Consider the following 60,948-nt stretch of genomic DNA (forward strand, 5'->3'; position numbering starts at 1 on the left):
TTTTGTGCTATTTCTAGTACTCGCCGCAACAATGTCGATCCGCTCTAACCATTATAAAAAACAAGTGTACCTTGTACAAAGCGAGCATTCATACCATTTCCTTAAATGAACATTTAATTTCCTCTGTCCTACTAACTTGATTGAACAGCTATTTGAAGTTATGTTTCCTATAAAAAATATAAACTAAGATTTCCTATCATTTATATACGTGAACCTATCTGCTGAATTAGTGACAAAGCCGTGCCGCCATACAATTTAGCGCTCTGGTATCATTTCACGCGAAAACGAATTAGGGGTATATGGGTTTTTAATAACAAAGTGCCTCGCCCCAGCTCTGGATCCTAACTTAGTGCTTATCATAAGGTCAAAATCACACTTCACATCACACTAATATTATAAAGGCGAAAGTTTGTATGTGTGTGTGTGTGTGTGTGTGTGTGTGTATGTTTGTTACTCCATCACGCAAAAACTACTGGACGGATTTGGCTGAAATTTAGAATGGAGATAGATAATATCCTGGATTAGCACATAGGCTACTTTTTATCCCGGAAAATCAAAGAGTTCCCACGGGATTTCGAAGAACCTAAATCCACGCGGGCGAAGTCGCGGGCATCGGCTAGTAAATAATAAACGATATGAGAAATAGTAATATTTTGGTAGAATAGTAAACAGATATTTACGAGTAATTTACATACCTTATTACAATAATTTTATCAATAAAATAAACGTGACCGAAGAATTTTTTTTAATTAGAAACTAGATGATACCTTATACCTTATACGTCCGTTTGAATATATTATGTTTTTTAATCCCCCGGAAACGCTTTGATTTTCCGGGATAAAAAGTAGCCTATGTGCTAAGTCAGGGTATAAGCTATCTCCATTCTTCGGTCAATGCGTGAAAAAGTTATAATCATACTCACACTCACACACACATACACGTACACACGCACGCACACGCATGTGTGTGCGTGTGCGTGTGCGTGTGTGCGCGTGTGTGTGTGCATTCACACTTTCGCCTTTATAATAAACGTAGTATTAAAACTTTTTGTAGGGATTTAACTATACCTACTACAAATAACCAGATACTTAGTAGCTATACAGCAATATAAGCTAGTGATAGAAGAATGTGCAGTGCTCAGACAAGCCGTCAAACGCTTACGAGCTCGAATAAACCAATATTGTTATCTCTTCTGTAAAAAAAAACGTAGCGTTCTCTACCCATCTATGGTGCCGTATTTTTCAGCACTCACATTATTATTGAAGTGAGTCGAAGAAGATAACCGAAAACTTCCGATGTAGTGGATATGAAAGTCATGAAAGGTTGATAAGATCACGGAGTCGCCTCGCCATAGCCATATTGCATGGTATGTTTTATTGACTTTTACTAGCTGGATGTGTCCCGGGAAATTTTGAAATTAGTTTTCCATCACATCCAATAGCACTCCCATAGTATAAAGCGAAACACAGTAGTCCAACGCCTTGGATCTCATGGTAAAAGACGACCACAACGACGAATGACGTTCGACTTGTGGACGATCCCATACTGACTCATTGGAAAGGCTCGAGCACAACAGAGATGTAAGCTCTCTGTGCTTGTTTTATCGCTTTTATAATGGGGAGTGCTCTGAAGAGCTGTTTGACCTCATTTCACGATTTTTTAGGGTTCCGTACCTCAAAACGAAAAACGGAATCCATATAGGATCACTTTGTTGTCTGTCTGTCTGTCTGACCGTCCGTCCGTCGTGTCTGTCGAGAAAATCTATAGGGTACTTCCCGTTGACCTAGAATCATGAAATTTGTCAGGTAGGTAGGTCTTATAGCATAGGTAAAGGAATAAATACGAAAACCGTGAATTTGTGGTCACATCATTAAAAAAAATTAATATGTGTGTCAATTTTCAAAGTAAGATAACTGTACTAAGTGGGGTATCATATGAAAGGGCTTTACCTGTACATTCTAAAACAGATTTTTATTTATTCTTATGCATGATAGTTTTTGATATATCGTCGTATAGATGTTGGAAAAAATACCCGAGTACGGAACCCTCGGTGCGCGAGTCTGACTCGCACTTGGCCGGTTTTTTCGACAACCGCACCGCACGCCACCGCAAGCAATTTCATCGTCAGCACCCGGATGCCTGGTGCACTTCGACCGCCCGTTGTGCCACATCCTTTTTTCCACGCACATGCAAACTGTGGAATCAACTCCCATCGGTTGTGTTCCCACTATTACAACATGGTTATTTAAGAAGCGGACCAACAAATTCCTGGAAACCCGGTAACCATGGCGATTCCTCTAGTGCTGCAAATGTTCATGGGCGGCCCGCGGCAGTAATCACTTAACATCAAATGACCCGCCTGCTCGTTTGCTCGCAATTTTATTATTTTAAAACACCCCCAATCCTCATAATAGGAGGCAGACGTTTTTTAACCCCCAGGCTTACACAAAATGGAATATCATTTATTTATTTTTTAAAGAGTATTAGCCAATTTTCTTACGATGACTAGTTAATATGTCCTTTTCCCCTCCAACTAAGCGTAAAGTTTATGCTAGGAGAAGGTGCGACCATAGTGTGACGGGAGTGGTTTAAACAGGCGACCTTTCGGATGTCAATCGGCTCCATTAACCGTTGAGCCATTGAGGCTCAAACACACAATTTTTACACACCTATTTCAAATTAAAGTATTCACTCGTTTAAAGGTAAGATTTGACAGTGAAATATTTTCTATCCGTCTCCCTAATTTCCATGCCAAGTTTTCCTCGAGCTGAGACAAATCGTTTGCGCGTGATGAGGCGAAACTGAAGCGAAGTGACGCTTGACTGATTATTCCAAATTAGGTATTTGTTGTTGGCAGAGCGACGGCAAAATTACCTCTACGATTAATCTCATACCGTGGTCCATGACCAACGAAGGACCCGAGATCATTATGCAACGTTTCATTCGGACCGATTCTATTTGGAACATCCATACGGTCTGTACTTCCTGCAACTTGTAACTTAAATGCCTTCAAGATAAAACTGAATAGAAAAGCGCGCAAGAACCGAGACGAAGGACAACGGGGCCGAAGTCAAGGAATAAATCTAGCAGAATGTAAGTTAAAATCCATCATCATCATCATGATCAACCCATTTCCGCCCCACTATTGAGTACGGGTCTCCTCTCAGAATGAGAAGGGTTTAGGCCATAGTCTGCCACGCTGGCCCAATGCGGATTGGCAGACTTCACACACCTTTGAGAACATGGAGAACTCTCAGGCATACAGGTTAAATTTGTTATTGACATGCAACTTTTTATCCCGGAAAATCAGACAGTTCTCACGGAATCTTTAAAAACCTAAATCCACGCGGACGAAGTCGCGGGTGTCCTCTAGTTTTAGATAAGTAAAGGTAAGATTTGACAGTGAAATATATATCCTCTCCGTAATTTTTTATCCGTCTCCTTAATTTTTTATCCGTCTCCTTAATTATGAAATATGAAGTCCTGTTGTCTGAGTTGCAACATCATTAATGATAATAACTTTTTCAGATAATTAAATGCACGGCTTGCACGGATGTTGTTCGGAGGACGAAATACATATAAAACAAAAGCCACAGTGCTCCGACAATCAAAAAAGTTCGTTTATTGTTCGAGGGAACAGAACAGAAAATTACGAACGTAATATCGCTCGAATTACGAAAGTAATATTGGTGAAATATCGCTTCCGTCAGAAATATTCAATTTCCATGCAGACAATGAACGGTACTTAGTATGGAATATAGGTTTCAGTTCGAATATTAAATGTGAAGTCTGAACTGTTGAGCTGATAAATCTTTAAGCCCTGATTTAAGCTGGGCTCCGTTTACACTTTACCTGATCGATTTGAATTGAAAAGCAAATATAAATTCTATACAATTTTCAGATTAACCTGCTTGCTTCTTATTTTGGCACTAAATATTAGCAGGATAAACGTCAATGTAAACGATCAAAGTGACAACACTTTTTCGTGGCTTTTACAACGCTTTGTCTGCAAAAACTTTCATAAAGCTCAGAAAACTGATTGTGCTTAGGCTGCTATTGATACCGCAGTCAAGTGCATGGTTAGAAAATGACTACAAAAATATGAATAATAACTTTAATTAAATACTTTTCATATATTACTTAACATTTATATGAAAACTATTTTAAAGCCTTTCTTTTGGGTATATATTTTGAAGTATAAATAAACAACACATATTTTCTATTTCTATTTTCTTTATTTTATAATCTTTACTGTATTTATTTTAAACTTTTACAAGCTTTTTAAACTTTCATAAACTAGTGTAAATAACTTTATCTTCTCAAATATTTTCAATTAAATGTTTATTTATTTATTCTATGGAAACACACAGTACAATATTAATTAAATGACAGGCAAAACATATATAAAACACCAATGAAACAGCAAACATATAAAGAGAAAACTTAAAACTACTAACATAATTATTTTTTTAAGTATTGTAGATATATTAACAATGATAAATTAACTATCAAGCTATACAGAAAGTTATGTTTCTTGTTTTAAACGACAACCTTAGACACATTACTTTTTTTTTTTGTAATAAAGTGACAAAAACAAAAAAAATGTATATTTTGATCGTAATAAAAACGTAGTTCCATCTGATAGTTTAGTTCAGCGGTAACTCGCTAACGAAAGTTAACCCGGTCGGTTGCTTAATCCCCTTTGAATTATTAAGCTGATATGCAACGGATATTGATTAATAACGAGAGTTGCTTACTTAGTGTTTTAAATAATATCCCGCATGCAGAATATACCTATAAATAATCAACCAGTATTACTAAGCTCGGCACTCCTCTTAGAATGAGTAAGTAGTGTTTAACAGGGCTCTCTCCGTCACTCGTTTCATACAAACGTAGTTCCAAATTCATTTGAATACTAAGCAACCAAAGTCCATGAAATTTTGCAGATATATTCTAGAAACTAATATCTGTGTCTGTGGTGTTTTAGATTTTTCTAAAAATACGTATTTTAAAATTACAAGGGCTCAAAGATTTGTATGTGAATTTTTAAGACCGCGTAACTTTGAAAGCGAATATTTGAACAGAAATCTGGAAAACCACAGACATAGATATTAGTTTCTAGAATATGTCTGCAAAATTTCATGGACTTTGGTTGCTTAATATTCAAATGAAATTGGAACTACGATTGTATGAAACGAGTGACGGAGAGAGCCCTCTTAAGATATAAACGCACGCGTTGGCTGGATTGGCATATTTCACATAGATACCACCTAGAATTCTTAGGCACACAGGTTTTCTCAAGACTGTTCAGCGTTAAAACAAGTGGCATTTAATTGCTTCAATCACATATAGCCCTAGCTAGAATCCCGGGAAAGCCTGGGATTGAATCCTGGGCCGAAGTCACAAAATATAAGCTATCACCTTGTATAATCAGCTGTGTATCCTAAAATAAATATCTACAAATACAAGTGTAAATTAAAAATTTATAACACCCCCGTCAAGTGAAGGTTACAGTAACTAGAAAAGAGCTGATAACTTTCAGCTTTTTAGCTGATTAAAGCTAAGAACACTCTCGATCAAACCACCTTTCAAACAAAAAAAACTAAATTAAAATCAGTTCATTAGTTTAGGAGCTACGATGCCACAGATAGATACACAGATAGGCACGTCAAACTTATAACACCCCTCTTTTTGGGTCGGGGGTTAATAAAATGAAATCTTAAAATAGTGCTATCCTTATTTTAACTACTTATACAATAAAAAATACAAAAAATACAAAAACATTTATTTCAGTAGAACAATTTTACATAGAATATATAAATTGGGACCAGCCCAGTAAGTAATTAGTATTACTATATTACTACTAATTCCTGTGGAGGCGGAACTATAAATACTGTGAAAGAGATAGCACTAGTCTTGAATATTATATCACTTTAATTTAATTTAGAGAGTCGTGTACAGCCAAATTACCATTTTGCAAGGAATAAAATAAGCTTCAAAACTCTCATATATTATAGGAAACGAGTAAAAAATCCTTTATTTCCTCTAGAAATCTTCAAACCCGGAAGCTCACTGAATAGATCCTCTTTTCGTAATTACTAAGGCCTCTAATGAAAGGGGTTTCCCTTTTCAGGCACTCAGGTAGTTGTTGAAAAAGGGCCCGTTCGCCGAGACTAACCTAAAATTTCTTACGAGAGGCCCTTTAGCGTTCTAAGGATTTTATATGGGTCTAATAAAAACGAAGAATAATGCGTGTGTAGGGGCTTTTTTAAATAATAAATGGGCTGAAAAGGGATCTTCTTTTCAGTAATATAAGATTGCTAAAGTTTTTACTCAAGTTAGACTTAGAATGTTAGATAAGTTATGATCCAGTCTTATGTTGTAATCGATTTCTACGCGGCATCGATCTTACTAGAACGATCTCTTGGTAGCACAACTTTACCGACAGGGTGGTACCTAACTGTTTGAAATCCCGCACCCGAAGGTTGCCAACGAGACCCTATCACTATATGCGCGCTGTCCGTCCGTCTGTCTGTCAGCGGGCTGTATCTCATGAAGTGTAGGTAGAGAGTTAAAACTAGCACAGGGTGTGTTTCTATTGTCTACTTTGTAAATTAAAAGATACATAATAAATACAATATAACAAATATTTCTAGTAACAAGTGTAAATTAAAAATTTATAACACCCCCGACAAGTGAAGGTTACAGTAACTAGAAAAGAGCTGATAACTTTCAAACGGCTGAACCGATTTTCTTGCTAAGCTAACACTCCCGATCAAGCCACCTTTCAACCAAAAAAAAACTAAACTAAAATCGGTTCATTAGTTTAGGAGCTACGATGCCACAGACAGATACACAGATACACACGTCACACTTATAATACCCCTCTTTTTGGGTCGGGGGTTAAAAAGTACTAAAAGAAGTTGCTGGGATGATCTACTTGGTACAAGATAGCTTGCAACCTAGAATCAGATTTAGATTAAGTAAGTACTTTAATTCAGGAAAACGAAAGAGTTCCCACGGGGTTGTTAAAAGTTTAATCGCGGACATAATGTTAGTAGTAGGAAATAATGATTTTTAATCATTATTATCAGAAGCAGTTTTCTAAAAACATTTCAATTAAATTGGTTTTGAAAATTTTTCAAAGTATTCCTCGCGATGGAATTGGAAAACGTTCGCAATCGGTAATTATTACTGTTGGTCCAAATGAAAGAACCTTTTCATTCCCTCACGTACTGTTGCTAAGAGAGTTGCTGTAATAACTGAATGACCGGTATTTTTAAGTTTTCCTTTTTGCGATGTCAAAGAAAAATCAAATGGAGCGAAAACAAGTGAATTACTGAGTTCAAAACACATATACAGAAGCCTAAATTTGATATTTTGAATTTGGAATTCATAACTAAACACCAGGTATTTGAGATCAAAGTGGTCAGTTCGATAAAATGCTAATTACATTATATTAATATGTAGACCTAATATTTTAAAATAAATACTAGGGGATATTCGCCCGCGTAGATTCAGATTTTTTTAATCCCGTAAGAACTCTTTGAATTTCCGGGATAAAAAGTAGCCTATCTCCTTCCCCGGGATGTATCCCAAGTCTGTACCATATTTCATTAAAATTGGTTCAGCGGTTGGGCCGTGAAAACGTTGCAGACAGATACACTTTCGCATTTATAATATTAGTATGTAAGTATATACGGAATGCCATGATATTCCCCGAGCTAGTAATGAAATCGCTACTTTAATTTTAGCACGTATTTTTCTTTAGTTAATTTACCTAAGTATTTTAGAAAACTTTTATTTAATAAAAGTTTATAATATAATATAGGCTGTTCAGTGTTCATATTTCTAGACGCGATAATTTCTCTGGCAATCGACGGAAAATCGGGAATCTAACAAGGAAAGTTCCATATCGTCCTTCTAAATTGGAATTTCTTAGAAATTCCTTTATAGAATTAGCTGTTCCGCTAAGGATTTTTTGTTAGAGGGTTGAAACTACAAAGTGAAATTCCTTACAAGAAGCCCTTTACCGCTTTAAGGATTTTCTAAGGATCTAATAAAAGCCACGAATGACCGTTTTCCCGTTGGAATATTTTATTGGCAATGATATATTCGGGTGAAATGTACTTTATGTTTTTCTTGCTTTATTATTATTATATTATTTCTTTGCTTTATTATTCGAAGATTTCTATAAAGAGGTCGGAGGACCTTAACTCATTCTTGACCGCCGTGCCAATTTGGGAACACTTACTTATTGAAGTTAAATAAAAAAAGCATTGACATCAGTTAATATAGTATTACATTTATAAGTAGTTGAAAGTACACAGATTAAATGTAACATAAAAAAATTTAGTTATCATCAGTATTCTTTTGGTAACGATCCATCAAATTTCGTTATCGAGAGACATGTGGAGGTTTGTATAGTTTTTTAGTTATTATATAATGTAGATAAAATACATCATCAATAATAATTATATTTTGTCAAATTCAATAAATTACTAAATATTTACAAGCATTTTTAGTTACTTATACTAAGTATATAAAATTTTATAGGACTCGAAATATTACTGTACCAATTTGGGTACAGTGGCCACAAGTATGGTACTAAAACACTAAATATATATCTATTTTTTCATACTATCAAGATGAACTGAAAAGGCATTATAGTGCCAAATACAACTTTTGAAGATAAGAGGAGGCTATAATTACGATCTTACAAGATAGTGATAACAGTTTGAAGTATGGTTTAGCTATAATTCCATGAAAGGTCAGTGGCGTTACTGATGAAGAAGAGGGTTTTGATGACGACGAGACTTCATCAAGCTTGCCAAATGACGTTCTAGGAAATACTAGCATGCACCCGCGGCTTAGCTCCCGTGGGAATTTGGCAACATATAGCTTTATTTTTCAACAACGTTATAAAGGGCACATCTATGCAAAATTTCAGCTTCCAAGCTTTGGGCCAAGTTCAAGGGTTTGGGCTGGGCGCTGATGTGTCAGTCGCTGAGTGAGTCAGCAATTTTCTTTTTTATTTAGATTTGTTCACAATCTTGGTAGGTACCTACTCTTTCAGATTCAGAAATCAGCAGTGATGATGATTCGTTGGCTGTCAAAAGAGTTCCAATTAGAACCAATACGCCACGAATTGAAAAGCTTAGTATTGAACCAAATCAATCTGTTTCGAATGTTCCGGATTAGCGAAAGTCTACCGCAAGTTATTTGAAAACTGACAGGCAATCTTACGAATGAATTCTGAACGGAAATCGTATGAAAGATTCCATATTTGTTTCAAAATAACAACAAGGACATGGGTGGAGTGGACGAAATGGTCCAATCAATATTGCTGTATAGAATTGACATTCATGCCAAAAATGGCAGTGGATCTCATTCACTTACATGATTTACATGGCAGTATGAAATGCCTGGGGATTGCCTGCAAAGAAAACCCTATAGATCGAATTTATTATCTCGACGAAGTATAGCCAGAATTTATCTCAAGGAATCGATCCAAAACCACTCTGCTCACCCATGTCACAACTAGACGGTACTGATCACGTTCCTGAAAAGCTTCCTGAGCGTATCTGTTGTGTCTTTTGCCGAAATAGACTCGGTTGGGATTGCAAAAATGCAAGAAAACAGTTTGAAATGATAAACCTTGTGTTTCAAATTTTGACTCATAAGTGGCCATTGTGCCAATTTGGGTACACCCCTGTAAAATCCTGAAAAATATTTTTTCAGACTTTTTTTCTTATTTTTTTGTATCTTTGTGTTGGCAATAATTGATAAATATAAAAAAATCTAAGGTTATCCTTCTAGTTTTTCTTTGGCCTCAAATGGGTTAAATAGATATCATAATTCCAATCAGTGACAAGACAATATTGTATAACCGAAACCCAGAAAATCGAAGAGTTCCCACGGGATTCTCAAAAACCCTAAATCCACGAAGCAGGTATCATTTATTTTAAATAAAAAGATAGGGCTTGCCTCCTGAGGACAGATATAATATTGGGATACTTTTTATTCAAAACAATCAAAGAGTTCCAACGGGATTTACAAAAAATTTTATCCACGTAGATGAAATCGCAGGCATCCTCTATTTGATACTAAAATAACTTGCCTCCTGGAAACGAATATAAGATACTTTTTACTCCCAAAAATCAAAGACTTTCCACAAGATTTTCAAAAACTAAATCCACGTGGACGTCCTGACTAACTCACTGACTGATTCATCAACGTCCAGCTCTATCTTTGGACCTAGAAAGTTAAAATGTTACCCAGAGTTTCCCTTTATAATGTATACAAGGAATAAGACCGAATTTTCCCAAATTCCCATGAGAGCGAAGCCGCGGGCGGTCGCTGTTATTAATATAAAAGGAAAAAATCCTTAAAAGTTTTGCTTTTTATAGCCATCTATCATGAGTGCCTCAGGGATCATAGTGATCCTACAACTTAAACCGAGTTTTTATGACCACTTATCAGCGTATAGCATCAAAGTTTGCGCCGGTAAGCCCCGAGGGTGCGTTTTGTAGGAAAATTGATAGTTATCTATCTCAAAGTTACCAACTTTTCTTTTGTAAATTAAGTTAAACAACTTATAGTTAACTTATGAATTCCTGGTACGTACATAAAGTCAGCAATAAATATGTAAGTACTAAGTATACTAAACATAAAACGGCCTGCTAAGAAAGAGGTAAGTATAATGAGCTAGAATTTTAAACCATGCATCCAGACTTTCATACTAATATTATAAATGCGAAAGTGAGTCTATCGTCTGTCTGTCTGTTTGCTAGCTTTTTACGGCCCATCAGCTTAAACGATTTGACGGTACAAAGATAATGAAGTAGGTACGTAAGGTGATAAATTACACAAAAGTTTTTAACCCCCGACCCAAAAAGAGGGGTGGTTATAAATTTGACTTGTGTATCTGTCTGTGGGTGGCATTGTAGCTCCTAAACTAATGAACCGATTTTAATTAAGTTTTTTTGTTTCAAAGGTGGCTTGATCGAGAGTGTTCTTAGCTATAATCCAAGAAAATCGGTTTAGCCGTTTGAAAGTTATCAGCTCTTTTCTAGTTACTGTAACCTTCACTTGTCGGGGGTGTTATAAATTTTTAATTTACACTTGTCATTAGAATAGATAAAGTAACTCTCAAAATTAGGTCCTCCATTTATAATGGTAGTCGAATAATTTATAAATTAAGTACCTAATTACGTTTATTGGCAAATTCCTAATTTTCCAATAAACCTAATTTAATTAAATTAGCAATCCCCCGAAGAAATAGGGAATATTTTATCGTAATGGAATAAAATTCCTGGAATAAAGCCTTCGCAGCTATTGAATAAGTGTCAGAGGAAAGGCTTTATGGAGCAACAGGCGACATTATGTTAGCTTCCTTCCTTTGGCTCAAGGTAAAAGGAAAGCGCGGGATATTATTTTATTTCTTGATGAACGACTTTCAAAAATCGGTCAAGTGTGAGTTGGAAAGGATGAGCTCCTTACAAATATATAAAAAATAACCAATTATGCGGTTCTCAGATTTTTCCCTTTACTTGTGCTATAAGATATTGGCACCTGCCAAACTTCATGTTTCTAGATCATCGGGACTTATTTACCTACTCTATAGGGTTTGGTTCCCTTGTCGGGTCTTGACAGACAGACGAACAGGCATACAACGAAGTGATCCCACAAAGGTTCCTTTTTTCTCCGGAGACACGAGTCCCTAAAAACGATGAGAACCTCAGCTAAATTGATACGAATTTATTTACATTAAAAATTTAAATAAAAAAACATTATTAAAACAACTCAAAAGTTTTGTGTAAAATTATATTATATTTATTTGAACACGTTGAATTCTCGTACATATTTCACAATCGTTTGTTACATTAATTAAACTAGGAATCAAAATCAATAGCCCTGATATTTCACAGGTTTGCTTTCTCGAGGAAGCGATTTGCTTCCTCGTTTCTAATTCTACCTTCAAGTCAAGAAGTGATTAGGCAACTTCTAGGCAATCGCGCTTCATCTTAGGCCCGCACTCCACCAGAGCGGAGACGAGACGAGAGGTCAGATGTAATTTAAACAACCAATAGAATGTCGTTATACCCGTATATCGTCTCCGCTCTGCTTCAGTGGATACCACTGAGCGGATATTTGTATGGCACGATCGATGCAGACATCTCCGCACATCTCCGCTCTGGTGGAGTCCGGGCCTTAGGCTGCGTCATAACTTGCTAGCAAGTCTGCAGCCAAGCGCTAGTCTGTAAATTTAAAAAAAACTAAAATCGCCAATTTCTAATCACTTACACCGAGTGCAGAAGAACATCTAACGACGATGCTACGTTACCGTTAGGCGAGGACTCATTAAACTCGGCTTTGACTAAACACAGCTTAAGTATTGTTTATTTTTTCATAAAGGTGTTTTGTTTACTGACTGACTTTTATAATTTAACTAGCTTATGCCTGTGACTTCGTCCGACTACACAGAACCCTTATTTGGAACCCTTATTTTAACCCTCTAAGGGTTGAATTTTCGAAAATCCTTTCTTAGCGAATGTCTACGTCATAATAGCTATCTACATGTCCAGTCCGATCCGTCCAGCAGTTTAATTCTGTGTGTTGATAAATCAGTTAGTCATCCATTTTTTTATATTTGTTACCCTTTTCTTTTATAATATATTTAGGTAGACTATTTTTTCCCCTCAATTTCGTTGCGATTTAGGTTTCTAAAAATTCCGTCTTAATCTTTTCCTAGTGGAGATCTAGTCTACATTATTGAACGATCCTACATTGCATGCAAAATATCAAAATTCTGGATTTTATCCTGATTGTATTTTTTATAAAAGTGAAGTCGAATTCGTACATACGCGTAGCGACACAGACTACATAGACATTGGCGATTTTGATACCTGCGAGTGTGCTTCAAAAAATGGTGGCCCGCTATCAGGGTTGCCTGAACAAAACATGAAACTAAATCCGACGCATACCTATTAAGTGGAGTGGAGCGACTTTTTAATAAAACTCAAATCCAACTTCATTTACGCTAAAATTGGTGTGATGAAAATAACACAGAAGAGACAAAAATGGTGCCCACCTCCTTCACTCGTAATAATATATCAAAGTATCTAAATAATACTTTATTCAAATTGTCATAAAAAAGGCACTGTGTGTATGCGATTAGACTCCACTCCATTCCACTTCACTTCACAGGATATTCAGGTGTGCGTTGCGCTTAGCATTTCAAATCAACGTTCCCAATTCAATTTCAGTTTACAAAATTCAACTTTGGAAAAAAATCATGAACCTGATTGATCCGGACTATCCAAATAACTGCATTCGGGCTCCCAAATACTAACTCTATATTAATATTTATCCGCAAAATTGCTATTTCGTTTTGATCGCCGTTCCGTGCGAAAATGTACTAAATCGATTTCATACTTTTTAGAAATCCGTAGCTCAGAATCAATCTCTCTGCGTCTATTCGTTTAGCTTCAAAAAAATAAAGAAGTGAAATGTGATGATTTTCTCTATTTAGAGTAGGTCTCTGTATTTTTAGGTATTTTTTCATTATAATATTGCTAAAAAAGGACGGAAAATGGTTTTTAAATTAAGGACTCTAAAACTAGTGCTACTCTAAATTGAATGCTATGAAAGCTGTTTTAAATTAAATTTATATATCCTTTTCTTACTACATTGATAAGAAAAAGAGCGAATACTGTAAAAGTTGGTAGCGATCAGAATCAGTATTTCATATATAGTCATTTAAATCGTATTTTTTTTTTAAATAAGGAGGTTCATACTATCAACATGATAAAAGCAGTGAATAAGATTTTTCCTTCAAATCAACATTTTAAATGCAGGAAAACCTTGATTTTTCAAACTAATTTAATATTGCAAACTCTTAGTAGAAACATTTAGTTATTTATTTATGTTTTCTTTAGCGTTTTCATACTCTATCTATCGGCAAGTGCAACGAAATCGACCTAAATTAGAGCAGTAGGCAGTAGGCCCGCTGGACCGATGACCTGAAGAAGGTGGCGGGGAGCGGGTGGATGAGGAAGGCGGAGGACCGTGTTTGGTGGCGCGCTCTTGGAAAGGCCTATGTCCAGCAGTGGACGCATACAGGCTGATGGATGAGGCATAGTGAGCGATAGATATTTCTAATATTTATGAAATCTACGGAACTCTCTAGTGGCGATTCCTATACGCACTTGACCTTATTTTTTATTACTCATACATTTGAGCCGAACAGCCCGTTGCCATCGTATTTCTCTTTTGCTATCGAGTGGTCCTTCCGAATCTGATGGATTTATTTGATCCGTAATCTACTCGATTTCGATTTGAATACGTCGAGCACCTATTCGTTTTGTTTCGCTTTGATATGGTAATATAATATTTAATAAGGATTACTTATTATTTTGTAATTCAATGATTTTATTTTATTTCACACCTATACCTAATATTATTTACTTATGCTGATTCACCCCAGCTGTGCACCTATTCTATGGATGATTATGCTTATGCTATTTCATCCGTGTGGATTTAGGAAGATCTATTGGTAGATTTTTGACATACCTACCTAGATATTGTGACGTGTTCTGAATGACAATGAAAATTTAGTTTATTAATATAACACATTGATATTTTCCCATCCCTGGATAGCCACATCAAGTCAACATTCATCTCTTTATGTGGTAACTGGTATCCTAATTCCTAATAATTATTATTATAACCATTGATGTTGGGAGCGGCACCCCTATTATAAGTAGGTATAGGTAAAAATTAGAAGGATTGTATTTTGGATTAATACTCTATGCCACATGAATGAACCAATTTAGCTGAAAGTAATGCATATTATAGCTTTTAGGTACGCTGAATTAATACATAAGCTTCTTTTATCTTGGAATTTCTAAGAGTTCCAACAGAATTTTTGAAAACCAAAATCCACGAGAATGAAGTCACAGGCACTAGCTAGTATATTACAGAAAATAACTGACTGACATGTTATAAAGCACAGGTAAAACAGCTAGGTCTAGAAACTTGAAATTTTGTAGGTATAAATTTACTTTATTACGTAGACCCCACTAAGAAAGGGGTTTCAGAGATTCTCTCGAGCAAAGCCGGGACGGGTCAGTTAGTATTACAAAATTCTATGCAGTGTTCATCTTCTTCTTAACCCGCGATATATTCTCCGCCTCTTCGATAGTATCCGGTAGTGGCAAGTTAATGGTCTCCGGTAGAGTAAACACGAGCAAAGTGGCCAGTAGGGCCATACTGCCGAAGAAAATCGCTGGGAGGTTTTTGTAGTAGAGAGCCTGGAAAAAATTCAAAGAATAAGAACATTTATTGTTCATTTATATCTTTATTTCAGGCAATAGAATCCATAACAATACAAAACATATTATCATTATCAACCAATGTTATCAACAGATAAACGTCCAGTGCTGGACATAGGTCTACACGGAACCAGAAGCTTAATTTGCTATAATCCGCCAAACCAATGAAATCTGTATGATGCAACATGCAGCATGCGACATGCACCGCCCGCCCTCCCACTGATAAACATGCAGGAAAAGCCAGCCACCAAGCAAGCCACACGCACCACCACCACGCAGCACCACACAAATCCCAATACCACTCTAGTGGAGTGTGTTGCTGCGGTGCATGTCGCATACTGCATGTTGCATCATACAGATTTCTTTGGTTTGGCGGATTATAACAAATTAAGCTTTTGGTTCCTTGTATATCATGGACTTCCGCAAAATAACGCCTGCTTCTATACTACAGGACATAGGTCTCTTGTAGGAACTTCCACGCGCCACGATCTTGCGCCGCCTGTGTGCCTAGTGGGGACAGCAGAAGTGGCACTATTGCAGCACTGATGGCTTTCAAGGTACTTAGATGCTTTCAGGAGTGAAAAAAGATAACAGACGATTCTAAGAAGATGGCAAGAAGTAGGTGGATGATGAAGCCAGAGGACCATGAGTAAAAGCGCGCTCTCCAAAAGCATGACTATACATAGATGCATAGCTGATTAATGGATTTAAAAAAATTACCAATAGTGGTGTCATAGGTGCCATAACGGATCCGAATCGCCCCATCATAGAGCATACAGAGACCAATGATTGTCTTGCGTTAGTGGGGAACAACTCCGATAAGTATATATACACTGAACTGTATGCTACTGTGATGCTGAACTTGCCAGACAGATAGACTATGAGTAGCCAGGTCTTATGACCTGAAAAAAAAAAGAAATTCAAATAGTATCGTTTTTATTAATTAAAAATTTGGTGTTGCGGTGCGATAGTGTCCTATAATAATTAATGGAAGGTCCTAGTTCCTAGCAGAGGTCGTTTTGGAATTGGAATTTATAATTTCTAAATTGTCTCTGGTTTGGTCTCGTGGAAGTGACTATACCATCTTACCAGCAAAGCCGACATCTATCATTTAGAATATTAGTAAGATATATTTAAAACCAATAAAGCTTTGATAAAAATTACCATGCTCTTACCATTACTCTTCAGCTAAATTCGCAGTTAAGAGCCAACTTGCGGACGAACATAAAGTCTTAAGTATTGTAAAAAAAATCGTCCAAGGTCTACTGCTTCCCGATATTTCGTATATTTTGGCCATTAAGTTATCAAGAGATAAGCATAAAAATGTTAAATGTAATATGTTGACGTACCTTCAGGCAAGAACGACAACGTAATACATAATCCCGCACTTAGGAAGTACGTAACAGCCAAAACCTTCTTCCGTCCAAACTTATCCAGCACCAAGAAGCAAACGAAGTTAGCCGGTATCTCCACAAACGATACCAGTATAAAGTTCACATATCTATTGCCAGCCAGAGAAACCGAGTTGATGGACAATCCGTAATACACAAACGTACATGTTATCCACATATAAGAACATACAATTAACCTCTTTCTTATTTCTGGTGACCTTATAACTTTTTTAAATATAGACGGTTCCTTTTTAGTATCATCACGTTCTATTTTGCTTTTGCTTTTTATATCTTTAGGGCATTCGACATTTTTGAGTGAGTTGAGAGTGTGATCCGATAAAACAACTTTGTTCATTAGAGCAGCTTTTTTAAGAATGCCCACAGCTTCCTTGTGTTTGCCTTGACTGAGTAACCATCTAGGACTCTCGTTCAGGAAGTAAAGGTAGGATAAGACGGGAAACGCGGGTATGTACATGAATCTAAGCATGGTCCTCCAATCTTGCAGCCACCAGTGCAGGACGGCGAGGTTCATAAGACCTATGACATAGACGAAATTAATGAGGGTGTTGCCTAACACTCGGCCATTTGGTGGTACAAGCTCCATCGCTGAAAAGTATTTAAAATATTAGGTAAACTTTAGAAATAAACAAATTTTCATAATTTGTGTTTTTGTATTTTGAATTTTTGTATTAATGTGTTTTGTGTTTGTTTAAATAAGCAGTTAGGTTTAAGTAAATATTTAATATAGTTTATCAGAAGTAGTTATAATTAGTGTATGGAGTAAGTAGCATAAAGATAAGAGCGCCACCTCGCCAACGAACTGGCCCATCAGTTTGGCGAGATATAAAATGTTAAAAATAGGTAAAAGTTGTGTGAATAAATAAATTTGGAATTTTATGACGTGAAGTAAACAAAGGGGTATGGGTTTAATAAACCCCCCCCCCCCCCCCTTCCAAGTTAGCCTACTTCCATCTTAGATTGCATTATCATTTACCACCAGGTGAGATTGCAGTCAAGGGCTAACTTATATCAGAATCAAAAAACCGAACCCAGGAAACTGATCATAAAACCTACTACTTCTTACCTAAAACAAAAGCGACAGTATATGCCCCACCTCCAAGTGCTGCCTCCGAAAACTCCCAAATTGCCATCATGATATAACTTGTGGAGAAGGATCTGGCAACACCACACAGCCCGTTCATCAGAGATGCTATGGGCAATGCAATTTTTCTGCCAAACTTGTCAGAAATTAGGCCCGTAACAGGTAGTGAGATAAATAAACCGGAATTGTGTATGGTGCCTAAAAGAGTTCTCTTCCAATTTTGACATCCCAAATCAAACTGCAAAAAATTATTTGGATTTAAAACTAGTAAGTTAGGGTGAGCGCGGGGTCCCGTTGACCTAGAATCATGAAAGGTAGGTAGGTAGGTCATATTATAGCACAAGTAAAGGTAAAAATCTGAAAACCGTGAATGTGGCTACATCACAAAAAAAAATTAAAATGTGTTCATGAAAAAATATTTTCAATTTTCAATGTAAGATGACTATACCAAGTGGGGTATCATGTGAAAGAGATTTTGCGTGTAAAACAGATTTTCACTTATTATTATGCATAATACGTGCACGAGTCTGACTCGAACTTGGCCGGTTTTTTAATCTTTACAATAAATCGCAAGGGTAAAGGGTATATTATGAATAGATAGGTATTATGGATAAAATAACTACCATAAAGTAATTTTGATATTGATTGCATTAAAGTTATTTACTTACTTACATCTTTAACAATGGAATCCTCGTCACTGTAAACTATACCATCACAGTCTTGTACGTCAGTTGCATCAAATGCGTCTATACCGCATGTTGCATTATCAGTAAAGTCAGTAAATTGATACCGCTTGCACTTAGAGTAATCGCCGTTAGCCTCTTTAGGTATCGCAAAATCAATCCACTGAGTTTCATTGATGCCTTCACATTCTGGTATCTTGCACCTGAAATGAAAGATTTTTATTCAAATAAACTTTTACCCTCACGCTGCAGGTTTCTTCACAATATTTTTCTTTACCATTATAGTGATCTATACTAATAATAAATAAAATTGGAGTGTCTGTCTGTAATTTCGAAATAACTACCTCATATTAAGCTCATATGGTTATTTGAACGATACCATAACTGAATCACACGTTTTTAAAATTTTTGTCTGTCTGTCTGTCTGTCTGTCTGTCTGTCTGTCTGTCTGTCTGTCTGTTTGAAAAGGCTAATCTTTGGAACGGCTGAACCGATTTTGACGGGACTTTCACAGGCAAGTAGAGGATTGACCAGGGCGTAAAATAGGCTACTTTTTTAACCGACTTTTAAAAAGGGAGTTGTGTTTTTCTACCTATGTACACCGAAATCTCCGAGATTTCTGAACCGATTTGCGTCATTTCTTTTTTAATCGATAGAGGAACTTTGCGACATTGTTTCATAAAAAATTTGGAGTCCAACTCCTCAATCCTGATGCTGCAGGGGATCTGACCAATCCACGCGGGCGAAGCTGCGGGCATCAGCTAGTCATATAATAAAAGCCTCCACTGTAAATCCGTCTGTTAATCTGTCTATCAACGGACTGCATCTCATGAACCATAACAAGCAAAGAATTCAAAGTTTCAGAGTGTGCATTTCTATTGCCGCTTTAATCACACTAATATTATAAAGGCGAAAGTTTGTGTTTATGTGTGTGTGTGTGTATATATATTTGTTACTCCTTCATGCAAAAACTACTGGACGGATCTGACTGTTTGGAATGGAGATAAATAATATCCTAGATTAGCACATAAGCTACTTTTTATCCCGGAAAATCAAAGAGTTCCCACGGGATTTCGAAAAACTAAAAATCCACGCGGGCGAAGCCGCGGGCATCCCCTAGTGACAAAAAATAAAAATTTCAAAATCGATGACATACAAATTTAAATAGATTAAAAATTGTTATTTCATGTACGATAATACGGAACCCTTCGTGTACGAGTCTTACTCGCACTTGACCGGTTTTTATTATCTCACTCGTTTGGAAAAGATTCCTTTGCCCTTTGTAATCTGCGTGGAAACTTTACTCGCTAATTTTGGTTGCCGCTCGTACAAAGTAAGAGTTGAAAATCGAACGTGTCGAACTCTGACTATTATAGGTTATCGCCGCCTCTTAAGTGGGCTCTACACTCGCGGCGCGAACGGCCGCGGAAGCCCGCAACAACTACGAATCACGAGTGTAGATGTTGTTCACGCCTTCGCGTTTTGGTCCGCGACAAAGGGTTTCGTCCATAGTCACGAACAAGTCTGTGAAAAATTGCGAGTGTGGAAGGACACAGATCACGCGTGGATCGCGGCATACATTTACGGCGTGAAATAACGGCGCGACTTCACGTGCGAGTGTAGAGCCGGCTTTATAATAATACTTAAAACTCACCTGTAAGTTATATCTAATGCTTCAAAATTAAATCCAGACGCTTGCATAGCGGCTAAATAGCATGGAAATAACAGTAAGGCATAGTTCACAATGTTGTATTTTCCAAATGGACCGAGCTCTTTGATCACTTCATCCATACCGATTGATGTTTCATCCGCCATTTTGTTTTATTTCTTTTTTTTTTTGAAAAAAAACCTCATTAAACTAGCAAACGTAAGTAGATAACCTATTATTGTAAAGATAAGATGAAACTAAGAAGTTGGTAGTAACTTGATTTTTTTCATTTCACCGACTTATCTATTTGTTATCATATTATTATGTACAAATATCTTATCTTTACCGCAGAAGATGGCAATGCTTCTGATGTGATATCGTAACATTCATACGCTTGAAAAATAGCATGCTATAATAGTATTTTTCCGAGATAAAAGTAGCCTATCTTACTCTCCAGTTAAACTATACCTACCCACGCAATAAATCACGTCAATCCGTAGCTCTGTTGCGATTTGATTGAACAACAGACCAACAAACTAACACACTTTCGCATTTATAATATTATAGGACGGAATCACAGAATTAAAAATAATATAGATACAGATACACAGATATACAGATACACAGATACACACGTCAAACTTATAACACCCCTCTTTTTTGGTTAGGGGTTAAAAATTAATTGCCATTAAAATTGCCATTGCAAAATTAATTGCCGTTAATTGCCATTTTGACTAAACTGAAAAACCACTCGATTTTTATGTGTACTTTTCAGAAAGAAAGAAAATTTTATTTGAGACAACTTCTCTACAAAATCAAACATGCAGTTTTTTATTTATTAGTATTTTATTTTCATACAATTTTCTCAAACAAGATAAAAAGAAATATTGACTAATTGGGACTTTTATCGGTCCAGCCCCATTCAGCCCTTGGCTGTCTTTCAAAATGGCCGATAAAACGGCGGGAATTCACGAGTGTGCTAACGAACCTCTTTGTTAAAACCTTACTTTAGGCTTTGCTGACCGTTCGCACCAGTTCCGAAGGCTATTAAAAAGTAACCGTTCCACTATCAATAGTTCAATGGGTTTGCCAATGCAGGCCGTTTTCTTTCATCAGAAAATATGCACACCTACCTTTAAAAGTTACATTATTACACGATTGATCTATACGCTCGATCAATACACTTAGCAAAATCTTTTTTTCTCGTCATTCTTAATCACACTAATATTATAAAGGCAAAGGTTTGTATATGTGTGTGTGTGTGTGTGTGTGTGTGTGTGTATGTTTGTTACTCCTTCACGTAAAAACTACCAGACGGATTTAGCTGAAATTTGGAATGGAGTTAGATAGTATCCTGGATTACTTACCTGCAGTACCATAGGCTACTTTTTATGCCGGAAAATCAAAGAGTTCCCACGGGATTTCGAAAAACCTAAATCCACGCGAGCGAAGTCGCGGGCATCGGCTAGTGTTTAATGAAAAAAAGTTGAGTATTTTATAATGTAAATTAACGTTTACATACCACAATTAATTTGATGATTTTGAATTATCGATATTTCGACACAATTGCATGAGTCATGGTCACAACGAAACTAGTGCTGCGAGAGATGAAAATGTGCAATGTGTGTGGCACTACTAAAAAAAAAGATTCCGACGAATTGAGAACCTCCTTCTTTTTTTGAAGTCGGTTAAAAGCCATTAAACAAAATAAGAAGAAGAAGAAAGATGAAAATGAAAAAGAAAAATTAAAATGTATTTATTGATTTCATGTAGGACACCACGTGTCACTTATAAATGTAAAGTTATATGCTACTACTGGATCGGAAAGCAGTTTCTACTGAGAAAAGCCCGAATCAGAGCTTCAAATAACGTTCGAACTGTCATAGGTAGTATGGAACAAGAAGGATAGTGGACAAGAGTAAATTAAAAATTTATAACACCCCCGACAAGTGAAGGTTACAGTAACTAGAAAAGAGCTGATAACTTTCAAACGGCTAATCCGATTTTCTTGGATTAAAGCTAAAAACACTCTCGATCAAGCCACCTTTCAAACAAAACAAAATTATTAAAATCGGTTCATTAGTTTAGGAGCTACGATGCCACAGACAGATACACAGATACACACGTCAAACTTATAACACCCCTCTTTTTGGGTCGGGGGTTAAAAACAACGTGGAACGGGTCTCTTTCTTCCAAAACAGTCAACATAAATTTCAAAGAGTCGTCCAATAGTTGTCGGAGCGGAAAATTCGAGTTTGCTGATGTAGTTAAAAGCTCTACGGATTTGCTCGAAGTTCGACGCCCAGTGGAATGGGTCAGGTTAATGTTGTGGAACAAAAATAAGTTAGAATCACCTTCACGCAACGTTATCTAAAACTATAAAACTTGCATAATTACGCGTTCAATAGAATAGAATAGATTTTTATTCAAATAAACTTTTACAATTGCTTTTGAATCGTCAAATAATTTACCACTGGTTCGAAATGCCGTTCCTTCCGAGAAGAATTGTATCGCCCTAGTTCTATTGTTAAGCTGTGGATAGTGTAGTTGATTACATATTTACTAATATTGAACGATAGATTTAAGTTATAGCTTTAATATATAATATGTAATTGTTTATTGTCCCAAATAAATAAAAATAAAAAAATAAAATAAACCAAACTATATTTTTTAAAGGTACACCTATACCTATTTTGCTATTAAAAAGAATTACAGTCTTCTATTACAAACTCTACCTGCTGAACCTAAGTCTCAGCCAGTTTATCCGTTTAAATAGATGTATCTATATATAGATGTAGGTATAAAATACTTCAACTAGTAGTTACGTAGTTAATCTAGAACCCGCATCACCATTCGTATGTTTGTATTTGACAACATCAACATAAACCCTGGTAAACAGTATAATCTATAATTGGGAGTTGGGTGTAGAACTATGAACATAAACAACATAGGTACATACTAGCTGTGCCCGCGACTTCGTTCGCGTGGAATAGTGACTTTTTGGGCAGCATATTTTGAATTACATATACCGTCGTTTGGTTTATATAGCCACGGACGCTCAGGCGCGAGGCGTGTAGTACGTACTCTGTACGTTAAAAATGTTCGCCGTGATTCTTTAAATTGACATAACTTTTTTATTTATGAACCGATTGACATGAAATAAACACTAAATGTTAAGTGAAGCTTACTACAATATATTAGTGAAAACTGTATCTAAATCGAATAAGCCGTTTCTGATATTAGCGTGCACAAACACACAGACAAACAGACAAAAAAAAATTAATTACAATTTCGGGTTCGGCATCGATATAATAACAACCTTTGCTACTTTTTTTTATATATTTCCATTGTACAGACACCACTATTCTACAATTTTATTATATGTATAGATAGATTACGTAATACGTAGCGGCATAGCCTCAGCAAATACGTCACAGGAATGAATTTCACCATAGTTTATCACTCTTGACTAGACTTGAAAGTGGAGGAGAAATCTGATGCCGGAAGTGATGTTCCATATCCTAGCGGATAGGTTCCAAGCAGAATCAGAAACGAGGAGGAAAATTGCTTCGGAAATGTGAATCGCAACCGGGACCTCTTGTAAGTCTTTGTAGTTTGTTGTGGTCTCAGATTTGGGTGCGTTCGGAACCCTCGTAGCTTTAGTTTTAAATTACGTAATTAATTATTATCACCACTATATCGTACAAATTTAACAATTTCGACCATCAAAAAGAGTACAATGTACCTACTTTAAATAAATGATTTTGACTTTGATTTTGTTACTCAAGATATGGCAACATCGTTTGTGGTAGTTAATATTAACATGCTATTATCATAGTTTACGGCGAGTTAATCATAGCGCACTAAATTATCCGCAAGCCTTATCTCCAGTTTAGCACGCATAGCCTATTGTACTAATAGTGATATTTGAGTGTAGTTCAGGTTTATTGCGACAACGTCAATCAATTAATTGCAAAACTGATCGTGATTATCATTATCAACTCATCGCAGGTCCACCACTGGGCACAGATCTTTTAAAAAGCTCGATAGCTCAACGGTTGAGGAGCGGACTGAATTCCGAAAGGTCGGCGGTTCAAACCCCACCCGTTGCACTATTGTCGTACCCACTCCTGGTACAAACTTTACGCTTAATTGAAGGAGAAAGGGGAGTATTAATCATGATTAGCAGGGTTAATATTCGTTTTTTTTTTTTTAAAAAAGAAAGCAATAGTCCGTTCGCTCACGACTTTGAGAACATTATGGAGAATTTTCAGGCATGCAAGTTTCCTCACAATGTTACAGCAAGAGATATTTCATTGCTTAAAGCGCTAATACATCTGAAAAGTTAGATGTCCTGATCCTCCGAACAGCTGGAGGATAACATCATAAACAATTTATAGTATGATTATGTCAAAAAGATTTTTTTACTTTACCTCTTTACTCGAGTAGTAGGATACTTACAGATAAAACAGGCCCCGAAAAGGTCTGAGAGCACCACATTATCATGCCTTAAAAACCCTCATAATATGATTAATGGAAAAGGTCGTGACCCTCAGCAAAAAGGAGTATGACGCAGAGACAAAACCGAACGATACGATTAGTTTTTCACATAAATTGTGTCAAATAGCGCCCTCACTCATAAATAATACAACATAGTTACAAACCCTCCAGACATTACTGTTTTCAGATACCCCGTCAAAGATGGTAGTCACAATAAAATAGGTATATAGAAGCGGTAAAAAAGCGTGAGTTAGGCATCGCACTGATGTCTAATAAAACATCAATGTGTTTTATGGTATAAACAGATGTATTACCATAGCGTTACAGTTTTATACCTCAAATGTATGGCATGATGATACACCGTAGACCCACCAGTGGGACCACGGACTCGTTTCTCCTTCTCATATTACCATTTCTATTAATGTTTTTAGTATTCTGTGACAGCAGACATAACGGTTTTCAGATCCTCAGTCGAAAGTAGCACTCATTATTTTTTACGGCACCAATCTTCAAAGTGTCCGTTGTTTATAAATAAATGGCGGTAAACCTTATGAGCTCCCTTGTTAGCACTCTCGTTACCTTACTCGTTACTTGTATAAACGATGCAGGCTCAATGAATAACGAAACCTCCGGGAACGAAACATATTCGTTAGACGGTTCTAACGAGTGTGGAGGTTTCCGAAATGAACAGAAATAACGATTCAAAGCTGCAAATGATGGAGCTAAACTTTTTTTCATACCCATTTCGAAATGAACCCTTATGCTATCAATATTTAGAATTACATCCCCATATCTGTCTAATTTAAAAAATGTATGGCCACAGAATAAGGACCTATGTCTCTATTTTACCTACCTACCTGCCTAATTTCGTGATTCTAGGTCAACAGGAAGTAGGTAGGTACCCTATAGGTTTTCTTGACAGACACGACAGACACACAGACAGACAAACAGCAAAGTGATCTTGTAAGGATTCAGGATTTTTTATACCTCATACCTCAAAGGATAAATCCTTTGAGGTATGAACCCTATAAAACCTAAATCCACAAGGACTACCTCTCGTAACTTAGGGATGAAGCCTGAAGTTTTACAGTGTGGATTTAACAAAGTCTGACATAACAATCTAAAACATTACCGGCACAATGGCGTCCCGCGATAATCTGCTCACAACTTCGCACAATGAGACGACGGCGATAGCGAAGCTGTCTGGTTTATTCAGGCTCGTTTATACCAGCTACTACTAGTCATAAAGACCTATTACGCACGGTATAGTCGCCCGGCAACTCGGTCGACGGCGACCGTAAGAATTTGTAATTTATTTATATGAAAGTCATCGTGTGTATGCGCACGGAGTTGCGGCAACTGCGTAAACGACGTCTTATTGCAGATTCTAACGGTCGCTGTCAACCGAGTTGCCGGGCGACTAGTCGACCATAAGTAATGGGTCTAAGGCTGAAATCTATAGACCATACTTTGACTTTAAGGACGCTCAGGTTCAAGTTTCAGTTGAAACGAGACATATTCATGCCAGCGTATATCGCTGTCTCGTTTTAACAGTGTCCAGAGAAAAGTGAACGTGCGCTCCATAACAGCGTTAGGGCGCCTTAAGCCTAGGGCGGCAGATTTTAGGGGCGGCAAATTTGAAAACCGATTTTTTTTTAGCCATCTTACAGAAATCGAATTCTGATGTGCAGATATCTCTTTAGAAGTCGACAAGACACCTTTCCGATGAATTTTTTCTCTTCTCTTTCATTGTCACTCACATTTCACAAATTCAAATTCAAATTATTTTTATTCAAGTAAACTTTTACAAGTGCTTTCGAATCGTCAAAATAATCTAACACTGGTTCAGAATGCTGTTCCTACCGAGAAGAACCAGCAAGAAACTCGGCGGTTGCTCTTTTCAAGTATTCAATTTACAATAATATGCCAGTAATATACAAATTGTAGAGATAAGGGCGGCAAAAATTCAACAGCCTATAATTGGGAAATGTGTAAATCCGCCACTGCAATGGTGTATCTCAATATATAATTATATTAGGCTTTAGTTTCGAGAGTTTGACGTGTCTTCGAATAATATGGCGTATCGAAATGACCATGGTTATTTACTTCTTGTAGTGTATTCCAAGTTCATTGATCGAAACTAAATACAACCCTATGATGCTCGAACCTAGCGACAGCGCGGCCACGGCGCTGCAGTCGCGCGACACTTAGCAGCCCTAAGAATCTATTTTATCATGTTTCTTGTTTGATCAATTTACAGCCTCCTACACAGAGCTAGTCAGCCGAGAAGATAACTAGACGCTCTCAATAGAAGCTTAGTAAACAACGCGGCTTGCTATCGACGCAGACTCATTGTGCGAACTCACCAAGTGAGTTATCGCGGGGCGCTATTGTCCCCGTGGAGTCCCCGTGATATTAGTTGTGATTGCGTACTAAATTATTTTTTCTCCCACTTGCTCGGAAATCGCTTCATTAGGTAGGGCGTAGTTAAAGAAACAAGATGTCATTCGGCTCTTTTCTCTACGCAAGCCAGCAATTTCCAACAAGACAATAATAGAAATTGGTCGACTGTTTCATACTGGTAACAAGGTACTTTACATGCACACTAACATCAATTAGGTATTTTTAACCCCCGACCCAAAAAGAGGGGTGTTATAAGTGTGTATCTGTATATTTTGCTTGAAAGGTGGCTTGGTCGAGAGTGTTCTAAAAAAATCAGTTCAGCCGTTTGAAACTTATCAGCTCTTTTCTAGTTACTGTAACCTTCACTTGTCGGGGGTGTTATAAATTTTTAATTTACACTTGTATATGAAGATGGTCTGGGACGCCTGGCTCTCGTCGTACAACGTCATCGTCGTAAAACCTGTGGTAAAACTGCCAGCTGAATTACGAACTGAAAAAATAACAAATCTCTCCAGGTCAGTGATTGCTTTTAGAATTTAGCAGGTGCTTCTACAATTTTGTTCTTACAAAATTATGTAAAAACTAGCTGATGCCCGCGACTTCGTTCGCGTGGATGTAGTTTTTTAAAAATCCCGTGGGAACTCTTTAATTTTCCGGGATAAAAAGTAGCCTATGTGCTAATCCAGAGTATAATCTATCTCCATTCTAAATTTCAGCCCAATCCGTCCAGTAGTTTTTGCGTGAAGGAGTAACAAACATACACACACACACACACACACACACACACACACACACAAACTTTCGCCTTTATAAGAATTTAGCAGGTGCTTCTACAATTTTGTTTTTACAAAATTATGTAAAAAATCTAGTAGCCTTATGAACTATTATAATATTACAATAACGATGTGGATTTAGGTTTAAAAAATTTCGTGAGAACTCATTGATTTTCTGCGATAAAAAAAGCCTAATTATGTCCTTCCCCAGGATGCAAGCTAACTCTGTACCAAACTTCAGAATCGATTAAACAGAAGTTGCCGTGAAAATCTAGCAGAGCAGACAGACAGACACAAACAATTTTGCATTTGTAATATTAGTATGGATTAATAGATGATGACCGCAACTTCATTGGCATGGATTTAGGTTCTTTTCTTCTTAGGTTCTTTAGGAAATTCCGTATAAACTAGACATTTCAGGAATAAACTTTTGTACCGAAATTCAATACCTACCTAAGCTGTCCAGATATACTTTTGCATTTATAATATTAGTATACTAAGCTACTATCTAGTAGAATTTTAGCCTCTAGATTAAATTTATGAACCTTAATATAATACCTAGGTAATAACTCAAATACTTGAATCGAAAGAGAAATGGTTTGTTGACGACATAAGGCTTGCTAAGTGAAACTTTAACGTCTTCAGTTCTTTATACCTAAGACCGTAACTACATCTTTGTATGCATAATCACTCTTGGAACGCTGTTGAAACTCGTATCAAAGCGTGACGTCTTGAGCATACCTATCCCTTAGAATCAAGTTACCATAATCTCCTTAGAGGTTTTACATAATATAACCCGTTATCCACATAGTTAAGTCTTTATACACCGACTAGAAGATGCCCGTGGACGTAGGTTTTTGAAGATCCCGTGAGAATTGTTTGGTTTTCCGGGATAAAAAGTTGTCCTTGTCAATAACATGGACTCAAGCTACCTCGGTACCAAACATACAAATCGGTTGAGCGGATGGGTCTTTAGGAATCCTGTGGAAACTCTTTGATTTTCCGGGATAAAAAGTAGCCTATGTCCGTCCCCGGGATATAAGCCAACTCTGTACCAAATTTTGTCAGAATCAGTTAAACTGTTTGGCTGTGAAAAGGTAGCAGACAGACAGACAAACAGACAGACACACTTTCGCATTTATTATATTAGTATGGATAGTACGGATAAGTATCTTATGGCAACCTAACAAAACTTACTAGGTACTACTTGCTTATAAATCTTGTAATTAAAAATTGACTGCTAAAAATTCCTATATCATATGGTGGTTTATTATAGTCAATAAAATAATAACTATATGAAATTAATTTCAGGGTTAAGCAGTCGTCTAAATTGAAAGATTACCGACTAACCGGCAGTTCCGTACGTATAAATGCACATCGCTACAGTGGCCATGCTAACAAAAAAACCTGCCAAGTGCCAGTCAGACTCGCGCACTGAGGGTTCCGTACTCGGATATTTTTTCCAACATTTTGCACGATAAATCAAAAACTATATAAATAAAAATTTGCTTTATAATGTACAAGTATATTTTAATTTTTTTTAAATGATGTACTTAATCACAAATTCGCGGTTTTCAGATTTATTCCTGTACTTGTGCTATAAGACCTACCTACCCGCCAAATTTCATGATTCTAGGTCTATAGGTTTCTTGACAGACGGATGGATGGACGGACGGACAAACAGACAGACAGTACCGTTTTTCCTCTTAAGCCACGGAACTCTAAAAATGGAAAAATATTTATCGTTCATGCCTTGTGACGTCATTGATCGCCCTCTGTGCAACACAACAGCATGATGTTAATAACTCATTATGGTAAAAATAAATAAAAACCATGATTTTTATTTAATAATTTATTTAAATTCCATTTTATTACTACAGTCCAAGACCCTAATAATCGCATGGTCACTCTAATATTAGTATAATAACAGCTGTTATCTTCGCTAGCTCCTTGTCTCTACATTCCTGTATTACTTGTATCTAGGTACATTTTATAAATAGGTAACTAATTGTATTTACTTATTAAAAAAACTAGATGATGCCCGCGACTCCGTCCGTGGGGACTCTCTGATTTTCCGGGATGAAAAGTTGCCTATATCTGTTTCCAGGATGCAAGCTAACTTTGTACCAAATTCAGTTAAATGAATGGGGCTTTTAGGATCCCGTGGGAATTCTTTCGATTTTCTAATGCCTATGTCCTTCCCTGGGATGTAAGGTAACTCTGTACCAAAATCGGTTGAACTGTTGGCCGTGAAAAGTAAACAGACAGACTGACAGTTATAAGCAGACAGATACACTTTCGCATTAACAATATTAGTATGGATTGAACTTGGGGATTGAAATGATTTTTTTTTTCGACATAATTAAGTCCAATTTTTTCATAGCCAGTTCCACCTATGTATGTATATGAAAACAACTGACAACTGGTTTGTTTAATTTAACTTAGTTCAATTAACTCTCATTTAATACATAAATTGATTGGGTGATTGAAAACACCAGAGTTAGTTTACATCCCGGGCACGGACATAGGCTACTTTTTATCCCAGAAAATCAAAGAGTTCCCATGGGATTTTTAAAAAATCTAAATTCACGCGGACGATGTCGCAACACAAACACAAATGACAATGAGTCGCGTGAACTAAAAACGTATTATTTAATCAACAACTCAACACGTATCGATACGATAATACTATACAACCGATTAAGCTGTTTAAGCGCGTAACAATAAAATGATATCTGTTTCCCTCACACACATGTGTTACAATAAAGCGAAAAGTGTCTGTCACTGTCACACATAAGTAAACCGTAGGATCGTACGATTTTTGCGGGACTTTCACCTATTTTCGTCCCGGACCAGTTAACAGACGTATGTAGTTTAGCTACAGTAATCAGTATAGTGGCCATCTGTTGCCGTAACGAGCATTCGTTGTGCTTTTAGCACTTATGATCGCAAGTGATAATATTTTCCGTGAAAAATACATCCAAACGAATCACAGCGCGCATGCGTGATAAAAACGTCAGATACAAAAGTCTCTGTGGAATATAAACACGTGTAAGCTCATAGTGAAAAATATGTTGTAAAAATCGTTATAAAAACCGGTCGAAATGGGTCAAGATGTGGGGTTGGACGCGATTTTACAGGAGTTAGGATATTTCGGGAAGTACAATATAGTGAATTATGCATTGTTGTTGTTCCCTGTATATTTGGCGGGAATGTTTGGCTCAGTCTTCGTGTTTGAAGCGTCGGATATAAATTACAGGTATGGAGATTATTTAATTAATTTGCATGTCGGTTTCATTTAGTAAAACTCTAATTTTCATGTCCAAAAAAAATCTGTAGGTAAATAGCAAGGTAATTAGATAAGCAAGGTAAGGTGTAAAGGTTAAGGGTTAAGTATTTATTTATATAATACTATATAATAATAGATAATTTTAATGTAGTTATTTACAAAAGTCGAGCTTTTGAGGTTAGGTATTTGTGCAATGTTGTGTTTACGTACTGCGCATGCGTCAACTTATCGCGTGAGCTTTCTCAAATTCTATCTCATCAAGCAGTGTTATTTTAGGTCATATGACACTTCCATAGATAGTATTGTTTGTGAATGTGTCTGTCTGTTTGTCACTTTTTAATGACCCAACATACATCCGTACATCGCGAGCAATTTACTCTTACCCATTGAGGAGTTCTGTTCTCTATCTCCGAAGATATTCATCAGATCTTCACCAAACAAAATTGGGACCACCTCGGAAGTATGATGACCTACCAAATAAAGAACAGAATTATCAAAATCGGTTCATATAAATGGTGGAGTAATCGCGTAGCAAACATACAAAAAAAGTCGAATAGAGAACTTCGCCTTTTTTGAAGTCGGTTAAAAATAGTGTGGACACTGTTTCGAACTTATTTCAAAACTGTGAACTTCAACTTATATTCGCACTAGAAGATGCCCGCGGCTTCGCCCGCGTGGATTTCGGTTTTTTAAATCCCGTAGGAACTCTTTAATTTTCCGGCACAAAAATTAGCCTGTGTCCTTCCCCGGGATGTAGGTATCCTATGTCTGTACCAAATTTCATTAAAATCGGTTCAGCAGTTGGGCAGTGAAAACGTAGCAGACAGACAGACAGACACACTTTGGCAATTATAATATTAGTATGGATATGAGTCCACGGCTGGACGTAGATCTCTTGGGGAGTCTTCGACACGCCATGGTTTTGCATCGCCTGTCATGATTAGTAGAGCTGTATAACAACAGCTCCAGCAATCATCGTTCCTTTGTATAATAAAGCTCTAACACAGCCAGATTCTGAAAGCAACCCATATAAACCCCATTTATAATATATTGCAGGCAGCCACACCAAAAATTAGCTTAAAATATCTTTAAATTATATTATGCATTCCAATATTATTTACAATGATTTTTACAATTTTTGGATCACTGATCACAATATTACTTATAATAGAGCCTTGTCGGAGCACAGCTGAGTTACTCAAAAACTTGGGAATATTAAAATAAGATTAAAATCTGATGTTTCAAAACATACCAGGTTTTTAGGTCACTATGCTACGTAGGATCTAAAAACCTTGGCAATAGTTTTTTAGAAAGATCAGATATTCAAAATTCGCACATTTTTTTGGCGATTACAGCTGAAAAACTACGTTTTGAGTTAGCCGATTTTTAACAAAAGGACGTTAGCATTATGAGTACCACACTCAAATTGAAAGCCTAATTTCTATTATAGTGAAATTAGATTGCCAGTATCATGATACAGCGTACACAATCTCGGAATTGTATGGCAGATGACAGTCGGGGCTCAGTTGAATGCAAATATATGTAAATGGATGCATCGAGCGTTGCAAATGTACCGCTTGGTACAGCGATGTGTCTACGTGAGCGGCTCCTTGCAAGATTTCATCCTTTGTTATGCATACCGCTTCATTTTCTAAGGGTATATTGTACGTATATGAAATACATATTCCCTTGGAAACGTAACATATTGTTGATGTTAAATAGCATTGCATACAGTAAATCTTGCTAGCATCACAGAATACTAACTACACTGGATCGGATTTACTCCGATTACCCACACTTACACTCACAAATCTCATGAGGACAGGCTGGTGTTCCGGTAGTAGTAATAGGTAGCTAAATTAGTTGCCTTCCTCTTGCGCACGCCTGAATCCAGCGGCTCCCTGCGTCTCGTTTGATGTCATATTCCCTTGGAAACGTAACATATTGTTGATGTTAAATAGCATTGCATCTTACTATAAATCTTGCTAGCATCACAGAATACAGTACACTGGATTGGATTCACTCAGATCTCAATCCTACCGTTTCCCACACTCACACACACAAAACGCATGCAGACAGGCTGGTGTTCCGGTAGTAGTAATAGGTAGAGTTTTCTTCTATAGAGTGTCGAGGTTGTGCTTTTCCTTCCTCTTGCGCACGCCTGAATCCAGCGGCTCCCTGCGACTCGTTTGATGTCATCTGTCCACATACGCCTGTCGATTTTTCAACTGGATTTTCTGGTACGAGGTCGCTATTCCAGCACCTTGGGACTCCATCGTCCATCGATTTTTCAAACTATGTACCTACCTTACTTATAAAGAGGAGACGTGCGACAGTTGTGAAAACGCTTATCAATCGATTGCGATTGTTACGCAACTCTGACCCAAGTCGGTAACTGGATGGGTGACCGACTTTGGAGATCCGTATTTGGCCTTCTCGTTACCTCCGTGCCTCGGCGAGCACGTTAAGCCGTCGGTCCCGGTTATTATCACTAACATCTGATAATAACTGTAAAAACCTAAGAATCGAAATTTCGTTCTCTTAGTGAGTTGTATGCGGAACCCACCGCATTGTTATCCCAAGAAAACTCCTGCCATTAATGGAAATGATTGATGGAAAGGAGTCACGACCCTCAGCAATGAAGGAATACGGCTATAAAGAAAGACCCTACCTATTGCCATTACCAGTTAGGAACTTCTAACAAAACGTCGAGGCCTCGATGTCACAGGCAGGCGTCAAATGTTAGTAGGTACATTTGAGACGCAGATAGCCCTAAAGTAGCCATATTTTTCTTTGATTTTACATTAGCATAGCCTAATTTTCGACATAAATCGTCGATTCAGGACCAAACTGAGAGTTCCCTCATTCTAGTTCACTCTAACTTAGCTTCGCAACTCGTTGAGGTGATCGTATGTTGTTAGGCAAATTCTTCTACAGATCTCCTCATTTCTGATTTCATCATGTAATTGTTCGCATTCCGTAGTAATTCTTTAATCATCTTTTACAGGATCCGAGCGCAAATGGGCTCAATTGATCATCAACGAAATAAAAGATCTTTGGTACTTAATGGTACTTAAATGGGCGATTATTATTTGACTCGTGTAATAAAAGCCTTATTATAGCCTTATTATAATTACGTCGTTTCACGCCTCCCGCCACCGTCGCCATTGTCACTGTGCACATTATTTGACGTAATTCGGCGTTATTAACGCTTAACCCAGAAATCCTCCAATTAATGGGGATTACATACATTCGTACGCGCTACCGATTACATAATACTGAATATCGCCAAATGAAAACGGCGAAATTGCGTATTGAAACCGGCGAAATTTTATTTTTATTTTGCGTTCTATTTTTTGAGTATTTTATTTGATATTGGAATAAAACTTTTGCCGAAGACGGGCAGGAATCTCTGTCCATATTCCGTTATTGTAATTGGTTTGTCTTTCAATCACGCAGCAATGGAGCCTCAGAACGGCGTGTTTTTTTTACTTGTATATACCTAGTTAAATACTTGTCACATACCTCGAAATAATCAAAGAGTTCCTTTGGGAATTTTAAGCTCAATTACTGCTATACGCAAAGTTTTAAATGTAATCATATAGAATCATATTGAAAAATCGAGATTTTGGTTGAAGTCACTTTTGTTTTCAATGTGCGTTATGTTTTTCTATCTGAGTTCAAATGAAAAGCAAGTTACTGTTGCAAATGCAACGTCATCCATTACCAACTCATGTCTAAAATTTCAAGCCTCTAGCTCATCAAGACGTTAGTTTAAAATCAAACAAACAAACAGACCGACATAAAAACGTGTTAACTTAGAGTGCCACACACCGACGTACCTAACTGAAAGATACATTGTACCCTGACACGTATAAATGTGTTTCCCCCCGATATAATAGAAGGGCCTGAACAAAGCTCTTCTGAGCCTGAATCTGTCTCCAAAGCTAATAGGAAGGCTTTCTCTAAATGTAATCCTCACACGGGTGTCTAATGATTAACCTTCGTCAATTTGATAAATAGTCCCGACGAATATATTAGCTTTTTTTAAAGTAAAAGGGTAAAAACGGAGCCCTAGCTGTACCTATGTCTGTCTGTCTGTCTGTCCGCGTGCACAAGTCTCTAGCTCGTAGACGAAATAAGTTACAGCCTAAAATTTTGGTATTTGGTGAAGTACGTTGACCTAAAACCAAATGTTGAATTAAAAATTCTATTAAATAATTTTCCAGGAGGGCTCCCATACCTGAAAAAGGTGCTGAAAAAAATAATATTTTTTTTACCCTAGCATGTGGGGTATCATTGTTTGGAGCGCATTGAGTAGAGTACGAATGTATTTTATATTATTTTTTTATCTTAAAAAATAAAGAAATGGGAGGCCGTCAATGTTTTCAGTTTTATATTGGATCTGTTTCAGTTTTTACGTTAGTTAAATAATCATTATCATTTTAACTAGTAAAGTAAAGTAAATAGACATTCGCGGCTGGACATTGGTCTCTTGTTGGGACATCCACACGCCACCCAACTCCAAGATTTAACCTGTATTTGAGCCGTCAAGACCGGTTTAACAGCTGAACTGTGTAAAGATAACAGACAGACAGACACACTTTCACATTTATAATTTTAGTATGAACATATCAATAAATATGAATGCAAAAACTTTCATAATTCACTCGTGCTGCTCCCCAAAAATAGCACGTAGGTAGGTACGTGATTTGAATAATGGCATTCAAAATAACGCCTATTAATATAACTAACACTGACAATATAAACTAAAAATAGTTCACTTCTAGATGTATTCGTAACCATACCATAGTATGGTAAATATACCATGTTATCAATGTTATGAACAACATGGATGGATGGAATATAACATGGATTATTCTAAAGGAACTGATAGAGGAATCTCTAAGGTTTTCATTATTATATTATACTAGAGGATGCAAAAAAACCTTCTTCAAAAACCTACAACCACGCGACTGCGTCCGCGTGGTTGTAGGTTTTTGAAGATCCCATTAGAACTGTTTGGTTTTCCGGGATAAAAAGTTGTCTATGTCAATAACATGGACGCAAGCTACCTCGGTACCAAATTTCATACAAATCGGTTGAGCGGATGGGTCTTTAGGAATCCCGTGGCCAAACTCTTTGATTTTCCGGGATAAAAAGTAGCCTATGTCCGTCCCCGGGATATAGGCTAACTAGTAGTAGTAGTAACTAAAAGTTAAGACGTCGTAACAATGAGTATTATATTATGTTTGTATGTAAGAAAACATCTTAATATCATGTAAAAGTTATACAAGAAGATTTCAAGTGTGTAGAAAGTTGATAATAACGAATTCCCAGAATGAATAATAATTATAATATAGACACAAAATATAGAATTGAAAGATCCGAAGTTCTTTAACAAACAACTGGCAAGAACTTCTAATTCATCGTATGTTTACATTTTGATGAAAACATGAAAACTTCAACCAAAAAGTTTCTGTATGTCATCAGACTGTACAACAAACAAGAGTTCAGATTAATTTCTTGGCGCCTTTAAGTACTAGTATGGTGTTTCAACCCGCCTGAAGACGGCATGTTACGCGCTTGTGTCCTAAAATTAATAATTGTGCCAAATAAGAGGTCCGCTCGCCGCCACAGAGGCAGACTGAGAAAAAAATAAAATGTCGCTACGATGCAATACATAAAAAAAGTATTACAACAGCAACAATTCATCAATATTTTTTTTTTTGGCATAGGGCACTAGCGTTTACCTTTTAAACAATACAATAGCATGAAGATATCATAAAGAGTAAGTAGTTATGAAAGAAAGGTACTTAATAAGCGTTTTGTGTTAGTCGGTTTACCGTACTAAATCGTACTTTTTTTATTCGACATTTTATAGACAAGCGCTTGAACACAATCACACCTGATGGAAAGTGATTATGTGACCTAAGATGAGATACTTAGACCACATCAAGATGATGATGTGATACTTTCGACGTGACAGTTGACACATAATTATGTAGAGCAAATATGGTGAGTCATTTATCAAAATTTACGCACTAAGTATAATACACTGGACAGCAAATAAACCGGGCCACCCGCTACCTTGGAAGTCTGATTCGATTTTCTCAAAAAGTATAAAACTTACAACTATCAAAATTATACCTGCAGAAAGTGCATTTCATAATGATTAAAATGAATAGAAATTCATTGCGATTAATCAATTAATTAAGTGTTTATTAAGGATTTTACAAGGAAGAGTCGTTTTCCAGCCATGTTAATCGTAAGTAATCATGAATTGAAAACAAAAATTAAAGCCAGAAACAAAGATAAAATTAAAAAAAAGTTTTTGGTCAGTATTCAGTATTCCCTCTCCTTGCTCGGGTAACTGCCAGCATCCTCGTATTCATCCACCTCACGAGCCTGACGATGAAATCTCAAGGAATTGCATTCCGCTCCTCTTCAATTGCGATTCGCAGCTCTGGAAGCCTTGTTGGAGCCGATATTCGGGCTCGAACCCGACGTTTCAGCTCATCCCATAAGTGTTCTATCGGATTCAAGTCCGAGCTTCGAGCTGATCAGTCCATTGTACGAATGCCTACGTCGCATACATACTGGGTCACCACATGAATAACGTGACGTCGTGCATTATGATGCATAAACTGGCATATTCTGCGCGATATATCCTGCGTAAGGTACCACATGGTCTGCGAGGATTTCAGTAATGTAGCAATGAGATCAATCCACGTGTACGGCCCCCTGGTTCGATGAAAACTAACGCTGTACATGCGGTTAACGAGATGCCGCCCCAGATAATTACAGATACTTCTCCATTAGCAACAGTTTCCTCGATGCAACACTGAGAATAACGTTCTCCAGGGCAACGATATTGTCTTAGACGTCGATCATTTCAATGTAGACTCACCCTGGTCTCATCAGTGAAGAGTACATTACCCCACTGTCCTGACGTCCAGTCCCTATGCTCTCGAGTAAATTCAAGTCGTGCAACAAAAAATTACAAATTAAAATTAATTATTATATTAAATATTTACTATTTGGATCAATCAGCACAGTATCGTTACAGCACTTAAGCCGCACTTTATAATTTATTAGATTATAATCTTAGAGATTGCATTCATTATTTTTCTTGCTTGTCTTTGTACATTAATTTTTATATCGTTAGTCTTTTTGCTTTGTTTTTTTTTTTTATTATATTATAATTATTTTATATTTAAATTAGGTAACTTGTAGTCCGTGACCTCACTCTTTAAGGCTCCCACTGAAAACCAGCGCTGCAGCTTGCTGCAGCATTATGCTGAGTGGGAGACCTATATTTGGTCACATGGGACATTTTAATTTTAGTATATATTAACTTATAAGTATAATATTATTATGTAGATATTCATTCAATTAGTTTTAAGATATATTGTATTGTAATGTGATGTAGTGATCAAATAAAAAAGTTTTCTTTCTTTCTTTGCTTCATGGTGGGCTACCGTCAATACTGGGCCTGTTGCAGCTCTCTTTGGAGTCAGGTTCAATTCAACAAGTATCCTTCTGATGGCGTCTGGGCTTATATGACCACTTGGCGTCCGTCACGCAGACTTTATTGGACTTGAACTGCGTTGAAGCGGCGATTTCGCAGAACAGAAGTTGGGTATCGGACGTCGGCATTCGTACAATGGGCTGGTCAGCTCGAAGCCCGGACTTAAATCCGATAGAACACTTATGGAATGAGCTGAAACGTCGGGTTCGAGCCCGGATACCTGCTCCAACAAGGCTTCCATAGCTGGAAATTGCAATTGAAGAGTATTGGAAGGCAATTCCTCGAGATTTCATCGTCAGGCTCGTGAGGTGGATAAATACGAGGATGCTGGCAGTTATCCGAGCAAGGGGAGGGAATACTGAATACTGACCAAAAACTTTTTTTAAATTTTATCTTTGTTTCTGGCTTTAATTTTTGTTTTCATTTCATGATTACTTACGATTAACATGGCTGGAAAACGACTCTTCCTTGTAAAATCCTTAATAAACACTTAATTAATTGATTAATCGCAATGAATTTCCATTCATTTTAATCATCATGAAATGCACTTTCTGCAAGTATAATTTTGATAGTTGTAAGTTTTATACTTTTTGAGAAAATCGAATCAGACTTCCAAGGTAGCGGGTGGCCCGGTTTATTTGCTGTCCAGTGTATTTCCATTTTCCGTGAATGATAAAGTTACTCGCGGTATAAGATATTACTCGCGGTAAATTTAAAAATCCACCATATTATTTTGCTCTAGATGTATCAACTGTCATTTCATAAAAGTACGATTTAGTACGGGAAACTGACTGTTGACTTGACAGTTGACACAGCCAATATTACAAGTCCTTTTTCAAAATTTACGCATTATATTATGCTTGTTGCGTATTCGAATTGATCAGTTGATCAATTTGGCCAGCTGAAATGACTTTAGCGGAAAATCCGGTTCCATTGGATAGAATGATTGTGTAGGTCTACGCTTACAAAGATTCCAAAGTTTCCGTACTTCCATTCACTTGAGAGTAGCAATTATTGCTGAACAAAGGAGTTTCTCGGCCGGACTAATTGTACTTGCTGTGACCATTAGTTAAGGCAGCTTAATTTCATTTACATACCTACTTATATAATTTATATTATTTACTAAAACAATAATAAAAAAGGAAACAAAAAATGAACGAAAATTTAAATGATGATCAAAATCGTTACCTTTCAATAGGTATCTGAAAAATCAGTAGGTACGATTAGCCAAAAAAATTACGTCATTATTTATGGATTATATAAGCAACGAAAATAGAAAAAGCTTCAAAATAGAATCTAAATAAGCCAATACGTCGTATGAAAAAAAAAACTGACTCACTGACTGATCCATCAACTCCCAGCCCAAAGCCTGGGACCTAGAAAGCTGAAATTTTGCACAGAAACCTCTGTTCATTATTTTGAGTGTAGACAAGGAATAAAAGCCGATGTTTCGTTTCGTAATTACCAAAGGAGCGAAACGGCGAGCGGTCACTACTAATAAATAAAATTGATGATTTCTACTAGATTTTCGAGTAGACAAATATTGAACGGTCGAGAACAGTATTTATTGCAGCGCTAAAGGATCCCTCGAATACCTTTCGTCCAAATCGGTTAAAGGAATGGCCCTAAAAAAACTAGCAGACAGACAGTCAGACAGACACACGATTTCGTTTTTATGAAAGTTTCGTTATGAAAATCTTCAAAATATGATTAGGTACTTAGGTACATAGTTTTTATTTAAACTACAAGTGTAAATTAAAAATAATATAACACCCCCGACAAGTGAAGGTTACAGTAACTAGAAAAGAGCTGATAACTTCAAACGGCTGAACCGATTTTCTTGGATTATAGCTAAGTACACTCTCGATCAAGCCACCTTCCAAACAAAAAAAAAAACTAAATTAAAATCGGTTCATTAGTTTAGGAGCTACGATGCCACAGACAGATACACCGATACACATACACGCGTTAAACTTATAACAACCCTCTTTTTGGGTCGGGGGTTAAAAATGGACCCCAAGCTTAAGATTTTTGCCAGATTTTCGAGTAGACAAAGATTTCCAAGTTCTCTTAGTTCCTTTCAAGTGAGAACAGTAATTATTGCAACGCTAAAGGATCCCTTGTCTGGACTAATTGTGCCGACAATGTCCACTGGCAGTGATTAAGTCTTTTGCTTTTATTTGATTCTTTTTAAACTAATTGGCAGCAGTTTTATTATACCTATAGATGAAGTTACCTTTTATTGTTAAAATAATGTTCAATTCAATCACTACAATAAATTGAAGTCCCTCACCTTAAATAAATAAATAAAAATTTGTCAGCCTTTTTTTTATAGTCTTTTCTTGAAACTTGTATAATTACGACCCGGTCAACGACAGTTGCAACGATTCTATATGTACATTGTAATTTGTAACGCAACCCAAACGAGTAAAAGTCAGTATTCCCAAAAAATTACTTGTTATTTTGGAAACCGATTCCAATTTCACAATAAGAGCTCGTTCACACAGGCTGCGTAAGCGTAGACGTAGCGCGTACCATTGCGTTGTAATGTATGGAACTATATTAGACATTGTATACCGCTTGCGTGGCGTGAACGTTCACGAAGATGCGTGCAGTTGTCTATGGGTTCACGCGCGTCACTACACACGTGTCACGTGTACGTGCTGCATACGCAATTGGTGTGAATCGGCCATTAAACACGCGCGGGGCTTGCGTAAGTCACTGTATATGATAATAAATATGAGCCCTTTAGTAGGTCAGTTGAATCGTTATACCTTCTACGTAATAAAATGAAATAATTTTTTTTTTTTTTTTATGTAGGACAACATTGTACTTTTATGTTTTAATCGACGACTTTTGTGACAAACAACTCCACAAACTGCCAACTTCTCTAGGAGAGTTTCGAACTAGACGATAAAAACCGTCACCCAAACTTTTCCTGAAAGCTCAATAAAACCCAGGTACCTATACCAACTTTCACAAAATGAACAAAAACATTATGGGGCACATTTCAATAAAACTACGGCGCTGGGGGTTTATAGTTTATATCGGTACTAGAGGAGGCCCGCGACTTCGTCCGCGTGGAAATTCCCGTTGGATCTCTTAGATTTTCCGGGATAAAGTACTTTTTATCCCGGAAAATCTCCCGGAAGTCTACTGACTATGCCCGTCTGCAAGATTAATTAATGCAAGCTATCTTTGTACCAAATAGATGAAGCTTGCGCCTTCGTCCACATGCCTTAAGATTCTTTGAGAACTCTTTGATTTTCCAGGACTGAAAGTAGCCTATGTCCTTCCTTGGGATGCAAGTTATCCCTGTACCAAACGTTGTTAAAATCGGATGAGCTGTGAAAGGCTACGGAGCAGGCAGGCAGGCAGACAGACAGACAGACAGACACACTTTCGCATTTACAATATTAGCATGTAAGTATCAATTAGCGATTGTGTTCGACCGAATTGTCACCATTATAAAGTTATAGTAACTTTAGTCTTAGTAAACTAACGTCTTCACATCAAAACTAATGCAATTACTCGGCGACTAAGTAACCGCGTTTGACATCAACAGATTACTGATGCCATCACTCGCATCTGTTCTAATGCCGGCACTATCAATCATGAGCTCCACGAGACTAATATTAATTGTGTTACTTGTATGTGGCATTAGATTTACTTACTAAAATCTTGCATGCATTAACAACTCAGTTGGTGTGAGCCGTTGTTCTGTTAGAACGCGCCCTTACGCGATGCGATCACTCATAATATTGCGTACAAACTTATTCTTCTTCTACCTCTCCACTATTGGAAGTTGCTCGTCATCTCGTCAGAGGTACAAGTATAATTTCTTCCACCAAACGGAAAAGTTGTGTTGTAGGTCTTAATAGTGGGAGGTCCCATGTTCGATTTCTAGCAGGGGTTTGGAATTTTATAATATCTAAATCTCTGGTCTGGCCTGGTGGGAAGCTTCGACCGTGCCTACTGGCAAAGCCGTGCCGCCAAGCGATTTAGCGTTCCGGCACGGTGCATGCCGAAACCAAAGGGGCTACCCCTTCCAGGTTAGCCCGCTACCATCTTAGACTTCATCATTTACCACCAGGTGAGATTGCAGTCAAGGGCTAATGTATCTGAATAAAAAAACCTCAAATTACAAATAAGTAATATGGGAATTCGATAACCCCAAAGCCGAACATCGTCATCGTCAAGGTTGTCCTTGAAAATAATCTTTTCTGTGATATCAATCTACCTTTGTGAGAGAATCGTCCATTTCTTAGAAACTATTTATCAAATTGACGAAGGTAAGTCATTATAGATCCTCACGAGGATTACGGTCGTATTAAACGCGTGGACAGATCTAGTAGAGAGAAAGCCAGTGCTTGCCAAACTTTCGTTATTTTATAAAAGCTGAAAGTTTCTCTGCGTATTGTCCCCAACACAGGGAGGAACGATCAGCGACAATGAAGTTTGGATCATGGCGCTTTTAGGAGACAACAAATAATAAATTCAATCCTACGTCCATTTTTTTTATATTTTCTTCGAAATAGTATTGAATTGCCCAGAAGCTTTTAAACTTTAAGGGCGTCTGGCAGGGGGTTGCCACGACACTGTCTGGCAATGCATGTTATCTCCCAAAGCCACCATGGTCCAAACTGCGTAGTCGCTGATCGTTCCTTCCTGTGTTTGGGACAATACGCAGAGAAACTTTCAGATTTTGTAAAATAACGAAGATTTGGCACGCGCTGGCTCTTAGTCCATAGGCTTAGGTGGGCTTTGTCAGGTTCCGACTTCAATGCCGACGACAAATAGGTGCCTAAATACAAATCAGTTGGTTTTATGTGAAAAGCTTTTCTAGTATAAAGCGCCATTATTAAAATAATATAATAGAAGCTTTATTCCTTCTACCACGTGTTATCTAGCGGCTAGCCTGTGGCCTCAGCTCATCCATGCAAATTTTATAAATGCGAAAGTTTGTCTCTCTGTCTGTTAGCTTTTCAAATTAATTGGTAAGTGCAGAGATAGCTTGCCTTCCGTGGAAGGATATACGCTACTTTTGGTCCCGGAAAATCAAAGAGTTCCCACGGGATTCTTAAAAGACTTTAATAAACAGGGATGAAATCGTGGGCATTCTCTTTGGTACAGAGATATTTTTGAATCCTGAAGACAGACATAAGATACTTTCTATCCCGGAAAATCAGAGTTCCCAAGGGCTTTTTAAAAACGAATTTTTAAAAGTCGCAGAAATCATTTTGTAAATAAAATTACATTAGTTTAATCTTCTACATATTGATTAATTTTTTTATCTTATTTACAGTTAAATACAAAAATATATGATAAAATATGATTTGTTTGGTAATAAAAATAACTGCTGTTAGCTGATAACCTAGGGATAACGCAATATTGATGTGAACGCTCTTTGTCCAGAGATAAAAATCGGTCAAGTGCAAGTCGGACTTGGACACAAAGGGTTCCGTAGGCACCATCGTACATCGTACAATTTTCATAGCGGCTATTTAATTTTTTAATTATTTGTTGATATAGCTGCAATTGAAATACCTACACATTTAAAATTTCAACTTTCTACCTGCTTACGGTTCACGAGAAACAGCCCGCTGACAGACAGACAGACGGACGGTCGGACGGACAGTGGGAGCTTAGTAATAGGGTGAAGGGTCCCGTTGGCATCCGTCCGGTACGGAACCCTAAAAATGTACATTGACGTCTGTGTCTGTCTCGCTGGGATAACATACTTAGGACTTATACACACAATTACTATGTAAGCCATTTCTACAACGAATAAATAAACGATCTAAAAGTAAGCATAACTCAACTCAGGAGATAATGTGAAAATGTATATTGTGGATAACACGAAACGCAGAACTACAACTTTTCAAATAATTTTTAAATACATATCAAAAATTGCGCAGAGGTCTCCAAAAACGTAGACAAGGAATAAGACCGGATTTTTCGAAATTGCCATGGGATAGGCAATAAAAAGGATTAATATTTTTTCCAAGCACAGCCCCGGGTGGTACCTAGTTATTTATAAAAACATATCAATCTAGTCCTGCACCATAACTTGTTTTCCTTTAAAACCATGTAATACCACAAACTAGTCACAAACACCCACTCTTCTAATCCAGTCACCTCGTCCATATTTCACAGAGCAATCACAATAGTGCGAAATTCAGTCCGGCTATAAATTCAAGCCCAGCGCGATTGGTGTACGGATGCAAATCGATTCGGCGTCACCTATCGTCCGGACCGATCATAATTTGGATCGCGGGGCAAGCGGATGTTTAAGTTTGCAAATCCTGATGGAAATTTATGTCGAATGCTATTTCCTTGCCCTGGTAGTGTCATTTGTGTTCTTTTTGGGACTTTTTCTTTTCAAAGATTTTAGATAGATAGCATTTGTTATTTCTTTAGTCCAATAAAGTGTATTGCACTCACTTATCCAAATAATATGCTTAGGTAGGTAAGGACAAGCCACCTCGCTTGTCTGTATGTTTGAAAAAACCGCAAGAAAGTCACTCTTAGAGCATTTCTTTTAATAAAGCACTTTTTCTTTTTTTTTATCGGTTAAAATCTATTTAAAACTACAAACTAGTCACAAACATCCACACTTCTAATCCAGTCACCTCGTCCATATTTCACAGAGCAATCACAATAGTGCGAAATTCGGTCCGGCTATAAATTCAAGCCCATCGCGATTGGTGTACGGATGCAAATCGATTCGGCGTCACCTATCGTCCGGACCGATCATAATTCGGATCACGGGGCAAGCGGACGTTTGAGTTTGCAAAACCTGATCGAAATTTACGTCGAATGCTATTTCCTTGCCCCGATACTGTCATTTGTGTTTTCTTTTTTGAAGCATTTTCTTTGAGGAGTAACCACATGTTCACTGTTTCCGGATTTTTTCCTTCACTTGTGCTTAAGACCCAATCTACTTACCTGCCAAATATGATTCTAGGTCAACGGGAATTACCCTATAAGTTTTCTTGACAGACACGACAAACGAATAGATGGACAGACAGACAGACAACAAAGTGATCCTACAGGGGTTTCATTTTTCCTTTTAAGGTACGGAATCTTAAAAACCTAATTCCACGTGGATGAAGTCGCGAGCATCATCTACCTTATTCGCGTTGTAGATAGTAACTAGGAATCCAAGTTTTTTTTTTTTAAAGAATATTAGCCATTTTAATCATGACTAAAATTCCCCTTTCCCCTCCAACTAAGCGTAAAGCTTGTGCTAGGAGTGGGTACGACAATAGTGCAACGGCTGGGGTTTGAACCGCCGACCTTTCGGAATTCAGTCCACTCCTATAACCGTTGAGCTATTGAGGTATGGTTGTGTAGATATTCTCCAACAATCATAATCCCCAAAGGTTCCCAGCGCGCTTCCAATATTATGTAAATCGATTCCTCGGCACCTATCGTTCCGACCGATCATAATTTGATACACGATGCGAAGCACTGCTCGGGTGTACAAATTGTAGCAAATTCTCACAAATGTTTACATTTTTTGCGGTGGTAGCCTAGTCCACATAACTTTGGCCCTTTACTCTGGCTCTTGGATTCAATCCTTTTTTTATCGCTGGGAAATGCTTTTACGCATCTCTCCTGGAAGCAGCGCAGATACCACGCTGTTTCTGGAGGGGTATGTGGGACTTACTGGCAGACCAGAATACCCACTAAAACCCAGCGGAGCCGTCTGCGTCATGACGAGACGACACAGGAACACAGCAGGAACACAGTTTGCATACGACTGTGCCGTCTCAACGACAACGATACCACCACATTACTGGACATCCCTAAGTGATGCCGACGCCTTGTGTTGTATAGTTACGTCCTCATTTAGGGCACGAGGTAGCTCGCATACCGGCGCCTCCTTTGCCCCTGGCGTTTACGGCGTATGGGATGAGCGTTGGGATCCAGCTCTCTTTCCCTTTCCACCACCTGTCTCCTTCAGTGTGAGATACTGGGATTCAATTCTGGGTACACCCCTCTTAACTTTTTGGTGCTTTAAACAATTAACTACTTACTTCTACTTGAATCTTACTTTGACGGTGAAGGAAAACATCGTACGTAAACCTGCATGCTTGAGAGTTCTCCAAAAAGTTTTAAAAGTACGCCAATCCGTACCTATCCATAGTGATGGAATGGGGTCTAATAAACCCTCCTCATTCTGAGAGACCCTTGTTCAGTACCTACTGGACAAGCGATAGGTGATGATGTTAATTTATGGGCAAACAGACAATGTCCATAAAGAGTGCAACTTTGACGTTTAGTACAATAGAAAGACAGAAAATATTATGATTTTTCATGTACATACTATGTGCATAGGCTTCAAGTTAATTACGAATGATTACAGACAAAAGAAACAAAAAATCTTCACAACCAAGCTTATTCTGTTCAATATTAAAAAAGTAATCCTTTATTCAAATCGTTTGATATTCCATTATTACCGATTGAAGTTACGACGAAAAAAGGGAAATTCTTAATCACTTGTATTGAACGTTGCCAAAGCAATTAGTTCTTTGCTCTGCAATAATTGGTTCTCATCTCTCGTCGGTTAAGACTTCAACTTAGCTAGAACTTTTATTCATGCAATTAAAGAGCTTCTTTTTGACTGGACTATCAATAAGTAGCGAGCAAAAACTTTCACTACAATACGCGCACTGAGACACGACGGACGGACAGACAGACAGACAGACTACAAAGTGATCCTATAAGGGTTCCGTTGTTCCTTTTGAGGTACGGAACCCTAAAAATCAAAGTTCCCGCGGGATTTATCACATGAATATTATAAAAGCGAAAGTTTGTATGCGTGTGTGTATGTGTGTATGTTTGTTACTCTTTCACGCAAAAACTACTGAACGGTTTCGGCTGTTTGGAACGGAAACAGCTTATACCCTGACTTAGGACATAGGCTAGAGTTTCAGCAGGACTAAAAAACATAAATTTTTGAAATCATAAATGAATGAATGAATATACTTTTATTGTACACCACAAAATTAGTGCAGAAAAACACATACAAAGCACAACAAAATATAGGCAGGTAGATCGTATTGAATCATTAATATCTAGCTAGCCTTGGCCCACAAAGAAGTTGTTTTTAACCCCCGACCCAAAAAGAGGGGTGTTATAAGTTTGACGTGTGTATCTGTGTATCTGTCTGTGGCATCGTAGCTCCTAAACTTATGAACCGATTTCAATTTAGTTTTTTTTTTGTTTCAAAGGTGGCTTGATCTAGAGTGTTCTTAGCTATAATCCAAGAAAATCGGTTCAGCCGTTTGAAAGTTATCAGCTCTTTTCTAGTTACTGTAACCTTCACTTGTCGGGGGTGTTATAAATTTTTAATTTACACTTGTTATCAATAACACTAATTAATCAATTGACTCTGTAGTTAAATTAATTATGTCATGTACCTAATCAAAAGTGCAATTAAATGTCTCAATTTATGATTGCACATTTTATCATAATATAACACTTATTTTTAATTAATTATATCATTTCCGCTCTTCCGTCTAATTACATGAAGATGCACTTAAATAAAAATTAGGTACTTAGATACATGACATCATTTTATTTTAAAACTTTTAACAGCTGTATGTTTGAAATAGGTACATATTTGATAAAATGGTCGGTTATTCTATATCTATTGGGGATCCATATGCCAAGGATTTTTACCGAGATTTGTGTGTGTGTATGTGTGTGTGTGTGTGTGTGTGTTTGTAATGATATTGAATGCCTGTGTCTATGTTTTGAGATCTTTTATTTTGTACAATGTATGAGGTAGTTTTTTTGTTTCCTCGTAATTATATAATATCTAATAAGTACTTCTTTTTCAGATGCAACATCACAAAGTGTGAAGATCTCAATAACAACAGTTGGCTCGAACACGCAATACCTAAGGAGAAAGACGTGCTGTCGAAATGTAAACGGTTCATGCACCACAACTACTCTGCCACTGCAACGTGTAGTATAGAAGACTTTGATAATTCCACTGTGGAGAATTGTGATACATTTGTTTACAGTGATGAGGATTCCGCTGTTAGAGATGTGAGTTTAATATTTCTCTAATATAAAAGGCGAACCTGACTGACTGACTGACCTGCGCACAGCTCGAACTACTTACTGGACGGATCGGGTTAAAGACTTGTAGATAGCTATAATGACGCAGACATCCGCTAAGAAAGATTCGTTACAGTTTATAAATAAAAAATAAGTAGTCTTTTTATTAAGAAAATATTATTACAATAAAACTTAAAGCTAGTCTTATCTAATTACTATGCAAATCATGCCCGCGTGGAATGGTGCCAAGAATACTGGCTGCATTTCCACTCTGGACAGCCAGGCTGATCCGTTGCGCAAAAAAATGAGCCAGCCCTTGAGCCTGTCACCCGATGAGGCTATTAAATGCTGTGAAATGTTACGTAAAATTATTTTAGCACTAAGACTCCGTGGCCCCAGGGTCTCCACGGCAAACGGAACAAAAATGTAACTCGTAATCTATACTAATAAATAAAATTGGAGTGTCTGTCTGTAATTTCGAAATAACTACCGCATATTAAGGTCATATGGTTATTTGAACGATACTATAACTGAATCACACGTTTTTAAAATTTTTGTCTGTCTGTCTGTCTGTCTGTCTGTCTGTTTGAAAAGGCTAATCTTGGGAACGGCTGAACCGATTTTGACGGGATTTTCACAGACAAGTAGAGAATTGACCAGGGAGTAACATAGGCTACTTTTCTAACCGACTTTCAAAAAGGGAGTTGTGTTTTTCTACCTATGTACACTGAAATCTCCGAGATTTCTGAACCGATTTGCGTCATTTCTTTTTTAATCGATAGAGGAACTTTGCGACATTGTTTCATAAAAAATTTGGAGTCCAACTCCTCAATCCTGATGCTGCAGAGGATCTGACCAATCCACGCGGGCGAAGCTGCGGGCATCAGCTAGTGTAGTATAAAGTTCATATAAATAATTCAATATGAAGTATCAACTATAGTTTGATTTGAGACGGTGAATAAACATAATATTATTAACTGCTTTTAAGATAATGGGCGACATTATCTGTGTTGCCATAGTATTTACAAGATTATCAGTAAAATGTCTATAACTCAGATAACATCCGTAAACTAGTATAATATCATAATTTATATCTACCTAGTATATTTAAGATAACACCATGTTATATGGAAATGTTGGAAAAACTAAAAACACTTAGGTGCCTAGGTATATTTTGCTGAATTAGGAATCCCGTTGCTATTTCTTTTGTAGACTTAGTATCCCTTTTTCTTTGTAGTCCTAAGTCATAAAAGAGAGAACAGAGAGAAGAAGAGATGTTTTCGACGATAATATTTTAGTCCTTGACTGCAATCTCACTTGGTGATAAGTGGCGATAGATGAAACCTAGATAGAAGCGGTTTTCTTTAGCCAGTTTCACTAGTTAGCAAGCACATCTTTATCGGTAGGGTGATAACTAGCCACAGTAAAAAGCCTCTAATTTAAAAATGATAATTCCTAAATTGCCCCAACGCTGAAATCAAACCCGGATAGTGACACTTAGGTACGGATGCTGTTTGGAATGGAGATAGATTATACCCGTATACGTTTTATTCCGGAAAATCAAAGAGTTCCCACGCCAGATCCTTTTTTAAGGACCTGTCATCCCGTCTTGTGGAGTCCACGGGTGACCGGAGGTCTGGCAGTTACCTTGATCAGCATATTAGTCTGGCCATTCAACGAGGTAACGCAGCCACCGTTCTGGGCACCCTGCCTCGTTACAGTGATTTGGATGACATTTTCGTTTAATAATTTTTATATTTTTTTCGTTTTATAATTTTTATATTTAAGTCTTTTTGGTATTTGTGAATATTGTTTTTAAATAAAAAAAAAATTATAATTGCTATTGAAAAAAAAAGAGTTCCCACGGGATTTTTGAAACTCTACATCCACGCGAACGATGTCGCGGACATCAGCTAGTCTTATCTAAAAGACTACCCTGGGCAGGGTAGTCTTATCTAAAAGACTACCCTGGGCAGGGTACTTTGTATTGTTACAAAATAATACCTTTAAGCAATAATAATATATCAAAAGATAAGAACATCCGCGTGGCAAAAAGTGTTATCGGTCACACGAGGAACCTCTCCGGCCCATCGTAGTCATTCTCATAAATCATCGAATAGGCTAAGAGACCACCGTCACAGAGCTATCGATAAAATACATCGGATAAAACTTGACTCAGTTCGATTAAACAGGCTATGTAGCTAAAATAAAGCTAAAATAGGAAAATTATCATATACCTACTTGAATGTCGTGTTTCTATATTTTTAAAATCTGATGTCAAATCAAACTTCTATTAAAAAACCGGTCAAGTGCGAGACGGACTCGCACACAAGGGGTCCGTTGACCATTGTACAAATAAAACCGACTTCAAAAACGACAAACACTAAAAAGTAAAAAATAACTTTTGTTTAGCTACACGTGTAATGCACCTAGGTATGAAGTCGAGCGAGCATATTAAAACAAAATTAGAAATCCAAGAGTGAAGCTCGCCCGACTTCATACCTAGGTGCATTACACGTGTAGCTAAACAAAAGTTATTTTTTACTTTTTAGTGTTTGTCGTTTTTGAAGTCGGTTTTATTTTTCTTTTGAAAATTTTTTATTTCACAATTTTTAGTGGCCCCACTGTACTATAATATGCTGTGCCCAGTTAAAACCCTACTGTTTACTAAGCTATTACACTGATCGCGAGCAATTTGCTCCTATCCATTGAGGAGTTCTGTTCTTCATCTCCGAAGATATTCATCAGATCTTCACCAAATTTATATGGGACCACCTGCACAGTATATCCTTTCAAACAAAAAAAAAATTTTCCAAATCGGTCCAGGGGTCTTTGAGTAATCGGGGAACATACATAAAAAATATAAAAAAAAAATAAAAAAAAAAAAAAAAAAAGATCCCGACGAATTGAGAACCTCCTCCTTTTTTGGAAGTCGGTTAAAAATAATGCTTTCAAAAAACAGCTGTACAACACAAGTTAATGACGGACAGTGCCATCTATGATGTGATTTAGTAAACATATTATTTCTAACACTTTTTAACTTTTCCGTTCCGTGTTCTTCCCCGCGCCACACCCGGGCAAGGAGGCTACGCCTCGAGGCCCGTACCCCCGTCTTGACCTAGGTCAGATGGAGAAGACCCCGCTGCTGTTTTTAACTTTTTTGTAACTTTTAATTACAAGTTCACGGTTTTCGCATTTTTATCTTTACTTGTGTTATAAAACATTGCTACCTGCCCATGATACTAGGTCAACGGGAAGTACCCTACAGGATTTGATTCCCCTTGTCTTGACAGACACGACAGACAGACAACGAAGGGTGGATATGAGGGAATGATCGTACAAGGGTTCCATTTCTCTGGAGATGTGGGAACCCGCAAAATTATTATTACTAATGCCATTAAATTTTAGGTTGTCGTCTCTTATACTATAAGTATATCAAATGCGTGATAGTCGGGTGTTTTAGACGCGTGTAGGAGGCGTGGTGATAAGTGATAACGTATCTAAAGTCTAACACAAAATTTAGGTTAATTTGAGTTTTGACCAGCAAACAATGTAACTAGCTGCCGCTGGGTAATAATAATTATTATTAGGGTTCCGTACCTCAAAAGGAAAAACTGAATCCTTATTATGTTGTCACTTTGTTGTCCGTCTGTCTGTCCGTCTCTCCATCTGTCGCTCTGTCTATGTCGCTAGAGGGTACTCTCCGTTGAATCATGAAATTTGGCAGGTATGTAGGTCTTATAGCACAAGTAAAGGAAAAATCCAAAAACCGTATTTGTAGTTACATTACAAAAAAATGTGTTCATTATCAAATAATAATAGTATATTTAATTTTCAAAGTAAGATAACTATACCAAGTGGGGAATCATTTATGAAAAGGCTTTACCTGTACATTCTAAAACAGATTTTTATTTATTTTTATGCATAACAGTTTTTGATTTATCGTGCAAAATGTCGGAAAAAATTACCCTAGTACGTAACCATCACACTGCTGTTATCTCAGAGTAGGTTTAGATCTAGGTTTCAGACATGTCTAACGAGAACCCAATTATTTCTGCAGAAACCTATAACCTACTTATTCTTTGTTTAAAACTTTATTTCTTGTTCTAGTTCGATCTTGGCTGTCAAAATTGGAAGCGAACTCTCGTGGGGTCCATTCACAACACCGGTCTTTTTATATCACTGCCCCTCACTGGTATCATATCAGATAGATACGGCAGAAAGGTTGCCTTGGCTGTGGCCTCACTTATGAACGGCATCTTTGGGTTCCTGAGGTCCTTTTCTACCAGCTATATCATGATGCTTGTCTTTGAGTTCTTGGAAGCTGCTTTGGGAGCTGGAGCTTATAGCACTGCTTTTGTTCTTGGTAAGTTTTTTTTTTGTAATTTATAGACAAGCGCTTGGCTGTAATTAGACCTGCTGCCAAGTGATGATGCAGCCTATAAGATAGAGTGCGCTTGCTCAGAAGATGCCTATTCCCTCTTGACCTATGTATATAAAGATATTGTTTGACAGGCACGACAAATGGACAGACAGACAGATAAACAGACAGACAGTCAGACAGACAACAAAGTGACCCTATAAGGGTTTCGTTTTGAGGTACGGCCTTAAAAGTATCAAAAGGCGGTGATAGTCTAGGCTACCACTAGGCTATCACGGCTTTTTGATAATAATTGAGATAAACAATAAACATCTAATATAACTTCTTGAATTCAGCATTTATTTACAAAGCAATTCTTTTCAGCTGTGGAACTAGTAGGTCCTAAGGGCAGAGTCTTTGGAAACACCCTCATCAATGCTGTCTACGTGCTGGGTCTCATGTCCTTAGCATCTCTATCATGGTGGCTGCAGAATTGGAGACACCTCCTCAGGCTTATTTACGTACCAGCCATGTTTGTTGTGTCATACTACTGGATATTAAATGAAAGTGCCAGATGGCTGATCAGCAAAGGGAGGCATAATGAAGCTGCAGCAATTTTGAAAAAGGCAGCGAAAATGAACCGAGTAGATCTATCTGAAGATGTTCTATTACCTTTATATGAACTAGAGAAAGTTAACACTGATACAGACAACGAGAAAAGTAAAGACGCAAATAAGGTAGAGATAGAGGAAAATAAAGAGAATAAGCAATCGAATTTAATGAAAGTGATCAAATCTAGTATAATAAGGAAACGGGTAATGATATGCTCGTTTTTGTGGATAACATGTACTTTCGTTTATTACGGACTATCTATAAACTCAGTGTCTCTAGCTGGGAATAAGTATGTAAACTTTATGCTGGTAGCGTTTGTGGAGATTCCAGCGAACATTGTGTGTTTGTTAGTGTTGGACAGATTTGGGAGGAAGAAAGTGTTGATATTAACTTATGTTCTGAGTGCGTGTTTATGTATAAGTTTATCTTTCGTGCCAAAAGGTAAGCATTACTTAATTTATTTTTTCTTTAAGTTACAAGTTATTTCTAGAGTTTATTAATTTAAATTTGGACTTATACTTTCTATATGTTGAGTTCTAAGTTATAAAATCCCTTGGTATATCAGTGTATTGGCTATTCTCTTGAATGCTGATTGAATTGCTGCAATCTTTATAGGTAGCAAAGCATTTTCAATTTGAAATAAGTAACTGTTAGTACTATACCTACTTCATCATGTAAATCAAATCCATAATTTTAGCTCACGATCTCAGGATAGTTATAAATTCATAACTTTTGGTAGAGAATTTAATATAAATTCACCTATTATTACATTTAATCTTCTTGGAAGCAGCTTTTCAATCTCAAGATCTAAATGTTTTCATCGAGATTGAAGGTAAACAAATTATATCGAGATATTATACATCAAATAACAAAATCCCTTCACAAAATATATACTCTCAAAGATAATAAAATCATATTACCAGTCGTCAAAGACGCGAATATCTTTCCCAATCTCATCCAAGCACGATTTGACGCGAACAAAAGCCAATTTGATAATCCAGAAAACCGTTTACTTAAAGGAGAGTATTTGTCTCAGAATAAGCATAGGGGTAGCTCTCTTCTATAATCAAGGCTATTTGTACTCTAGATTGTCGAATAATTTCTTGAATAGACAAACAAGCAGATCACTTTGTTGATAAATTTCTGATAACACCATAGAATTCCAAATAAGTTAGTATATACTTATTTAGCAACTCTTACAAAATTAATTTCAAAGAACCCAATTAACTCAAGTGCCTATCCAACGCAACTTAAATAAAATTAAACCGTTGGATTAGTATTTATTTACCTATGGTAAAGGTACAAAGTTGCCTAGGTACTGTAGAAAAAGCCGTTACTTTGCGGAAGTCCGTGATGTACAAGAAACTGCAAGCTTAATCACACTAATATTATAAAGGAGAAAGTTTATATGTGTGTGTCTGTGTGTGTGTGTATGTATATTTGTTACTCCTTCACGCAAAAACTACTGAACGAATTTGAGCCGGAAACGGCTGAAATTTAGAATGGCAATAGATTATACCCTGGATTAGTACATAGGCTACTTTTTATTCCGGAAAATCAAAGAGTTCCCACGGGAATTTTAAAAACCTATATTCACGCGAACGAAGTCGCGGGTATCAGCTAGTTCCCTATAATAATATTAGGTAATCCACCAAAACAAACAAATCTATATGATACAACGTGCAATATAATATGTAAAACGCAATGCCTGCCCTCTCACTACTAAAGAAACAGAAAAAGCAAGCAGTTTACACCCTCAACACACAACTATTCAATAGTGCATTGTTTAGTGTATATCTCCTGAGGATGCTCCGGTGTCGGAGTGAAACTTACGTTGAGTCATGAGTGTGCACTAGACGATTTGATCTCGAAGATTTATTAATAAAAATTAAAAAAAAACTTCTGATTGCACAGTATTTAAAACAATGAAAATTTCCTGTATTTTTCTAGTAATTAGAAAGTAGTGGTGTATAACTCATCCATAGTACCATTTTTGTATAGTCTATTTTAAGTTTTTAAGTCCCGACCCAAAAAGAGGGGTGTTATAAGTTTGACGTGTGTATCTGTGTATCTGTCTATGGCATCGTAGCTCCTAAACGAATGAACCGATTTTAATTTAGTTTTTTTTTTTTTTGAAAGGTGGCTTGATCGAAATTGTTCTTAGCTATAATCGAAGAAAATCGGTTCAGCCGTTTAAGAGTTATCAGCTCTTTTCTAGTTTTCTTATAGAGGTCTTTGTGTCGTGGGTTTTTTAAATTTAGATTTATTAGAACTATGCTTTCCTGAAACGATTCTACTCTTTGTGAAAGCTTTGTGAAATTGAAATTTTTGCACATTAAAAATTACAAAAAAAAAGTACGTATGCGACATCTCCCCGTAACGTCTTTTGTTTAGATCCCGGAATTTTGCGGTGTTATTGTTTATCTAGCGATGACAGTGTTTGTTCAGTGGCCTGAATTAATGGAATATTCGAGTTAAGCCGATTTCAGCATCCGTCGCCCGTTGAAATGTGCTCTCTCTTACCATCTAAGAGCTAATAGCTATTGTTTTGACATCTAAACAAGATTGCTCATTTTCTATGACTTCCAACTTAATTATACACAACTAATTTGTAATAACTATAAAAAAAATTAGACTGCGCGTATGGCAGGCAGGTACGACTTGCAAAGTGAATTTGAACTAAAAAACGGCAAAGTGCGAGTCAGACTCACGCGCCGAGGGTTCCGTACTACAGTTGTATTTTTTCGGCATTTTGCAAGATTGACAAAAACTATTATGCATAAAAATCAAGATAAAAATAAATAAAAATCTGTTTAAAATGTACAGATAAAGCTCTTTCATATGATACCCAACTTGGTAGAGTTATCTTACTTTGAAAATTGAAAATACTAATTATTATTTGTTCGTGAACACATTTTTTTTTCTTTGTGATGTAACCACAAATTCATGGTTTCCCTTTGTGCTATAAGACCTACCTAGGTATCTGCCAAATTTCATGATTCTAGGTCAACGGAAGTATCCTACAGGTTTTCTTGACATTCGTCTGTCCGTCTGTCGGCCTTATATGTAGACCTGATTCTACATAATATAAGGCTTCCGTTTTTCCTTTTGAGATACGGAACCCTAAAAAACGCTTGCTGTTTGCTTTTTGTCGCAAGCATATGGATCCGCCATAAATGTTTAAATGTAACTGTTACAAGCTCTTCGCCTATAACAGTTAGGAATGACATTCCCTCGGATTTCGGACCACTCGAAAGGTTATATATCAAACATTGCATGAATAAATGAATGAACGCGGAAACGGTTTGATGTAGGTCTGATACACAGATTATAGGGAACAGATAGATGGAAGAAACTTTTCCTGATAGTGAAGCCTTTCGTGAACTGCAGCGGCAAATGTTTGATTTTCATGTATAAGGTTTGTTCATCAATCACTCATCACTAAAACTAGCGGTGTTTATGTAACAAGAGCAAACAGCAGACCATTTGCAAAACTCTAGATCACTATACCATTTCACAAATCAAAGCCTTTAAAAATGATGACTGGATTTTTATTGTTGTTGAGAGATTTTGGCTTATATTTTTTTAATTGATTCCCCTAGATCGATGTTATTATTTTTATTTCCCTTCTTCATTCTAGCGTCTGTTCTAATCTCTAATCTTTAGTTCTATTTGCATCTTATACTCAAAATCAAAACATTTATTCACAGTAGGTAACTCTTGTACAATGTACACTTTTTAATTGTCAGTTGTTGAATTTGTACGAATTATAATGTTGATAGTGAATTATTACGTAAACTTAAAGGGCTGCCAAACGTGCCCACAAAAAATTTGCCGGGTATTATTTTTATCATCAGCACTTCATAATTAGAACGATTAAAGCTTCCACCTATTATTTCCTTTTAGTCTGTGGCTGGATATTGCAATTTTAATAGCGATAAAATATAAGATTGCCGGTGACTCGACTGCGTATATTACCGTGTTTTGAGAATTGAGCGGAGTTTTATATGGAATAGGATTTTATACGAGTTTTATATTCGCTGGATTATCATTCGACGCCCTCCGCGTGTGCTATTGAAGACTCAAGCGCTTTTCGCTTGAATTTTCCGGGTCAAATCCTCTCTTGAATAAAGTAATAATTTCGTATTGGTCTGCGCCAAATGACAACTTTGCAGCGTTGCAGAGTATGGTAGGCGACAGGTCGAGAAGGCAATCAGGGTATGAGGCGTGGGGACGCACGTCACCCGCACGCATCCCGCACCGGGGTTAGCGCGGGGGATGTGCGGGTGTGCGGGGCGTACCCACCCCGATTGTCATCTGGAACTGACGCGTACTTTACTTTTTAACCCCAGACCCAAAAAGAGGGGTGTTATAAATTTAACATGTGTAACTGTGTATCTGTGTATGTGTCATCGTAGCTCCTAAACTAATGAACCGATTTTAATTTAGTTTTTTTTGTTTGAAAGGTGGCTTGATCGAGAGTGCTCTTAGCTATAATCCAAGAAATCGATTCAGCCGTTTGAAAGTTATCAGCTCTTTTCTAGTTACTGTAACCTTTACTTGTCGGGGGTGTTATAAATTTTTAATTTACACTATGTCAAGTTTTCTAATTTTTTTTTAATTATTTGATTCACAGATCAAAAATGGTTGTCGCTAGTCATATATCTATCGGGAAAGTTCTCTATAACGGTCGCGTACAGCTCCGTGTACATTTATGTATCGGAAGTGTTCCCGACCAACGTCCGACAGTCGCTGTTGGCTATTTGTTCGTCGTTGGGCAGAGTTGGGTCGACGTTGGCGCCGATGACGCCCTTACTTGTAAGTAAACAATTCATTTTGATATCTATGTGTCAAGTATTTGTGAAAATTGTCAAGGCATAAACTAAGTATGGAAGGTATGAAGGAAAGAGACCCCACGGACGTAGCCCGAGACGTTGTTCAGACCACATAAAAGAAGCGGTCAACACACCTATCTGCGATGCAATCGACGCGGCAAGAAACAGAGAGCAATGGAAGAACATCCTAGCAAAGAGGAGCCACGATCTTCAATTTGGAAACTTTGAAAAATTTGGAATTCAGTTGAGGAAACGACGCAAGAAGAAGAAGAAACTAAGTATGGGCTTAAGAAAGCTCAGAGTCATTTAGCGGGTGATGGACACAGGAGGACCTCATACCGCAGCGTTGGAAGAGGACCCCCCCCCCCCCCCCCACCCCATCTCGGTGAATTCAAGAAAAATCCAATGAATATCAACGAATCATACTTATTCGATTTTCGTTGGTTACGAGTTGCAACAAAGGTTATCGCTACGCACATCATCTACCAAGCCAACGCTTGGTTGATGAAAAATCCAGGAGAAAGTGTTGTCGCGTTGATTGTGCTTGGGCTGTCGGTCGGCTGTTTGATACTTACTCTATCGTTCTCCATTGTTGTTCTAGCGATTGCTATCAAAACTTTGTTATTAAATCTGTTCATTGTTGCTCGCAGCTCGGATAAACTTTAATTCTGTTCGGTTACTTTCATTGCGAGTTGGTGTTTAATATTAATTGGATTATTACGGTTTAATTATAACTTCGCGGTTTATCTACGCAATACGCGATCTAAAGTTTTTCTTTGTTCTTTTATATTTAAAACTAGCCGATGCCCGCGACTTCGCCCGCGTGGATTTAGGTTTTTCGAAATACCGTGCGAATTCTTTGATTTTCCGGGATAAAAAGTAGCCTATGTGCTAATCCAGGATATTATCTATCTCCATTCCAAATTTCAGCCAAATCCGTCAAGTAGTTTTCGCGTGAAGGAGTAACAAACATACACACACACACACACACACATGCAAACTTTCGCCTTTATAATATTAGTGTGAAGTGTGATGACCGATGAACCCGGACAGCAACGCACCGCACACAAGGCTCGGACGTCAACGTGTCTGTGGTACCACGGACGATACTCTTTCCCATGGTGTGTCATCCGTACGCAATATCACCGTGGGAAGCCGGTTTAATGGCCACGGACCTATATTAAACACAGCCATTTTTGGCGATCATTGAACTAATAGTTACATTCTTTCTCCAGAATCAATACTACCACAATCTGCCGGCGATATTCTTCGGGAGCATGGCACTAATTGCGAGCGTCCTCGTGTTCTCCCTGCCAGAAACCATCAACGTGGCTCTACCAGACACGGTGGAGGAAGCTGAGAGGATATCCAAAAGGAGAGACCAGAAAGAACCTGCGTAGAACTAACTCAATCAGATACAGGACGGAGCGTTGTAAATGAAAAATTGGTTCCTTATCGGTAGTTATTATCAAAACATTTTCTGCACCCCTAAATGGTTAACATTCCACACAAAAGGTATACCTACAGGGTATTTGGTAATTAGTATACAATGACGACACGTACCCATGCTACTTTGATCTGATAAATACAATGCTGAAGTAAAATGACAAAATAAAATTATAAAAATTTCCATACAAAATTTTAAATTTTTTTATGACCGTTGGCCTCGGCCTGTCTAAAGATGGCCAACGATCTCAGTGAGTTAGGGCACGTTAGGGTCATGAAAACTTTGACATAATTATTTTTTTAAATTTTGTATGGAAATTTTTATAATTTTATTTCGTCATTATACTTCAGCATTGTGTTTATCAGATCAAAGTAGCATGGGTACGTGTCGTCATTATATACTAATTACCAAACACCCTGTACAAAGCGTTTCGCTTCCTCGTTTCTACGGACAGCTTGAATATGAATTTCCTGTCCGACTTCGGTTTCCCCGCCACCTTCCACCTTCTTAGGTATTTTATAAACGTACCTTCGAGAGAAGAGTGATCATGCATAGGCATCTTTCGGACAGGCGCGGCTACACCTTAGGCTGCAACATTATTTACTTTTAGGTGTGATTGCAGTTAAGAGGGGTCTCTCCGTCACTCGCTCCATCCAAACGTAGTTCCAATTTCATTTGAATATTAAACAACCAAAGTCCATGAAATTTTGCAGACATATTCTAGAAACTAATGTCTATGCCTGTGGTTTTACAGATTTCTGTTAAAATATTCGGTTTCAAAGTTACGCGGTCTTAAAAATTCACATACAAATCTTTGAGCTCCTGTAATTTTAAAACTACATATTTTTAGAAAAATCAAAAACACCACAGGCACAGATATTGGTTTCTAGAATATGTCTGCAAAATTTCATGGATTTTGGTTGCTTAATATTCAAATGAAATTGGAACTACGATTGTATGGAGCA

General features: G+C 37.2%; 2 protein-coding genes across 2 annotated transcripts; one reads left to right on the forward strand and one right to left on the reverse strand.

Annotated features, from left to right (window-relative positions):
- Positions 1 to 14,595: 14,595 nt before the first annotated feature.
- On the reverse strand, positions 14,596 to 20,394 carry LOC123874381 (organic cation transporter protein-like). Its single transcript, XM_045919683.1, has 6 exons — positions 20,166 to 20,394; positions 18,501 to 18,714; positions 17,811 to 18,066; positions 16,685 to 17,332; positions 16,056 to 16,237; positions 14,596 to 15,314 (listed from the first exon to the last, which is right to left on the reverse strand). Exons 1-6 carry the CDS (start codon positions 20,324 to 20,326, stop codon positions 15,150 to 15,152), a joined length of 1,626 nt encoding a protein of 541 aa, XP_045775639.1. The 5' UTR covers positions 20,327 to 20,394; the 3' UTR covers positions 14,596 to 15,149.
- A 10,270-nt stretch (positions 20,395 to 30,664) lies between these two features.
- On the forward strand, positions 30,665 to 60,097 carry LOC123874380 (organic cation transporter protein-like). The gene is made up of 6 exons (XM_045919682.1): positions 30,665 to 31,094; positions 48,507 to 48,717; positions 52,840 to 53,095; positions 53,474 to 54,142; positions 58,338 to 58,519; positions 59,772 to 60,097. The coding sequence occupies exons 1-6, from the start codon at positions 30,940 to 30,942 to the stop codon at positions 59,934 to 59,936; spliced, it is 1,638 nt and encodes a 545-aa protein (XP_045775638.1). The 5' UTR covers positions 30,665 to 30,939; the 3' UTR covers positions 59,937 to 60,097.
- The last annotated feature ends 851 nt before the right edge of the window (positions 60,098 to 60,948 follow it).

The sequence above is a fragment of the Maniola jurtina genome, chromosome 18 (assembly GCF_905333055.1).
Source record: "Maniola jurtina chromosome 18, ilManJurt1.1, whole genome shotgun sequence".
Lineage (NCBI taxonomy): Eukaryota > Metazoa > Arthropoda > Insecta > Lepidoptera > Nymphalidae > Maniola > Maniola jurtina.

Coding starts and splice junctions, on each gene's coding strand:
- LOC123874380 (XM_045919682.1), top strand. CDS start 30,940: ATGGGTCAAGATGTGGGGTTGGACGCGATTTTACAGGAGTTAGGATAT. Junction 54,143..58,337: donor TTTATCTTTCGTGCCAAAAG/GTAAGCATTACT, acceptor TTTGATTCACAG/ATCAAAAATGGTTGTCGCTA. Junction 58,520..59,771: donor CGCCGATGACGCCCTTACTT/GTAAGTAAACAA, acceptor TTCTTTCTCCAG/AATCAATACTACCACAATCT.
- LOC123874381 (XM_045919683.1), bottom strand. CDS start 20,326: ATGGCGGATGAAACATCAATCGGTATGGATGAAGTGATCAAAGAGCTC. Junction 18,715..20,165: donor GCATTAGATATAACTTACAG/GTGAGTTTTAAG, acceptor CTTTCATTTCAG/GTGCAAGATACCAGAATGTG. Junction 17,333..17,810: donor TACTGTCGCTTTTGTTTTAG/GTAAGAAGTAGT, acceptor AATACTTTTCAG/CGATGGAGCTTGTACCACCA.